Source organism: Melanotaenia boesemani, chromosome 19 (assembly GCF_017639745.1).
Source record: "Melanotaenia boesemani isolate fMelBoe1 chromosome 19, fMelBoe1.pri, whole genome shotgun sequence".
NCBI classification, from domain to species: Eukaryota; Metazoa; Chordata; class Actinopteri; order Atheriniformes; family Melanotaeniidae; genus Melanotaenia; species Melanotaenia boesemani.
The window spans coordinates 30,260,633-30,332,721 of NC_055700.1; the positions used below are offsets into that span (position 1 = coordinate 30,260,633).

The window sequence follows — 72,089 nt, forward strand, 5'->3', positions numbered from 1 at the left end:
GCTTTGAATGAAGCGTGCGCCCTCTGCAGGGTCATTAATAAAAGGCCAAGCCATGGTAACCAGAAAGAAACCCTGTCTCTATCTATCTATATCTTTGTCCGTCCATCTCTTTAGACCAGCTTTCTCTCTCTCTCTCTTTCTTTAAACACCCTCGGCCTGTATGGACGGGGCTCAGCTGATCCCAGTTTTACTGGTAGCCAACCAGAGACAGTGGAGGTCGGGGTTCCTGAACCTGGGGAGGGTTAATAAGGTGTTAACTAGTTTTAATGAATATCATGTTATTTTTATTTAATTTCATGTTCAGTACGTGTTTCTTTAGTATAAAATACAAATATACAATATTTAGTATACAAAAGTGTTTTTTCTCACTTTTATACCAGAATGAGGCGGAGCAGCGTTCTGCCAGGACGAACTTTCTTTAGGGAGTCTGTATCAGACCTTTGAGACACAGCTAAGCTAAGCTAAGCTAAACGTTAGCTTGCCCCGAACAGGCTAGTTCTGGTGCATCGGTTACCATGGTTACGCAGTGGCTTTCAAAGAAGCCCCGTTGATGGAACTGAACTCTGGCTCAAATGGGTCAGACTTATCAAGATAAGCCCGGCTTTCCCACAATCCAGCTTCGTGGAATACCCCCCAGGAAACTCCTGGGTCCAGAACCAGAACTACTCAACCCGAACTTCCTCTGAGCCTACGTCACGTAGACTACGTGCGCGCGCCCGTGTAAAATAAAACGTGAAGGAGATAAAACAGAGAAAAACCCCGAACTGACGTTAAAGAGCCGTTGAGTTAAATACCTGCTGTCACAGAGGCGGTTCTGGTTCTGGTTTTGGTGGGACTGTTGCTGCTGCTGCTTCCTGTCTGATGGAAGGTAACGTCCAGCAGCATGAAACGTTAGCGCCACCTGCTGGTCCGGAGGTCCAACACACACCTGCCCACCGTCTCCCCACGTTTATTTACAATTACAGCAAACCAAAATAGACAGTTAAAAACAAAAACAATATGGGTCAAATAAATAAATAAACGATCTTATGAACGAGGCTTTCTTATTTAATGGTTGTACCTGGTCTCTTCCACCTCTGAGCTCATCACTCACTTCCAGTTTAATTTTCTTTTTTCTAGTTTTGTGTCAGCTGTTTTTCTTCATCTTCATGTTTCTGTCTGTGTTACAGAATTTTCTTCATGGTTTCATCTTCAATCATCACATTTCTATCGCATTCCTTTATATTTTCCTGTAAGAGTAGCTTCATAAAAATAAAGGACATGATGCCTCAAATAGTATATTAGGCTGTCTTTGATACTTAAGTATTATTATTTCTATTATTATTATTTATTTTTTATTAGTTTACTGCTGAATTATTAATGTTAGGTCTGACTGGGGGAGCAGAAGAAGTGAGAAAGTGAAGAGAAGAAAAAGGAGAACGTTTATGTTTTGTGGATAAAACTTTGAGAAGGAAACTAACTGAATCCATTTTGGAATAAGGAGGTAACACAAAAGCTTGAAGTCATGAATATTTTCTGATGGACTGTGTGAGACGCCGGTCAAGAGTCTCAGGATTAAACAAATGTCCCATCTAACATCACCATGGAAACGAGAGTGGTGGAGATGAAGCAGCATCTCACATCCAGAGTTGATAGATTTATAGAAACAAAAGGTTTGTTAAAGATAGAACACCTTGATTTTAGTAAATGTTCAATGAACTTAAAGACATTTGAGGTTTTTTTTTTATTAACAACTAAAGAACAACTTACAACATATTACAAATAAATTGTATTTAAATATTTAAATATGAAGATAGACAAAAACCAACACAACAAAAACATTAGAAAGAAAAATACAGGAGAACAAACAGGACATAAAAACATAAAAAATAAAAAAAACTTACAAATGCGCAAGAATCACATTAATGATGGACAGAAGTGAGAAGTCAAAGCTCGCCTGCATCCTGGTTGGGAATGGCTGGAATATGATTAATATATTTTTATTCATCTTTACTAGTAAAACACCAGCAAAGTCATCTCCGGGCACAATTCAAACCGATTCACGGAGATCCAGTTAAAACACGTTTTCCACTTTGTAAACCGGTTCATGTAATGAACGAGCTGCTGAGGAAACCAGCCGACCGGATCAGGCCTTGACTCCATCCTGAGCTGCACATGATTGATATTCAGTAAAAGTGTTTCTACTGGGAGAATTTACACATGTGCATAATGATTAAGTTGATCATAAATCAGCTCTTTACTATGTTTTAAATTATAAGAAGAAATGAGCTTATTCCTGTATGAGCAAAAGGTACAATTAATATCAATCAATAATCAGTATTACTTCACTGAAAACAGTAAAATGTTTAATAATAAATCATTAACTTTATTACTTTTAAAATATTTGTGTGGCAACGTCCAATAATTGAGTTGATAGAATTTTTTATCTATAAATTGCAGCATGTTCTGGCTGCAGTACTAACATCTGACCGGTAGATGGCGCCAAAGCACTTTTCTTAAAAAGATATGTCCTTTTGTTCTTATTTTTCTCTTTTTTCTTTTCTTTCTTTCTTTTTTCTTTTTTGAAAATAAACTTTATTGGAAAACAGTAAAAATACATAGTTCCTGTAGAAAAACACTGACAGCAAGCCAGTACGTTTTAGTTTCAATTTACTGGAGAAGACAGAAAAATTAAATGGATCCATCCTTCCATTTCAGGTTGTTTTTAAATGAACATTATTATTATTATTATTATTATTATTATTATTATTATTTTCACTGTAAATTTGTTACAAATTCTGGCTTTAAGAATAGGAACCAGGCATATTAACGGGCATTTTCATGCAAATATGCAAGATTTTAGTCAGCGCCTAATTTCCATCTTTGGTCTCTGGGCAGACAGAGTTACAGTTAAAGTACAAAGCTTTTGTCCATGCTTTAGAGAGAGCAGACATGGACAACAACATATAATTACATCAATAGTCTGCATGATTAAAGCATTAAAAATGGGTCTACAAATGTCCAACGCTAACACACAATAACAATTTCGAGAATAACAACATACAATAAGGAACACGCATGTCAGGAAATATCGGTGTTATGGCGGGTGCATCATGTTACTATTTGCTCCAGGATTGTTTGCCTCAGAACGACGTTTCATTTCACTGAAATTTGTTTTCCTCCTGTGAACATTACAATTAGGGTTGCCACCTTGGATTTGTGGAAAAAAGGGACACTGGACATAAACTTTGGGGCAGAGGAATCGGGGATTATTATCAGTTCAAACTAAATTAACATGAAATTCAGACATAGGAGACAGAGACAAAGTCCTGTTAATATTTTTAATTTTTTACGGATCAAAATCTCTCATACACAATGCTGACTGCTAGGCAAAACAGAGTAGATATCAGCTGATAATTTTGATGAGTCACCCTATATTTGAGACGTCCGAGTTGAGCAGCCATGCCAACACACTAGAACACAGAGAGAGACATGACAGGAGAGATATGCAGTGGAAGATCTAACAGAAGCATATTTGCTTTGACAATGATAGGTAAACTATACTACATTGATTTAGTAATCTAGGCTATACAAAGTTGTAAGACTCCTTGTTGCCCCTTATTGTACCTTTGCTTTTTTCTTGACACAGACTGTCTCTCTGACACAGATGTTCTTGAATCTGCTGCTCTTGATCTGGAGTCCCTTGGCCTGCTGCTGCCATCTTCTACATTACATATAAATAGATAAACATACCTATTAAAACATGATTAAATGTGAAGATATACTAACGTCACAGTGGAACAACTAATTTCTTTGCTTACCTCTTTGTTGTGAACCAGGTTGTCTCTCTGACACAGATGTTATGTTGAGGATTGTAACGAGTATATCGTTTTTTTCTTGCCGGTGGCTTACATGAATTTGCTCCTTCTCCTTCCTCGTCCGTTGTCTCTCCTCCCATTTTAATTAAAGACTCCAAAACTTGGCGAAAATAAGACGGACGCCTGATTCAGCTTGCTGTCTGTCTTCCATCAAGTTTCCCTCCCTGGCCTGCTTGGCTTGCGCGGGCCACTTTCAGCGCTTGGGCACGTCACTTGCGTGTGACGTACAGCCACATTAACACAGAGGACATCTGTAGACTACAGAACGAAGGAAATCAAATAAGGTTTTTGCATTTTCCCCGAAAAACCGGGACAAATTGTGTCCCGGGAGAGATTTTATTTTTCCCGGGACAGCTTGTAAAAAAAGAGAACAATTCTGGGAAAAACGGGACTGGTGGCAACTCTAATTACAATGTCCTCTTGGACTATTTAGTTTTTATTTTATTAATATAGATGCTTAATGGTGGGGGTGCAAGTCCATTCAGTACTTTATAAACGAGACGTGACCAAGTAAATTTTGACAACTATCAAAATCGAGAAAGTTGTGATATTTCATGTCACAGCGGTGAAAATTGCGAAGTTCTCTATCCATGAATTTTATTTTATTTAAAAATAAAGTAAGAAAAGTATACGTCAGACATTGGCAATGTTAAATAACCAAATTATAAATAAGGTAAAAATAATTAATAATAACATTGTTGTAAGTTATAAATAAATATTTATTTCAGGGGAGGATTTCTTAAATCTGGAGTTTTGAAATTTGAAAAAACAAACAAACAAACAACAACAAAAAAAAAACAAAAAAAACAACTGAAAGTCTTTTATGTTGAAAACCGGAAATGTGACGTCACCGACAGAAAACATCGGATCAACACGGACCTTCAGCAGGATCACCAACAGGTACAGCGTGGCTCTGTGAAACCGCTCGGGACTGGTTCTGGTTCTGGTTCTGGTTGAACGTGCCTCTGTGTTTACAGACCGACCGGAACTCGTTTTTTCTGGTTGTGGAGCGGAAAAGAAGCTGCAGTTAAGTTATCGTGATGCGTGAGATTAGCTCCATCGGTAGCTAATGGGGCGTCAGGTGGACCGGAACCATTAAAAACCTGACTGTTTCCCGCTCGGTTTTGTGGTTCGTGCTGTCACGTCACGTCTTCCGCTGGAAAAACAAACAACCCCTGGTTTCCTGGTTTGAGGGCGGGGTCGTGTCCGGCCCGGCCCGGTCTGGCATGTTGGGTCATGTTAGCTGGTCTCGGTTCCGACTGGCCGTCAGGATGAAGGCAGCAGAAACGCTTGTGGTTCTGGTTCCTGGTCTGTATGTGTGTGTGTGTGTGTGTGTGTGTGTCACGTCCTCCGTAAAGAGGCTGGTTTCCATGGTTTCCTCTCAGAGATGCTGTGATCTCGGTTCTGCTTCTTCCTCAGTGATGAGTCATCCTCACTACAGTTCTGTTTCAGATCGTTTCAGAACCGGGTTTTACTACCGAACTGTGGCTGATGTGTGTCCAGGTTTCTGCATTTGGGCTTGTTCAGCTCAGAAATCATACCAGTGACCTGAAGATGAGGTCGGTCTGGTTCTTGATTCTTCACATGACCTCAGACCTGTCAATCATCAACCTGCAGGTTTAGAGTTCACCGTCTCTAACAGAGTTACACGTTTAGAGAGAAAAACAGAAAAATGTCTTTATTACTCAACGTGAGGTCCATGCCTTCTACTGGTTCAGAGGTCTGTAGCAGAACGTGCGTTTGGTTCCAGATACGTGGTCCAGGTTCTTTATTTCCACTGTTCCAGGATGATTTATGTCTTAAACAGCAGCTGGAAGTCAAAGCTAGCTAGATGTTTTCCAGCTTTCCTAGAGAAACGTTCTAAAGCATTTTTATAACACAGTTTCCAGAAACAGGCCTCCAGGCCTCCAGATCCAGGTTGAGGACCTGGTACAGGTCCAGGTAGAGGGACTTGTAGAAGTCCAGGTAGAGGACCTGGTAGAGGAACTTGTAGAGACCCAGGTAGAGGACCAGGTAGAGAACCTGGTAGAGGTCCAGGTAGAGGACCTGGTACAAGTCCAAGTAGAGGACCTGGTAGAGGTCCAAGTAGAGGACCTGGTAGAGGTCCAAGTAGAGGACCTGGTAGAGGTCCAGGTAAACTGTAGTGAGGATGACTCATCACTGAGGAAGAAGCAGAACCGAGATCACAGCATCTCTGAGGGGAAACCATGGAAACCAGCCTCTTCACGGAGGACGTGACACACCACACACACACACACAGACCAGGAACCAGAACCACCAGCGTGTCTGCTGCCTTCATCCTGACGGCCAGTCGGAACCGCTGCTCTTCTCTCAGCTCCACCATGTTTCACCACGTACTCGTCTCTGTGGGTTAAATCCAGTTTTCATGTTTATCAGTGGGAATTTTCCTCCTGACTCAGCAGACTGTTGTCCGTCATCGGCTGATGTTTACCCACTGATGTTTTATGGTCGTGCTGGTCCAAAGTCTTCTTCTCTGGCCTGCAGCGCCTCAGACAGAAAGTGGATCATTAGTTCAAGCTGGCAGCAGCCAGAGGACGAGGAAGATGGGGAACAGGCTGGACTGTGTTTTCATCATGAACTGGTGGCCAGTTTTACTGCAGCTCTCTGTCCTGGTTCAGCTCTACTGGGTGACTGGAGGCCCAGCATGCCATACGGGTCATGTATTAATGGTTAAACTCTGTTTGATGGTGAAATTAGTGAAAGAACCTCTTTGTCCCTCTGGATGGGACACTGCATGCTTCAAGTGAACTTCATGTATATTCATATAATCTACCACTAACCTAAACTACTATAACTAGTTAAGACCTGCATGGCGGACCGCCCTGAGCTGAAGATGAAGCAGCAGATCTCAGCTGAGGTACCAGTGATGCTGAGGATGATCGCCCAGTTTTCAGCTCTGAATGTTCAGACCAGACCACGTCTTCCTGCTAATCAAAGCAGCCTGAACGGATGGAGAGGCTCTGATCCAGAGTTCACTGGATCAGCAGGCGGAGGACGGACCGTGTTAGATGTCTGTAGATGTGTTGGAACGTGTGGGAATCTTCTAAATGATTTCTGCATACTGTGTTGAATTCCAGGCTGCATGTGATGTTCTGCAGACTAAATATTCAGGTGGACGACATTCTGTGGTTTGGTTTCAGACCAGTGTCTGCTGGGTTTGCTTGTCAACTCGTCTCATACAGATAAGAAAGGAAGAAAGGAGGAGAGCTCTGTCTCTGGCTGCCTGTTCTCCCGTCAGGTTAAACATGTCAGACTGATGAGACGAATGTGAGGTGTTACTAAGAGGAACAGGACAAAAACCTCATGACTGTGCATGTTTTCAACGTTTATCAGTCTGCTGCAGGACTCCTGCTTTTTATACTTCTTTAATTTTTTAAGAAAAAAACCCCAAAAGTTTATAAAGTCCTTATAATAATACATATTATAATATTATAATAATATTCCAATTATTATAATAATAAATATTATATTAAATCTTGACCGAAACGTACAACCAATCGGCAGCCAGACATAGGTGCTCATGCACAGTCTGCAGGGACTGAAGGGATCATCCCGTAGGAAAGTTCCCACCGACTCTAAACTACACGAGTGTAAAATTGTCCATCTACAACCCCGATTCCAAACACAGTGCAGTCTCTGTGTAACGTGTACATAAAAACAGAATCGCATTAATTACGATTAATTAATCACAAAATATTAATGTGTTAACTATCGTTAAACATGGTTGCATTTAATCGCAGTTCTCATTCTAAACAGCTGGTAAACTGATTACACTGATGCACACCTCAGCTTCTCACGCTGCATCCGACCCAGACTCTTCGCTAACAGCTAGAAAGACTTAAAATGACCCTTTAACTTTAGGGCTGTTCATGTTGGCCTGGGATATTTTCTGTTTCTAGTTCTTTTTCTACTGTTTTGAATTGAAATGCAATAAAATGCATTTTCCAGACATTACTAGACTTTGAGTTTACAATATTAATGTCAGTGTCTATTAATTGATTCAGTCGTCAAAATACATTTAAATAAAAACTGTTGCATTTTGGAGCAAATATTGTTTTTCGATTAAAATGCAATCAAGATTAAATGATTGCAATGCCTGTAATTGATTCGATTTTTTAAACAAGCCCCACTACTAATATGTAAAATATCCAGTATTGTTATAATATATGAGTGTATATCTAGACTAGGCGCGAAGACTACGAAGCGTGGCACGAAGAGCATGAAACGAAACGTGGCGTGAAGACTACGAAACGTAGCGTGGAGACTACGAAACGTGGCGTAAAGACTACGAAACGTGGCGTGAAGACTACGAAGCGTGGCACGAAGACTACGAAATGTGGCGCGAAGACTACGAAGCGTGGCGCGAAGACTACGAAATGTGGCGCGAAAAATGTGAAACGAAACCTGGCGTGAAGACTACGAAGCGTGGTGCGAAGACTACGAAGCGTGGCGTGAAGACTACGAAGCGTGGCGTGAAGACTACGAAGCGTGGCGTGAAGACGACGAAACGTGGCGTGCAGACGACGAAATGTGGCGTGCAGACTACGAAACGAAACGAGGCGTGAAGACTACAAAATGTGGCTTGAAGACAACGAAACGCGTCGTGAAGACGACGAAATGTGGCTTGAAGACTACGAAACGAGGCGTGCAGACTACGAAGCGTGGCGTGAAGACGACGAAACGTGGCGTGCAGACGACGAAATGTGGCGTGCAGACTACGAAACGAAACGAGGCGTGAAGACTGCGAAATGTGGCTTAAAGACTACGAAGCGTGGCGTGAAAACAACAAAGCGTGGCATAAAAGCCAATGAAACGTGGCGTGAAGACAATGAAACGTGGCGTGAAGACTACGAAGCGTGGCGTGAAGACTACGAAGCGTGGCGTAAAGACTACGAAGCGTGGCGTAAAGACTACGAAACGAGGCGTGAAGACTACGAAACGTTGCGTGCAGACTACGAAGCGTGGCGTAAAGACAATGAAATGTGGCATGAAGACTACGAAGCGTGGCGTGAAGACTACTAAGCGAGGTGTGCAGACTACGAAGTGTGGCGTAAAGACGACGAAACATGGCGTGAAGACTACGAAACGTGGCGTGAAGACTACAAAGCGTGGCGTGAAGACTACGAAACGTGGCGTGAAGACTACAAAGCGTGGCGTGAAGACTACGTAACGTGGCGTGACGACTACGAAACGAGGTGTGAAGACTACGAAACATGGCGTGAAGAATACGAAACGAGGCGTGAAGACTGCGAAATGTGGCTTAAAGACTACGAAGCGTGGCGTGAAGACTACAAAGCCATGGCGTGAAGACTACGAAGCGTGGCGCAAAGACTACGAAACGTGGCGTGAAGACTACAAAGCCGTGGCGTGAAGACTACGAAGCGTGGCGCGAAGACTACGAAGCGTGGCGCGAAGACTACGAAGCGTGGCGTGAAGACTACAAAACAGACTTTCCTGGCATTTCTGTCCAAACTTTTGAGGTTTGAAGTTTATTTGGAGCCATGCAGTGTCACATCCAAATTACCAGAGAAGTTCACAGAGATCTTTCAATAATTCCCTCATCCAGCAGCTGAGTTTAACCACTAAACTACTATTACATGGCCAGTATGGCATGCTGGTGATATTATCTTAGGCCTAGAGAGAAGAGTTTTCAGGGATCGTGGATCTTTTGGATGAAGACTTTCAGAGCATGAAAGACTCTGGTAAAATGGACGATGTTCTCTGGTCGGGATAAACAGGAACATACCTGCAGCAGGAACATGCTCTGTCAACTTCTCCTGCTTATTTCATGAAAATCAGTTAATCAAATCACTATTTCTGATTCTTCTTCTCTGAGAACAAACTACTTTGGATGTACCCCACAACATGTCCAGCCTTTCCTCCATCTTCCTCGTTCGTCATATGCTCTTATCCTGCTAACAACTTGATTCAAGGATCGATGTCCAGTGCTGCAGGTCAGAGAAGACTTTCTACCATCACCACCATAAAACATGAGCGGGTAAACATCAGCTGATGGTGGACAGTCTGTTGAGGCAGAATGACGTGATGCAGGGAGGGAAGTGGAAAACATGAGAAAAGACATGAATAAATGGTTAAATGTGCAACAAGGTGGAAGTGAGAGAAGAGGAAGGAAAATAAAGAAAATAACCACAATGATGCAGCAGGATGAGACTGAAAACAGTAGAATTTAATCTGAAGTCAGAAAAGCAGAGTGGCAGACTGGAGGAGCATTTTCCAACTAACCAGGTTAATTATCGACAGGTTAGTAACATGAGGTTCACCAATCACAGTTGCTTTATTTCTTCAGCTTATTGATATAAAACCAGCGTAGCCACCAAGCAGAAGCAGAGGCAGATTCTCTGTTGGAGATTACCCATAATCCCTCTTTTATCCTCACTCCTGAGCCAAACGGGGCAAAGAATTCAGATGTGAACAGATGTTTATAGATCTTGTTTTCCCCATATTAGGTCCTGACTGGTTCTGTTTCCCCATTTCAGCCTAACGGGAAGCTGCAGGAAGCACATGAAAGATGGGAGTCGGTGTGTTGGGTTTGGTTCTGCTGGCCATCACCTGCCACAGCCTGGAGATGAACAACCTGTACAGGTCACACAGGTAAACGATAATGGCTTTAGAAGCAGAACATTCCCACATCTTGTAGCTCAGACGCTTCTCTGAGCCAGGACAGAAACATTGTCTCTTTTCCTCCGTCAGGTCTCAGGAAAATGTCTTCAATCCCAGTGAATGCGGGTCCAGAACCAGACCACAGCAGATCCTGAACCCACATAATTTCTCTGTGGATATTCGCATGCCTGGTGTCGTCCCAGCAGGGGTCGGTTTACTGGTTTTACTGGTTTAACGCTGCTATCAGAGCCTGAGTTGTTCCATCAGAGGAAATTTAAGTATCAATAACCAGGTTAATAAGACCACTGACCACTTTAAACCTCCCATATAATGAAGAAGAGAAATAAAAAGTTAACACTCCAGTTACATGAAACCTCTATTCTCAAAGTGGGGTCCGTGAGCCATAGCTTGGGTCCACGAAAAAAGAAAGTTTTGGTTCGCCTTTGAATAAGTGAAAGACAAGACAGAAACCGACATCCTCCCCTGCTGTTGGCTTTGCACCCAATAACAAGTGATATGATAGAGCTGTACAGTGGTGATTCGCACAGATCCAGCCTTGGATTAGCATTAGCATGGAGCTAGCAACACGGGAGTTGTTTTTAAATCCGTCCAGCTAAACAAGTCCTGGTAAAGCTCCTCACCGGCCAGGCAGAAGAGAAACTGTTGGAAACAGAAAGTCCTGATTTCAGCAGGTTAATGATGAAGCTTCTGGTCCTCCCGTGTCACTGCTGAAGCCATGAAACATCATTTTCCCCACCGTTTCCCACTCGGACTGCAATCAAACATAAACACAGAGCTGCTTTAGAAAGCAGAGGATCTGAGAGTTTATCATCCATCACTCCAGGAACAGTAAAAACAGGCTCATCCTTCCGTCTAATCCAGTCAGATACCGGTGACTGATCAGTCTGTGGTAAAGATTATAGTCCATATATTACTGCCAAGGCCTAATCGGCAGTATTGACTAAAGTAGAGCTAGTTCTTCTTCTATGACACGTTTGTTTTTAATACTTGTGTTTTGGAAGTTGATAAATATTTTGACCTACATGACGAATGTCTTCATGGTTGTGTTCACGTTTCAGTCGGACACTTACCTCTGCATGGCCTTTCCTGTCCCAACTACTCGAGATGCATACATTGGTGAGTAAATCTTCTTTAACAAACAGAAATTTAATCACCTCAAAGTTTGTGTTTGGATGTCCAAATCTAGTTCAGATGGAGACGGTCAAACCTGAGTCCTCAGATGAAAATCCTCATCGGTGTTTTTATTTCTTCTTCAGTGGACTTCATACCTCATGCGAGCATGGACACGGTCCATCACATGCTGTTGTTTGGCTGCCAGACTCCCGTCTCCACCAGCAGCTTCTGGTAAAACCCCTTTTAAACATTAATGAATGTTTGTCTTGTCCTGATGGAGCAAAACCCAACTGGACCACTTTATGGAGACTTCCTGGAAGTATGAGAACAGGGTTGGTATCAGGTTCTGGTCTGGGTTAGAATTGGGTTCAGGACGGGGTTATAATTGGGTTCTAGGGCTCAGGACTGCTATTTTTTGTCTGAATTCGGATGGTCTGGAATCTCTTCCCGGGAGGTAAACAGGTGGTGACCTGCATGTGCTGGGTCTCTGCTGATGCTGCTGGTTTTCTGTTGGAGGTGGTCAGCATGCAGACCTATGCTGTCTGGATCATCCAGGTCAGCTGTGTCCTACTGAGCAGCTGGAACCCAACCGGGACTCCCTGACAGAGGAGGTTCTCCGTAGTCAGACCTGCTGTAACGCCCTCAGGAAGAAAAGTCCGTTGTTCTGCATGTACCAGCTGTGAGGCGTTCAGGGACCATGTGAGATCACTGGTGATATGAGGGACCAGATATTTAATGTTCAACCTCTACTTCCTCACTTCATAGACAAACTGATGGGTGCCATCATCCTTCGGGATGGTTTTCTAGATGTAGGGTAAAATAATCCTCTTAAAGTTCGTCATGACAACTAAGAGGTGATCTTTGAGGAATTTCACTGCTGTCGTCTTGGTAGTTGGTTTGAGAGAAGTGGGCACTGCTGCCTGTTACAGGCAATAGTTAAAAATGTCCATGAGCACCCCTGTTTATTGGTCACATGACTTTAATCTACAGCCCAAGCTAGTGCCCTGTTTGGGTTACCGTAAATAACCCCTTAAAAACACCATAGAAGAAGACGGTACACATGTAGCTACCTGTAGTCAGTCATCGCTGCAGTGGATCCACTCACACATGAAAACATCTAAATGTCTGGAAGAAGTTTGGCCGCTGACAGCCACCGTACATTCACTACTGTTCGATATCAATCTTTTACCATTAGGTGTCAGTCTTTCTTATACAATGGACCTTTAAACTGTCCTTCCACAATCTCAGTTCCCTCTGAGTGAGAGTTCAGCTGGTCACTGACGGCCCTGTGTGATTGCTGCCATGCTAAGCTAGCATTAGCTTTTGGTGGAATGTAAACACAGAGAACTCTGTTGGCAGGAAGGATTTACAGGTTTGGGAAGCAGTGTGTCATTACATGTAACTCTACACCAATCTTTACTTACATATATGCAAATCCCACATTTGCTCTATCAAACTTGCTAGCTTGATAGCTTTGCCAGGAACAGAATAATCCAGCCATGACCACATAACTATCATCACTCAGCTGTTAATGGGGAGGGACATAATTCTCAGTCGTATATTGTCCATGTTGTTGATGAGCCATCGGGAGTTGGCAAGGGGACTCTGCATGTTCGTTCTGTGTGGGGTAGCCGTTAGCTTAGCATGAAAGATGTCTGTCTTGTCCCACTTATGCTGGTGTAGGTACCAGATGTGCTCGGGTGGTCGAATCGGGGCCCGCGCCTGCCGATGACGTCACACTAGGGCCACACCACTCAGACAAACCCCATTTCATAAGAATCAGATCTGCTTGGGGATCTAGTTATCAATAGATATTGAACACATATTGGCAATATGAGCATATTTTTCCCATGTGAGTAATTGAATTCGAGTTTTATGGTGTACAGTCTGGGATTATTTATTAGACCAAATATCAGTTCCAATATGTATTAATACAATTTATTGATTTTATTGAACTTCTTGTAATGACAATAAAGTTCTATTATATCCAATAATACATCTTCCTATTGATACACATATTAATCAAAAAGCATTTTACATTTAACAATAAACCCCACAATATATAATTAAAGGGCCTCATTACAAGTTAACTATATCAGCTATGGCTGCACATTTCACATTTTCCTTTTAAATCTTGAAAGCATTAACAAATCAGTTAATCACTGATAGAAAAGAAGTGCACATTTTTCTCACTTCAAATTTTATTTACATGAAAACACAGAAACACTGGAGAAATGAGCTGGTGGAAATGTGAAAGCAGAGGCTTCTCTCAGCAGAGTGAAGCATCTCCGCAATACATCGCAAACTTGCTGGGACGCCAGCGTTCAGCCAATCATATAGTGTGATGTCATCAGTAGGCGCAGGGCCTGAATAGATCTGGTACCTACAGCGTCTTTCCGTCTCTGAAGTGGGTTGCTCTGGATGCTGGATGTCTTGGTAATATAACGGCATCTGTGTTTGTGCCACCATGTTGGTTTTTGGGTTAGCTCTTTTTTGGAGGTTGGGATGGTTATGCATGTGATTTGTTCTATCCAGTCCTGCAGCGAACAGCTGAATTTTTGTGTCTCTGGGTGTGTTGATGCTGATTTTCATGGTTGAATTGTCCAGTTTAATGTCACATCTGTTGTGACTGTTGTTATGGTTACTGCAGTGTTATAGACGGTGAAAGTGATAGTGTATGTTGTTTGTGATCACGGTCTTGTTTCTGTCTGTAGGGATTGTGGGAGTGTACAAGGTACTTGTGAGGATGAAGCTTCCATCATGTATGCTTGGGCTCGCAATGCCTCGCCTACAAAATTACCCAAAGGTAAGATTCAGATCTGGTGGGTGAGAATATCTTGGTTCCAGGTTATTCTCCATCCTCATGTTATCTGAGATTTATTTCTTATTTTATTTCTAAACATAGCATATTAAGGAAATATTAAGGAAACGTAGGTGGATTATTTCTCCCCTATAACAAAACCAGCTGGTATTTATTTTTACATGGTTGGAAAGCCGGATTGGTCACCTTTACAAACAGGTAAAAATGTGAGGATTATACTTCTGTGGAATGAGCAGAGGTAGCACACACATTGTGTAGCTCAGTCATGTTCATAAAAAAGAACAAAACAGGTTGTTATATCCACCAACACAGTTTGGAAAACCAGACCTGAACATGATATAACACACGTGAAAACATCAAAGCCAAACAGTGAGAGTAAAAATAAATACAGTGAAGTAAAATAAAGTCAATGAGTGAACAAATAAAATCAGTAAAACAATAAAAGCATAGAAAACATAGCTTAACAAGACCAAATGTAAATGAATTAAAGGATATTAAATTAAATTAAATAAAAGCCAAGCTGAAAAGACTCTCTCTTGTCCTCAGGTGTTCAGGAAGGATGTTCTATAAGCGTGGACCATAGAAGTCCAGAAAACCTGTTCTTACTCTGGGTAAAGCCTTGACCTGAAGACCTGAGGGTTCTACAAGGCTCATAATGTAAAAGCAGTGCAGGATAGAAACCACGAGAAGCCTTGAAGACCAGGAAGAGAATCTTAAGATCAGTATTGGGGAGCCAGTGTAGACTGTGATGTGTTCCCTCCTCCTGGTCCCAGTCAGGACCTGAAGCAGCTGAGTTCTGCAAAAGCTGTAGAGCTGCTAACCAGAAGCATTACCATAATCAATACAAGAAAAAAATAAGAACCATCCCGACAAGCTCTACCTGGTTGTAAAGGTGAATGATCCGGCTTTCCAACCAGATTAAATACAGCACCAACCAGGATTATTAAAGGGGAGAAATAGTCCGCCAAACACAAATTTCTTTACTTTCTGTGCTAAATTTATTCTTATACAACCTTGTGGAATTATAGATTCCCCAGGAACATTAGCAGTAGGTTTAGCATTAGCCTCAGAGTAGCATACAGCTAGATAACAGTTTAGCTGCTAAACAATTGGCTAACATACAGCTAGCTAACAGTTTAGCTGCTAAACAGTTGGCTAGCATACAGCTAGCTAACAGTTTAGCTGCTAACAGTTGGCCAGCATACAGCTAGCTAACAGTTTAGCTCAGGGGTGCCCAAATCCGGTCCTCGAGGGCCGCTGTTCTGCACATTTTCCAGTGTTTCCTGCTTCAGCACACCTGACTCAAATGAAATAGGTCCAACACCCTATTAAGTTTTGCACAATGACTCATCACTTTGAGTCAGGTGGTTTTGGAGCAGGGACACATCAAAAACCTGCAGGATTGTGGCCCTTGAGGACCGGATTTGGGCACCCCTGGTTTAGCTGCTAAACAGTTGGGTAGTATACAGCTAGATAACAGTTTAGCTGCTTAACAGTTGGCTAGCATACAGCTAGCTAACAGTTTAGCTGCTAAATAGTTGGCTAGCATACAGCTGGCTAACAGTTTAGCTGCTAACAGTTGGCACAAATAAAAAACAGTTAGATGAGCATTTGACAGCTGTTTAAACAGGTCAGTAACGTGACTGGGTTTAAAGGAGCATTTTAGAGAGGAAGAGTCGCTCAGATGAGCTGCTAGTTGCTAACTTCATCCCTCACGTGTCTTTCTTTGTTTCTAGAATTTGCAGAGTTTGTGCATTTACCTTTAAACTTAAGATGAAAATGAGAACAAGAGAAGTGGAGCTGAAATGTGACTTAACTGCAGATCTGGCAACACAGCAGCTCAAAGAATCTGAGCAAAGTGAAAAGATTCTCTACTACAGCTCTCACAGGACTGCTGCTTAGACTAGCATTTCAGTCTCCATACCATACCAAGGAGATCATGTTAACCTGTTCATGAGCATCTTCAACATATTTCTCTCTTTTGTGGGCAGATGTTGGCTTTAGAGTCGGGAGAAATTCAGGAATGTCCTACTTTGTGCTGCAAATTCATTATGGAGATGTCAAAGCCTTCCAGGGTAAGTACAGTCCTGGGATGATCCGATCAGGTGAACATAAACACATATATGACTTTATCAAATAAACAACTTTTCTCCAAATGAAATTACATTAAGGCAACTTTCATTTCCTGCAAACATCATGAATATGAGGATTAATGATTCTTTTGTTTGTAATAAGAACAGAATGTTAAAACGGCTTCAAGATTATGAACTTAGAGCTGCTTTCCTCCAAATACTGAGATTCTTCCGGCTTTTCCTGATTTTATTACAACTTCAACAAATATCGACATACATTCGGAAACATCAATAAATATCAAAACACACAAACAAATATCTACAAACTTTAATAGACAAATGTCAACAAACATCAACAAAAATGTAAAATGTCGTCAGATATTGCTAAAAATAAAAAATAACAGTATCCACTAACATTAATTTATACAGACTAACAAATATCCCCGAATACAAACAAAATATTCAATAAATTAAACAAATATAGACAAACGTTGACTAATATTTTATTTGGACAAATATTGAAAAACACAGACAAATATCAGCAAACTCCAACAAACATCAAAAACCAACAAATATTTTCAGACATTAACAGACATCAAATACTGTCAGATATCAGTAAAATTAACAATAACAGTATCAACAAAAATCTACACACACAAATATCGCAAATAGAAACAAATATCGACAAACTTCAGCAAAAATTGAGGAACTTAAACAAATGTCCATCCAGCTCATCACTTTGAGCGGTTTCTGGGTCGGTTGAGGGGTTTCTTGGTAGGGTGAGAGGTTTTTGGGTAGGGTGAGGGGTTTCTGGGTAGGGTGAGAGGTTTCTGGGTAGGGTGAGGGGTTTCTGGGTTGGGTGAGGGGTTTCTGGGTTGGATGAGGGGTTTTTGGGTAGGGTGAGAGGTTTCTGGGTAGGGTGAGAGGTTTCTGGGTCGGCTGAGGGGGTTCTGGGTCAGGTGAGAGGTTTCTGGGTCAGGTGAGGGGTTTCTGGGTCGGGTGAGAGGTTTCTGGGTAGGGTGAGAGGTTTCTGGGTCGGGTGAGAGGTTTCTGGGTCGGGTGAGAAGTTTCTGGGTAGGGTGAGGGGTTTCTGGGTCGGGTGAGAGGTTTCTGGGTAGGGTGAGGGGTTTCTGGGTCGGGTGAGAGGTTTCTGGGTAGGGTGAGGGGTTTCTGGGTAGGGTGAGAGGTTTCTGGGTAGGGTGAGGGGTTTCTCGGTTGGGTGAGGGGTTTCTGGGTTGGGTGAGGGGTTTTTGGGTAGGGTGAGAGGTTTCTGGGTAGGGTGAGAGGTTTCTGGGTCGGGTGAGGGGTTTTTGGGTAGGGTGAGAGGTTTCTGGGTTAGGTGAGAGGTTTCTGGGTAGGGTGAGGGGTTTCTGGGTTGGGTGAGGGGTTTCTGGGTTGGATGAGGGGTTTTTGGGTAGGGTGAGAGGTTTCTGGGTAGGGTGAGAGGTTTCTGGGTCGGGTGAGGGGGTTCTGGGTCAGGTGAGAGGTTTCTGGGTCAGGTGAGGGGTTTCTGGGTCGGGTGAGAGGTTTCTGGGTAGGGTGAGAGGTTTCTGGGTCGGGTGAGAGGTTTCTGGGTAGGGTGAGAGGTTTCTGGGTAGGGTGAGGGGTTTCTGGGTCGGGTGAGAGGTTTCTGGGTAGGGTGAGAGGTTTCTGTGTAGGGTGAGAGGTTTCTGTGTAGGGTGAGGGGTTTCTCGGTTGGGTGAGGGGTTTCTGGGTTGGGTGAGGGGTTTTTGGGTAGGGTGAGAGGTTTCTGGGTAGGGTGAGAGGTTTCTGGGTCGGGTGAGGGGTTTTTGGGTAGGGTGAGAGGTTTCTGGGTTAGGTGAGAGGTTTCTGGGTAGGGTGAGGGGTTTCTGGGTCGGGTGAGAGGTTTCTGGGTAGGGTGGGTAGGGTGAGAGGTTTCTGGGTAGGGTGAGGGGTTTCTGGGTCGGGTGAGAGGTTTCTGGGTAGGGTGGGTAGGGTGAGAGGTTTCTGGGTCGGGTGAGAGGTTTCTGGGTAGGGTGAGGGGTTTCTGGGTAGGGTGAGAGGTTTCTGGGTCAGGTGAGAGGTTTCTGGTCAGGGGAGGGGTTTCTGGGTCGGGTGAGAGGTTTCTGGGTAGGGTGAGAGGTTTCTGGGTCGGGTGGGTAGGGTGAGAGGTTTCTGGGTCGGGTGAGAGGTTTCTGGGTAGGGTGAGAGGTTTCTGGGTTGGGTGAGGGGTTTCTGGGTTGGATGAGGGGTTTCTGGGTAGGGTGAGAGGTTTCTGGGTCAGGTGAGAGGTTTCTGGGTAGGGTGGGTAGGGTGAGAGGTTTCTGGGTAGGGTGAGGGGTTTCTGGGTAGGGTGAGTGATTTCTGGTGTGTGATTGCTCTCTGTTTACAGATCATCACAGAGATTGCTCCGGGCTGACATTAAGAATGACTTCCATACCGTAAGTTTTTACCTAAACGCTGCAACTAACTTCTGTAACGTGTGAAAGAGAAAATCTGGATATGCAGAATGTAAACAACAGCTGGACCTGAGAAGACTTGCATCCTGCTAAAATCCAGTTCTGGGTTTTTGTTCCTTCCTCAAAGGCAGCCGTTCATTGCGGGCATATATCTGCTGATGTCTGTGGACACGGTTATCCTGCCAGGAAATAAAGGTATTTGTTTTCTTTACTTTAAGTTTGAACCCTGATTATTTCCAGTGTTTTATTTATTTAAGGCTAACAGATTAACAGCCTGACCTCAGCAGTCATAAATGACAGCTTAAACATCATGAGATCATCAGAGAGGAGACACCCAGGAACACTTTAAACTCCCCCAATTTTTTTTCTTTATTTAGAGCCAGAAAGGATCACAAAAAATAAGAGCATGTAAAAATTAAATAAACATAAAATGTAGCGTAAAAATGACATGAATCCCGTTCCACAGTGGCCTCTAGGGGGCAGGAGTCCGGTAGGTCAAACTGGTTTCAGTTTTTCTTTAATGATCCCCTGTCAAGCTATTTTTAAAAAGATTCTTTTTCACACTGGTTCAGATACTCTGCTGAAAGAAGGCGGAAATTCAAACCATTCCTTTAGGGAAAATGAATGAATGAAATGAATGAAAAATACTTTATTAATCCCAAAGGGAAATTCAATATTGTAGTAGTAGTAATTTTTTTTTTTTTTTTTTTTTTTTTTTTTTTTTTTTTTTTTAGTAAAACAATCACATTAATTAATTAAGGGCTTTGTTCTTCAGCCTGATAGCTGCTGGAAGGAAGGATCTTCTGTATCTCTCTGTCTTGCATCGGACTTGAACAAGCCTCCCACTGAACACACTCTGTTGTTTCGTCACGGCGTTGTGTAGAGGGTGTGAAGGATCTTCCGTTATCTTCGTCAGCTTGTACAGAATTCTTTTTTTGATGATCAACTCCAGCGGCTCCAGAGTTACTCCAAGCACAGAACCGGCTTTCTTGATCAGTTTGTTAATTCTTTTCAAGTCTCTGGTTCTGATGCCGCTGCCCCAGCAGATTGCTGCAAAGCTGATTGCACTTTCAACAACAGACCTGTAGAACATTTGCAACATTTTGGTGCAGACGTTAAAAGATCTCAGCTTCCTTAAGAAGTAGAGTCTGCTCTGACCTTTCTTGTAAATGTACTCAGTGTTGCTTTTCCACTCAAGTCTGTTGTCCAGCTGAACTCCAAGGTACTTGTATTCCTCCACCACCTCCACCTCCTCTCCCATGATGGAAACACTTCTATGTGTGTTCTTGTTCCTCCTGAAGTCAACAATCATCTCCTTTGTTTTCTTGGTATTCAAGATGAGATGATTGTCACCGCACCATTTCACAAACTGACCGACCAGTTCTCTGTACTCTGCTTCTTGTCCATCACTGATACACCCAACAACTGCTGAGTCATCAGAGTATTTCTGCAGATGACAGAACTCAGAGTTGTACTGGAAGTCTGAGGTGTACAGCGTGAATAGAAATGGTGAAAGTACAGTCCCTTGTGGTGTTCCAGTGCAGCTGACCACCATCTCAGACACACAACCTTTCAGTCTCACAAACTGTGGTCTGTTTGTGAGGTAGTCGTAAATCCAGGTGGTTGTGGAGGGATCCACCTGGAATTTCTGCAGCTTCTCACACAGCAGAGCAGGCTGAATCGTATTAAAAGCACTTGAGAAATCAAAGAACATGACCCTCAAAGTGCTGCCTGACTGGTCCAGATGAGAGTGGGCTCTCTGAAGCAGGTATATGATTGCATCTTCAACCCCAAGCCCATTACGGTATGCAAACTGTAATGGGTCCTGAAAGGTGTTCACCTGCTTGCTGAGGTGAGCCAGTAAGAGTCTCTCCAGGACTTTCATGACGTGAGATGTCAGGGCGACTGGTCTGTAGTCTTTTGGTTCAGCTGGTTGTGGTTTTTTAGGCACTGGAACAAGGCAGGATGTTTTCCACAGCACCGGGATTCTTTTCTGGCTCAGGCTGGTGTTGAACAGGTGCTGGAGAATCGGACATAGCTGTTTTGAGCAGGTCTTGAGAACTCTGGGACTGACACCATCTGGACCTGCAGCCTTGTTCTGGTTCAGTTTCACCAGTTGTTGCATGACTTGGTTACAGGAGACAGACAGAGTGGAGGTGGAGGCAGAGGAGGTTTCAGGAAGTCCTGATGTGGAGGGAGATGAGGTTGTGTCCAGGTCCTTGACTGAGCTGCAGGGTGACAGAGTGGAGGTGTGACAGGAAAGCTGTGGGCTCATGGAGGGTGTGTGGCTAGTTGGGGTTGAAGCAGGAGGTGAGCTAAACCTATTGAAGAACATGTTCAGTTCATTCGCTCTGTCCAGACCTCCATCAGTCTGATCCTCCTTTATCCCGAAGCCAGTGATCTTCTTCATTCCTGACCACACATCCCTCACATTGTTTTTCTGAAGCTGACTTTCCAACTTCTTCCTGTAGTCCTCCTTGCACTTCTTCATTTGTGTTTTAAGTTGTTTTTGTGTGGACTTCAATAACTCCCTGTCTCCATCCCTAAAAGCTTTCTTTTTGATGTTCAGCAGCTTTTTCAGGTCACTGGTGATCCAGGGTTTGTTATTGGGGAAGCACCTCACTGTTCTTGTTGGAACGGTGCTGTCCACACAGAAGTTAATATAATCTGTCACACACTCAGTCAAGGCATTGATGTCATCTCCATGAGGTTCACATAGGACGTTCCAGTCTGTAGCCTCGAAGCATCCTCTCAGAGCATCTTCAGCTTCATTAGACCAGGTTCTAATAGCCTTTCTAATGACTGGTTGTTGCTGAACGATGGGCTTGTAGGAGGAGGAGAGAAGAACTAGGTTATGGTCTGATCTTCCTAAAGGTGGCAGGGCAAAGGAGCTGTATGCATTTTTAATATTTGCATAAAATAAGTCCAACGTTTTGTTTTCTCTGGTGGAGCAGCTGACAAACTGTTGGAAAGTTGGTAGAGTTGCAGAGAGGGAGATGTTGTTAAAATCTCCAGAGATCGCCACAAATGCGTTTGGATGTTGTGTTTGAAGCCTGGCCACTACAGAGTTAATGACATCACAGGCTGCGTCTGGAGCGGTACCAGGTAATATATATACCGCTACCAGAATAACGCATGTGAACTCTCTGGGTAAATAATACGGGCGGAGACTCACAGCTAGCAGTTCAATGTCTCTTGTGCAGATCTTCTCTTTAACAGTGACATGTTCAGGATGACACCAGCGCTGGTTTACCAGCACCGCAATTCCACCTCCCTTCAGCTTCCCGCTGAGTTGTTTATTGCGGTCTGCACGGACCGTCCTGAAGCCGTGTACAGACGCATTACAGTCTGGGATGTGTTCATGCAGCCATGTCTCGGTGAAGCACATAATACTGCACTCTCTGTATTCTTTAAGAGACCTGGTTAGCACCTGAAGTTCATCAATTTTGTTAACTAGCGATCTCACGTTTCCCATAACAACCGTTGGAAGAAACGGTTTGAATCGCCACCGTTTTTCTCTCTGCCTCGCTCCTGCCCTGCATCCTCTTCTCTTTCTTTTCAACTCCGTTGGGATTTGAAGTGTTGTTTCACTGATAATCTTGAGTTTGGAGAGCTTTATCAGTTGATCCCGATGGTAAACAAGTCTCGTTGCCATGGAGACTCACAATAACAAGTCTTGCAAAAAGAAAAAATATTCAGAAAAATCTACCGTATAGCACAGCCTCTGACCAGCGCGAAAAATCTACCCGAACAGACACAGATTGACAGCTGATGTCTTAAAAAAGACGGCTATATTGCAAAAAAATCATAAGTTAAAAACAGAGCTACTACAATTGCTGCTGCCACCTAGCGGCGCATTCTAGAACGCTCTAACGCTCTAACGCTTTGTTAGCTAACAAAATGGACAAGTTTTCAGTGCTAACAAGGACACAGAAGGAATACAGAGACTGCAGTATCATGTGTTTTACTAGGACACGGCTACAGGAACATATCCCAGACTGATGTGTTTTTATGCTGCTTTAAGACAAGCGTAGCACAGAGCTGAAAGGAGGACGTCCTGCAGTGCTTTTTAACTCTGGCATGTCACAGTGAAGAAGAAGATCTGCAACGGGAGTTTCATCCATATTATCTTTTAAGATCAAGATGCAGAAGTTCTGGTTCTGTTCTGGGAACTGATCTGGAGCTGATTATCCAGAGAAGATGCCCACAAGCTGCTGGACATGATGCTTCTTCATGTAGCTGCAAGATAGAAAGATGAACGCCAATGCCCTCCTGAAGAAAAACTGCTGCAACATTATAATTTCTCCTATTTTTCTTTTCTTTCTCCTCCTCAAATGGACATTTAGAAGAGATCAAAGGAACAAAATTCCTCACAAACATCCAGCTGACCCCCCACAATGAATCAAACAGGGAAAATCCCTAAAATGAAACTGCACGAGGAGACAGAGGAGAGGAAAACCTCCCCTTTACAGTGTTTCTCAGTGGCTTTGGTGCAATGAATGAACAAGCTACTCAGATGGCTTAGTCATGTTTTCATTATGACAGTCTAACCCAGGGCGACTCAGTTCGGTCCTACGAGAGCTACAATCCAGCAGGTTTTCCATGTATTCCTGCTTTAACACACCTGAATCAAACTAAATTAATCTAACAGCCTAAGTTCTGCACAATGACTCATTAATTTAAGTCAGGTGCGTTGAGCTGAGCAGCCCTGATCTATTCTGTCAGTGTTTTCAAATACAAAACAGTCTGATCTCAGAGACACTACCTGAAAATGTCCAAAACAGGACTGCACGTTACTATTGTTACTATTGTTAGTGTGGTAACTGATTTCATGTGTTTCACGTTTTCATCTCATACACTCTTTGCCATCTTATCTGTTCACATATGTACAACAAACGTAAAGTATCAACCCTTGGGTAGAGTTGTGCACATGACTGTAACGGTACATGCATGTTCCTCATGACTTCTCATTGGTTATAACTGATGCTGCACTCACCTCCTAATCAGTGAAAGCTGAGGGTCAGCTATTAGTTTTATGGGGACTGACTTCAGCAGTTGTAAGTATGGTTAATTTAGACCAGGGGTGTTAAACTCCGGCCCTCGTGTCCTGCAGGTTTTCATTGTTTCCCTGATCGAACACACCTGACTGAAATTAATGGGTTATTGTGAAGATATTGACAAGATCCATTTGATTTTATTCAGGTGTGTTGGTGCAAGGAAATAATTAAACCCTGCAGGACAGCAGTCCTTGAGGACCAGAGTTTGACACCCCTGATGTAGGCTGATATGACCTCGGCAAATGATGATGTCATCAAATGACAAGAGAAAGAAAGCAAACGCGACACATCCAAAGCGTTTGCAGTTTGATCACAGCAGGAGAAACCGATGCACACACGACTAGTTGTTGTGGAGGTTAATGAATTTCAATTCTGATGTGAGAAATGCACCAAGGCCACCGAGAAAACCTGTAACAAGAGGAAAAACCTCCATCAGGATCAGAACCAGGAATGAAAAACTCCATCAGGACCAGAACCAGGAAGGAAAACCTCCATCAGGACCAGAACCAGGAATGAAAAACTCCATCAGGACCAGAACCAGGAAGGAAAACCTTCATCAGGACCAGAACCAGGAAGGAAAACCTCCATCAGGACCAGAACCAGGAATGAAAAACTCCATCAGGACCAGAACCAGGAATGAAAAACTCCATCAGGACCAGAACCAGGAAGGAAAACCTTCATCAGGACCAGAACCAGGAAGGAAAACCTCCATCAGGACCAGAACCAGGAATGAAAAACTCCATCAGGACCAGAACCAGGAAGGAAAACCTCCATCAGAACCAGAACTAGAAAGGAAAACCTCATCAGGACCAGGACTAAGAAGGAAAACCTCATCAGGACCAGAACTAGGAAGGAGAACCTCCATCAGAACCAGGAAGGAAAACCTCCATCAGGACCAGAACTAGGAAGGAAAACTCCATCAGGACCAGAACCAGAAAGGAAAACCTCCATCAGGACCAGAACCAGAAAGGAAACCTCCATCAGGACTAGAACCAGGAAGGAAAAGCTTCATCAGGACCAGAACCAGAAAGGAAAACCTCCATCAGGACCAGAACCAGGAAGGAAAATCTCCATCAGGACCAGAACCAGGACGGAAAACCTCCATCAGGACCAGCACCAGGAAGGAAAACCTCCATCAGGACCAGAACCAGGACGGAAAACCTCCATCAGGACCAGAACCAGGAAGGAAAACCTCCATCAGAACCAGAACTAGGAAGGAAAACCTCCATCAGGACCAGAACCAAGAAGGAAAACCTCCATCAGGACCAGAACCAGGAAGGAAAACCTCCATCAGAACCAGAACTAGAAAGGAAAACCTCATCAGAACCAGGACTAGGAAGGAAAACCTCATCAGGACCAGGACCAGGAAGGAAAACCTCCATCAGGACCAGAGCTAGGAAGGAAAACCTCCATCAGAACCAGAACTAGAAAGGAAAACCTCATCAGGACCAGGACTAGGAAGGAAAACCTCATCAGGACCAGGACCAGGAAGGAAAACCTCCATCAGGACCAGAGCTAGGAAGGAAAACCTCCATCAGAACCAGGAAAGAAAACCTCCATCAGGACCAGAACCAGGAAGGAAAACCTCCATCAGAACCAGGAAAGAAAACCTCCATCAGGACCAGAACCAGGAAGGAAAACCTCCATCAGGACCAGAACCAGGAAGTATAGAGTGTAGAATGTGTGATGGGTCCTGTGTAATCCTGTGGGCTATTTGCATATGTGATGTTTTTCTTGTAGTTACAAATGCAGACGTGGCCTGTGATTATTCCTCGTACCCCATCTACCCCTTTGCCTTCAGGACACACACACACCGTCTTGGTGAGTCCCAGCAGACACTTAAAGGTGTGTTTGAAAGTGGCTCATCACCTTGTCATTGGTAATCTGGGTGAGTTTTCCTTCCACAGGTAAAGTGGTCAGTGGTTACAGGATCCGTAATGGGAAGTGGAGCCTGATTGGGAGACAGTCTCCCCAGTTACCACAGGTACGTTATTACACTACCTGAGAAAAGGGGTACGTTTAACCAGGATGACCCTGGGCTGGAGTTCGGATGAGATAGCAAAATGAATGAGTTTATTTTCTTTAACCCTTAAACCTCCAGCAGATCTCCCCGAGGTGTCTCTCTTCTACCACCAGGAGCGGTAGTGTGTAGCTCTGTGGGGTAAACTGTGATGGATAGCTACCCTTTAGTGGAACAACTGTGACATGCGTTGGTCAGAATACCAGAGAGAGAACGATTCTTTGTTTAAAAGCATTGCTTTCCTGCTCCTGGTCATTGCAGCTGGGTTTATTCAATAGCTCCACTCTTCAGTCCTGCAGCTTCAAGCTACCATGTTATCTAAATTTAGACACAAAGGACACTCATTAACCTCTGAAGCAGGTTTTTTACTGTATGATAGAGTAACTAGCATTAACTAGCCTAAGAGCTGTTACTTACATTATATTAATATATGGTATTAAACATCATAACATACATCTGAATTCAACTTAGATGATCTGGATTCTGATGGTTGTGCTCAGGAATGACTGCTTTTTTCTGCAGGCATTTTATCCAGCAAACAAGGAGGTGAATGTGCAGTATGGAGACACCGTTGCTGCCAGATGTGTGTTTACAGGTGAAGGGAAAACCTCCAAAACATACATTGGGTGAGTTTTGAGAATAAGTGTTTTTTTTTTTTGTTTTTGTGATTTCATAATAAAATATAGTTTATAGTTCTCCAAGGTTTGAGATTTTGCTTCTGTTTCATTGATGAACTATTTTGTTTTTAACATCAGTCAAATGTTTAAATGTCATATTTATTGTTTACATGCAACAAAAGCAGAATTTTTGTGTGATTTTTTTTCCCCACAACTTTGCGATGCAGTAACTGAGCCTAAAATAAGACTATTCAAGTTCAAGTTGACCACCCTGCCAGAAGATAAGCATCCTTTATTTTACCAGGAAGTCCCAGTGAGAGACCAGCAGTCATGTATAGTTCATGTAGGAGTGGACAACAGTGTGCTGCACAATCTGCCACTAAATAAAAAAAGATGTGCTAATGCAACAGCTAATTCCATTAGTTCCTGTTAGCTGCTCTGTGCTGGCTGTGGCTATGTTTCTGAAGGTAGGTAACAGTAAGTTTATTCCCAGGTTGTTTACTGTTGTTGTTTCCCTGCAGCGGGACAGCTGACGATGAAATGTGCAACTTCTACATCATGTATTACATGGACAGCAAGCATGCCATTCCTTTTATGAACTGCATGGAGACTGGCTCCAGAGAACTGTTCAGACATATTCCAGCTGAGGCGAACGTTCCCATCCCTGTCAGCCCAGGTCACATGGCCTCCATGATGACTGGGAAGCACTCAACAGGTACCCAGCGCATCATGATTCATTGCACTGCTGTCTTTTAAATCACAGTTTGAAGCAATTGTTCAGTGTTTTGTAGAAATCTGCTCAGTGTTTTTCTGGTTTGACAGCACATGGGCCTCACTCACCAGCATCTTACAAATCTCCTTAAATTTGTCAACGTGTACTTGAGAAGTTTTTTACGGAAACCCTTCGTCAGATTAATTTTCGTAGCCTGTGGATTTGTTCGTATCTTTCCTCTTAGACTGGTGAATACTAATCTCTCGTAAGTTGAAAGGACGGACAAGCCAGCCCTACTTTGCAAGCAAATGCCCAAAAAAGGTCATGACTTACAAGCCGTGTGCAAACAGACAGAAGAGAAACAGATGAGGAAAAATAACAAACGTGATAGAATGAGAACAAAAAATTATGATAAAGAAATGCAATGAAGCCTAATTTTCTTCATATTTAAAGTGTTTACTTGATCAGAAATAATGACATGGTGAGCTACATATAATATAAAAACTGTTTTATTTACAAATGGATCAATAATAATTACTCCTGAACCTGGACGGCAGCCTGCAGTCTGGTCCCATGAGCGCGGGCAAAACGTGTTTCACTGTTTAATAAATCATCCTTACCTTCAAACCTTACACAGGTTGTAACACAGATTTCCTCCTGCTGTTGCATCATCTTAAGATTAGGCCTGTCGTGATAACAAATTTTGCTGTGCGATAAATTTTTTCAGAATTATCGCGATAAGCGATAATATTGCACAAAGTGATAATGTTGTCATTTTGAGACCATTTTCAACTAATATAATAACTAACTATGCCGTAATAATGCAAGAATCAATAAACTGTACTTCACCAAAAGTTATTTAAAAATCTGACAAAAACATAATTGTAGTTTTATTGTGTTTTAATGAACAGAACAGCAGAAAACAACACAAATGCTGATTTTGTTCAAATGTGTCAGCTTTCAGATGTTCCTAAAAGTTCTCCTGAGTGTTCGTAGGATTTGTTTATAGCTACAAACAAATCCAACATATGGATATTTTGGGGAATGCCACAATTTTCTTAAAATGTTCAACAGTAGGATTTAATAAGAAATTAGTTTGTAAGAACGGCTGGTAAATGAGGCCCAATGTTTTCTTCTTTTTGTTTGAGCAGATGAGCGGTTGCCTCAGGACTCCATCAAAGCAGACGTGGTTCTGGATCAGGGTGAGTGTGGAGACCAGAAACTGCACCATCTGTCCGTTGCCTGTATCCACTTACGCCTAAGCTTTCTCCTATGATGACTCTCCTGTGATGGCAGTTTTAAAGAAACAATGTGCGGCTAGCAAGGAAAAACTCCTGGTGCAGTTTTGCTGCCCAAAGAGCAAATAACGACAAGTTAAATTAGTTTAAAGGCTGTTTCCACCACAGGTGGCACCACAAAGACCTGCCGCTACGGGCGGACCCCATTGGGAAAGCCACACCCATCCACAAGTCAGGCCCCGCCCATTCAGCGTTTTTATTTTAATTTATATAGTTTTGAATATCATTTTATTAATAATTATTTAACAGTTATTTTTCTAGTGGAACTAAATCTTCATATATAGAGTATTATTTCTGCAATGTTAAATTTCCTGTTTTCAGAAGTATTTTGTAAAAACCATTAAAAAAGAAAAACTATTTATTTTTTAAGTTAGTTTGAAGGTACACGATGTGAAGTGAAGCATGATCCTTAACTAACAACTCGGTAGTGTGGACGCTGTAACTTGTAGTTTTACACTATTGGATTGAAATGAAACATGGCTGTCTTCATGTTCAAAAATAAATCACCAAAATGATGAAAATTAGTTTTGAGTCAGACCATTGATCAATCTGCAGTTATCAGATTTATTGAATGGGATGACAGAAACCAGCTCAGCAGAGATCTCAGCCTGATCCTGAGGTGTGTTTGTGTTTGTAGACTACCATTTGGAGCAGGTGCCATCTTGGCCACAGAGCTCTCTCCAGCTGGGTCAGGTGTCAGGACTGGCTCTGGACTCAGACTCTAACCTGGTGATTTTCCACAGAGGAGACCACCACTGGGGTCCAGAGTAAGTTGCATCCATCTGATCAAACACCTTTATGTCCAGCTCTCCAACAGGAACAGTTTTAGTAGAATCTGAATTTGGGGATTAAAATTTACCAACCAGATGAGCAAAAGTAAAACTGCTGAAGGTTTTCAACAGGTTTTTGGCCTCTTTGAGCTGCCATCAGTGTCCCAATCTTCCTTACTCTCTGTTAAAAATCCTTTGTTTTGTGTTTTCAGCTCTTTTAACAGCCAGGCTCGGTACCTGCACAGGTCACTCGGACCCATCCAGCAGTCCACTATTCTTGTTGTGGACCCGGATGACGGCAGAATCCTGAAGGCTTCTGGCAGAAACATGTGAGTGGTCGTGTTTTCTTTGGGGGTGAAGATGAGACAAGTCAGAACTTCTATGATGACAGTTTTCTGCTGTGGCAGGTTTTATTTACCTCATGGAATAACTGCAGATGAGCAGAACAACTACTGGGTCACGGACGTAGCTCTTCATCAGGTAGGTTCTGACTGGTTGGACTGCCTCCAACCAGTCGCTTAAAATTCTGGATTTGAAAACTAACATTTTTCTACAGATTGATTTGCTAACTAATCATGGGTGCCAGTGGCAAATTACAGTTGGTCATACTTATTATTATGCTTGTCCCGTTTACATCACAGATGTCTCTGCATGACTTGTTCTGGAGTTTTAAGAAAAAACAACCCATGAGATACTTTAAAACTTGCATCTCAATCAGAGGAGTGTGCTATGACCTTAGGTTGCCATACCTAAGGTGTTTATGAAAATCCCCCAAAAAATAAAATTTCTCTCATAGAAATGGATAGGGTTGTGCTGAAATAGAAATTTCATTTGAGCTTTAAAACAAAGCACAAACGATTGCATTTTTGTGTCTGGAAGGGTATTTTGATAACTGTTATGGTTGTGTCACAATCAATTTAAGTTTTATTAAATTTCAGAAATTGCTATGGAGAGTCCATTCTCTGACAATGTCATGGATTTATAAATTTAAAGAAAAGAAAACCCAAACAAAGAATAAATCAAAACATGCAGCTCAAATAACAAGATGTGTGCTGAATTTTGTTAGTGATAAAGCACGAGGTATTTTGTGAAATTCACAAATAAATATGAAATTCCTCCCAAAGAACTGAATGTGGTTTTGCTGAAATGAATGACAAGCCCTCTTTGAAGTCCCGTTCCTCAGGCAGACTTTCACGTAGTAGCTACATTCAACATTTAACGAGTCATAAAAGATTCAACTTTCTGTTTCTTAAAAGGCATCATATGTCTTACAACTTTGACCAATTGCGATTATGACATTTCAGAAAATGCCACGGAGTGTCCACCCTCTTGGGTGATGATGTCCTGCATTAATATATTTCTAAGCATAACTTGCCACAAACTTTTGAGAAAACCTTAACAAAAAAATACTTCAAGGCATCCGGCTCTACCAGGAGACGTACTCTTACTTTTGGCAGTGATATATCGCATAGCAAACTGCAAAATTTCTCCGTTATTTTCTCCGTTAACGATCAGGTTCAGAAGTCACCGTCATCATAGCAACGTTAACGATCATGCTCAGAAGTCATCGTAGTCATAGCAACGTTAACGATCATGCTCAGAAGTCATCGTAGTCATAGCAACGTTAACGATCATGCTCAGAAGTCATCGTAGTCATAGCAACGTTAACGATCATGCTCAGAAGTCATCGTAGTCATAGCAACGTTAACGATCATGCTCAGAAGTCATCGTAGTCATAGCAACGTTAACGATCAGGCTCAGAAGTCATCGTCATCATAGCAACGTTAACGATCAGGCTCAGAAGTCATCGTAGTCATAGCAACGTTAACGATCAGGCTCAGAAGTCACCGTCATCATAGCAACATTAATGATCAGGCTCAGAAGTCACCGTCGTCATAGCAACGTTAACGATCAGGCTCAGAAGTCATCGTCATCATATCAACGTTAACGATTGGGTAATAGCTGCATTGCCACCCATCAAAATGTCTTTAAAAGTGTTCTAGTTTACTTATATTCAGTTCAGCAGAGAGAAATGCTTATATTTCCCTGTAGATCAGTTAAAGCTCAGTTAGTTCAGCAGTTCTTTATACTGAACTGTAAATGACGACTGATTATGATCAGAAATATTCATATTTATAAACATTGTGAAGTGAATTCAGGTCCATGAACATGTGAAGACTTGATCTTCTGAACCTCTTCAGGTGTTGAAGGTGAGCAGCGATGGCCGAGACAGAACTTTACAGACACTGGGAGAAGCTTTCACTCCAGGAAGTGACATCAACCATTTCTGCCAACCAACTGATGTGGCCGTTGACCCCCAAACTGGGAACGTCTTTGTGTCTGATGGATACTGTAATTCCAGGATACTGAAGTTCTCTGCTGATGGAAAATACCTATCTCAGTGGGGCGCAGGTATCTGGCCACATTCATTACTAAGAATAAAGAATTATGGTGCAGACAACCAAAAATGTGATGCCCATGTGCTGTATGTGGATGCCAGGTTGTAGAACATGAACAAAATTAGAAGTTGTCCTCTTGCTGTGACTTCCAAATCATTTAGCCTGAAGAATCCAAGGCCTATTATAGGGACTATCTGCCAGTAATGTGGAGTTAAACGTCAACTCTTAAAATTTTGTTTTTATGTGTTATGCAGTCTCCAGTGTTTGAGGGGTGATCAGGTATAAGAATACTGTGATAAACACATTATGGAGGAAAAAAAGAGTGGTTAGGTTGTTGGAAACAAGCATCACATGAAGTGGTAAACTCATTGTAAAAAAGTGTGTGTGGTGAACGTGCTCCTAATGTTTGGTTTTATTTGGGTCGTTTCAATCGGTCAAATCATGAAACTGATAAAGGTTCCTCATGAAGTCATAAAAATGAAGAGCGAGAGAAGGATTTTATAAAAATAAAAGTTATAGGTCTGTAACTCACTTCAGTTTGTCTGGCTCCTTCTCTGAGTTGAGTCTCCTTCCACCAGGATGAAGGACCACATAGTCCAGACTCCTACATAGAATCTAGACCGTGATAGAGTCAAACAGCCGGTCGCCATGGCAGCGAAGCTATAAAAATACCAAAAGCGGACCTTCCAGGAGCAGAAACACTGCAGGATTTATCACGAAGGATCTTAATCAAATACTGCTCACCATCAGTGGAGTTTATGGTCATTAAATGTGACCATTCTACCCTCTGAGGGAGTGTACAGCCATACTGCTTGCTGCTGTTTACTTTCCTTAGAGCACCAGAGGAAACAACAGGAGCGAAGCATTGAATGAACTGCATTAACACGAATGAGCAGCAGGCAGCCCACCCTGATGCCTTTCTCGTCTTAGCTGGGGATTTCAACCACGCAGACCCAAAGAGTGCATTTCTAAAACTACACAAACACACAGACTTTCCACACGTGGAAACATCACACTGGACCAGGTTTACACCACCCAGAGAGGAGCTGGTCCTGATAACATACCTGGTCGTGTGCTGATGGACTGTGCTGGGGAGCTCATGGATGTCTTTACATCTTTAACATCTGGCTGAGCCAGGCTGTCGTCCCCATGTGCCTCAAAAGCACCGCCATCATCCCTGTCCCGAAGAAGTCGTCGCGCTCCTGTTTCCACGACTGCCGTTCGGTAGCCCTCACTCCCATTCTTATGAAGTGCTTTGAACGGCTAGTGTTGAAACACATGACATCTGTCCTCCCACCCTCCCTGAACCTCTTCCAGTTTGCATATCGCTCCAGCCGCTCGACCGACGATGCCATCTCCACTGGCCTCCACACAGCCCTCACACATCTGGACACAAAGACTCTTATGTCAGAATACTGTTCATAGACTTCAGTTCATCATTCAACACAATCGTCCTCCAACAGCTCATTCTGAAACTGGACCAGATGGGAGTTAACGCCTCACTGTGACACTGGCTGCTGGACTTCCTGACTGGGAGACCACAGTCAGTTCAGGTCGACAGGAACACATCCAGCGTCACCACACTGAACATGGGGTCCCTCAAGGATGTGTGCTGAGCCCCCTCCTCTTTACTCTGCTGACCCACGACTGCACACCATCACACAGCTCCAACCTCCTCATCCAGTTAGCAGATGACACGACTGTGGTAGGTCTCAACAGCAACGAGGATGAGCCAGACTACAGGAGTGAGGTGAAATGCCTGGCCTTGTGGTGGGAACACAGCAATCTTTCTCTGAACGTGGTTGTGGAGTTCAGGAGACCACGCCCCCACCATGCACCTCTGACCATCAAAGGTGCTATGGTGGAGTGAGCAGCACCAAGTTCCTGGGTGTGCACGTCACAGAGGACCTCTCCTGGACCATCACCACCACATTACTGGCCAAGGAAGCCAACCAGCGCCTCTACTTCCCCCACAACCCGAGGAAAGCTAGAGCCCCACCCCATCATGTGCACCTTCTACAGAGGCACCATGGAGAGCATCCTGACCGGCGGCATCACCGTGTGGTACGTTGCAGGCCGGGACCAGGACCAGGACTAGCAGACTGAGGGACAGCTTGGTCCACTAGGCTGTCAGGATGCTGAACTCTCCTGCTCTTCCCCCCTTCCACCCACACTGGACTCTGATGCCCCCCATCATCATCTGAACTTTTTACCCCCTCAGGAACATGACTGGTCCAGAAGTCAGTCTGAACCGGCAGATGGTTCCAGATACCAGGAACTGTTCTGATCGGTATTTCTCTGAAGATTAAATCTTTGTTGGATAACAAAGAAGGATCTATGACATCACATAGATGAGCTTTTTAAGGCATCTAAAGCTGAAGTCACATCTAAACTGTGGAAATACTCAGACATTTCACATCACTGGCGAGGAAAGCCCAGCGGCGCCTCTACTTCCTGTGCGAACTCAAGCGGGCAAGAGCCCCGCCCCCATCATGATCACGTTCTACAGAGGAACCAATGAGAGCATCCTTTCCAGCTGCATCACTGTGTGGGCGGAGCTGCACGACTACAACAGGAGAGCATACAACTCTTTGCTTGTACATAGTACCACAACTTGTACGTACAAACTGTGAACCCCTTATTGTAATTTATATTGTTATTGTTATTATTGTTATTATAGTTGTTGTTATTGCTACAGTTGGTCTTAGGATCAGTTCATGCCTTAATGCTTCACTTTATTTATTATCACTGTGTGATGTCAGATATTTGTTGTGCCTGTGTAATTTTTATTTTAATGGTTACTTCAGTGTCTTCACCACGGGACAGTGGGAAACGAAATCTCTATTCCTTTGTATGTCTTGTACATGTGAAGAAATTTACCATCAAGCTGACTTTGACTTTCACTTATCTTCCTGAGCATCTTGAGTTATTTTGGTTTGTTTGACCTCCACTTTGTTTACAGAAAGTATGAAGCCTGTAAAAGTCACCTGATTAAACACAACAGTGATCTTTTTCATCCATTCAGCATTCATCTAACTAGGTGGAGCCTTGTGTTGAAAAGATGGATAGATGGTTGAGTAGAAAGACAAGAGCCTTGACTCAGCTTGAATCCCCAGGTCTGAAATCTATGAACAGTCCACGCTAAACATCAGGTTTGCTTCAAAAACTATATTTATCCTGCAGGGATTTCCACATCCCAAAGACACATAAAACTCTATTTCTGAGCAGTAATGTCTAAATAAGAAGCTATACCAGGTCATGTGACCCAGCTGCTGCAGGATAGTTGTTGTTTTTTTCCACTTTTTCAGCGTTTTGTGTAAACCACATTCTGAGTGAGAGTTTATTATTGGAATCAGTATCCAGGTAAACAGGCTGAGTGGTGCAATTTTCATCCCTTTTGTCTTCATTATTTTTACCTGAAGGTTCATCAGACAGGAGGAGGCGTACTCCGTTCCAGATCCCCCACAGCCTGGCCTTCCTCCCGGACAAGAAGGAAGTGTGTGTCGCCGACAGGGAGAACGGTCGCATCCAGTGCTTCATCGATGAAACTGGAGAGTTTGTCAAGGAAATAAAGAGGGATGAATTTGGAGGAGAGGTGTTTGCTATCACCTACAGCCCAGCTGGAGGTCAGTTTGCCTCTCTCTCTCTGTCAACATTTTACTAATGTTCATCCAAGCTGGAACTACTCGGACCGTGTTGCTTTTCTAAAGATTTCTAACTTCCTCTAAAGGTCTGAAATTCTTTAGTTAGATCTGAGAAAATCCTGCTGAGGATCTGCATCTGGTCTAAGTGCTTACCCGTCCACATGTGGTGTGTATCTGCCTTATTCCTGTTAGATGGATTGATCTTTGCTGTAAATGGAGAATCACCATATGGCTCTGCTCCACTGAGGGGTTTTGTCATAGATTATTCAACCAAAGAGATTCTGGACACCTTCAGCCCAAATGAAAAGGTAAACACAGTCCTGGTGACACAACATGCCTCATAAGTTCCAGCAGGGATGGATGGATGGATGGATGAATGGACGGACGGACGGACGGATGGATGGATGGGTGGATGAATGGACGGACGGATGGATGGGTGGATGAATGGACAGACGGATGGGAGGCTGGATGGACGGATGGATGGATGGATGGATGGACGGGTGGATGGGTGGATGAATGGACGGACGGACGGATGGGTGGATGGAGGGATGGATGGATGGGTGGATGGATGAATGGACGGACGGACGGACGGACGGATGGAGGGATGGATGGATGAATGGACGGACGGATGGATGGGTGGATGAATGGACAGACGGATGGGAGGCTGGATGGACGGATGGACTGATGGATGGGTGGACAGATGGATGGACGGGTGGATGGGTGGATGAATGGACGGACGGACGGATGGGTGGATGGAGGGATGGATGGATGGGTGGATGAATGGATGGACGGATGGATGGGTGGATGAATGGACGGACGGACGGATGGGTGGCTGGATGGATGGATGGGTGGATGAATGGACGGACGGACGGATGGGTGGATGGAGGGATGGACGGATGGGTGGATGAATGGACGGACGGAGGGGTGGATGGATGGATGGGTGGATGAATGGACGGACGGATGGGTGGCTGGATGGACGGATGGGTGGATGGATGGATGGATGGGTGGATGGACGGATGGGTGGGTGGATGGACGGACGGATGGGTGGACGGATGGATGGATGAATGGACGGACGGACGGACGGATGGGTGGATGGATGGATGGATGGGTGGGTGGATGGACGGACGGATGGGTGGATGGATGGATGGATGAATGGACGGACGGACGGATGGGTGGATGGATGGATGGATGGACAGATGGATGGACGGGTGGATGGACAGATGGATGGACGGGTGGATGGATGGATGAATGGGTAATTTTTCCGCCTGACCTGTATTTCCTACTTTCACAGGGGTTTAAAATGCCTCACGACGTGGTAGCAACGGGGGACGGCAGCGTGTTTGTTGGAGACGTAGGAACTAAATCCGTCTTCAAGTTTACAGCTGAGAGTGAGTTCATCTCCATTAAAACCCTGATGGACCCGTTAAGGAGCAGCTCTGACCCGTCATTCTTGCACTTTTCTCCTGACATGAAGACATGAAGGGATTATCTGTTTCTGATGCTTTTTCATGCTTAACATGACTTTACTAAAGAATCTTTTCCACGTGCATGTAAATGAGCTGTAAATCATAGTTTTCTGTAAACATCTAAGAAACCTTCATTCCCCAGAGTCACATCGATCTGTGAAGAAAGCTGGAATCCAGGTTCAAGAACTTGAAGGTGACTTCTGCTGAATTATTTTTTCCTGAATGAATGATCATTATTGAGAAGAAGCTCCCTCATGTCTCTGTAGATCAGGGATCTCCAACTCCAGTCCTCAAGACCCACTCTCCTGCAGAACATCCATGTTTCCCTGCTGCAACACACCTGACTTCAGGTAATGGCTTAGTAGCAGACTTGTACAGAGCTGGTCAGAGATTCGTTTAATTTGAATCCAGGTGTGTTGCAGCAGGGAGACATCTGATCAATTCAGAAAAAAATATTTTTTTACAAAACATAATGATCTGATTAATTCAAAAACACAAATTGATTATTTTTTGTTAAATGGCTGTCACAGTTCTGCGGACGTGAGGACCCGATAGCAGACTGAAGAGGCAGGAACGAGTTTTAATGAACGAAACGAGAAACAACGCAGATCTGACAAAGAAAAACTGAAACCAAGGGCTGTAAATACTCTGAGGAGCTAATAAGGAACATGTGGAAGCAAAACAGAATACAAAACACAGTGGAATGACCCTACAAAATAAAACAGGAAACCAGACAAGACAATAAAACCAAACCAAAACATACAGACCACAGACCTGTACCAGGAAGTTACCTGTATCCAGGTAACTTCGGGGCTACCCGGGGTTTTCTGTCCTGTGATGCTAGTTAACTTCTTACCGGGTCAGTCACCATGGTAACTGAACTGCTAACCTGCTCTGGAGCAGGTTCTGGATCAGAGATCAGGGAGTATAAACGCTCCACCTCCTGACCAATCAGATCTCTTGGAGACTGTCCCGCCCATTCTCAGAACATCCATCCAGGTTGGTGGTGGATGGTGAGAGGAGGATGCATTCCTCAGATGAAACAAAGCCTTGTCTCTGAGAGCTTTAAATTATGTTTCTGTCCTCGTTCTTGACTTGTTCCAAGTCCGTTTAGCTCCACCAGGGTTGGTCTGGGATAATGAGCTTAATAATAACGCTCACACATGGCAGAACCATGAATCTATGGACCCACAACCACTTGAGCCATCATGGTGAGGAATTAATATTCCAACACAAAAATAAACATTTAAAAAATGATTTCATTAAATCAGGAAAACCAAACAAACTTTGTTTTTGTAAACTGATCTCATTCATCCCAGAAGCAAAGTTTTGATTAATTTTTTTTAGCTTTATTTGTGAATGCAGTGAAACCATTCTCTGTGTAACCTTCCATCACATGGAGCGTAACAGGATTGATTCTTCATGGTAAAGATTTCTCTTTACATTTTCACTCATTTTAACAACCCACGCTGATGGCGTGCAGAGGTAGAGGCGCTGGTCCGGACCAGGATCAAAGCGGATCAGAATATCTCGAAGACGATCAAAGAGAAACAAACCGCTGAACAGTCGGAATCGGAAGAGAAGAAAGAAGTTTCAGCCACGGCTACAAGAGAGAACAGGCTTCTCCCGGCCGTCATCAGCACTCTGCTTCTCCTTCCTCTGACGCTCGTCGTCTTCATCGGAGTCTTCGTCTGCTGGAGGAAAAACAGTACGTAGGACACGAACAAACAAAGATCCATGTCAGTGTTTTGGTTTAACTGGTCGAATCTTTCCAGAACGATGCGAGCTAAAAACAGAACCGCGTTCCGTGGGAGGAATTCTGGGAAAAATCAGAGGTGAGTTGTTTATCACACCACGGACACACAAAGTGCTCAACTGTTCTTTTATTCATTATAATGGGATGTTTTTTGACTTGTAGTTGGAGACATTTATATGAAACATGAAGATTATGTTTTGATGAACACGCCACGGTGAAAGTGAACACGCTTCAGTCCATCAGGACAACATGAACAAATACTAAACAGGAAGAATAAAAGTTTCAGGGTTTCAGGTGAAACTTGGCGAGGCGTCAACAAGCAGAGCTGTGATCCAGGAATTCCTGCTGAGGAAGAAGAGAAACAGATCAGCAACAGTTAATGGCAGCTTAACTGCAGGATTTATCAAACAAAAGCTTTTAAGCCTGATCTGAAGGTAGACAGGGCATCCCTGAAGCCAAAGTAAATCTGAGTATCATCTGCATAGAAACGAACATTTGCACCATGCGGTCCAAGTACAGAACCCTGAGGAACTCCATGATATCACTGGCACTTTATTTCCTCTCTCAGGTAAAGCAGTGGGTGGTCTGAACCTGGGAAACTTCTTTGCGACCCATAAGGGTTACAGTCGTCAGGGTTTTGACCAGCTCAGCACCGAAGGCAGCGACCAGGAGAGGAACGTGGAGGACAGCAGCGACTCAGAGAACGAAGAGTACTCCGCTCCACCGCCCCCATCATCATCCTCTTAGACGCCAGAACCAGCTGCTGGTCTTCTGCTTCCTCTGCTGAGATGTGGTTCTTCAAAAGTGTAACTGTTATGTCGGCTGCCAATCCTGCTGTTTACTGTATATATTTAAATGTGTTGTTGTATATAAAATTAAGTATTTTATCAGTGGACTGGACCCAGTCTTGGTTTTCCTAATGGAACTTAGTTTTATGGAAACTTGGTACAGTCCACAAAACAAACACTTATCTGGTCAGATTCCGCCTTAAACAAGAAAACGTGTCTGCTTATGCACTATTATTATTTAATAGATTTTATTTTCCATATATTTTTTTATGGTATTTATTTGTGTGCAACGGTCTGAAGCGATCAGGACCGCAGATCAATGTGCCACCTCTGACTCTAGTGCCTACACTCTAGTTGGTCTTATTGGCTGCTGTATTCTCTGTTAATGAAAGAGATTATTCTGGATTATCAGTCCTCATCCTGCAACCCCCCCTCCCCCCCTTATTCTGTATTTTGTTTAAGTTTCTTTTTAAATGAAGACAGTTACCAGAGACTGAACTTTACAAACGGTTCCCCAAATTTTTACAGCCCCAAAATAAAATTTGTATATAAGTTAAATAAAAGCAGAATCGCACATTTTATCCCCAGTAGAAGATAAACAACACATCAGATGATGAAACTGAGACGTTTCACCATGTGATGGAAAATCTGAGCTGATGAAGGTGAAAGGTCTGGACTGCAGGCAGGCCAGTTCAGCAGCCGGACTCTTCTCCTGTGAAGCCATGCTGCTGTGATGGATGCAGGATGTGGTTCAGCATCGTCTTGCTGAAATCTGCAAGGTCTTCCCTGAAAGAGACGTTGTCTGGATGGAGCAGATGTTGCTCTAAAACCTCCATGTACTTTTCAGCATTGATGGAGCTTCACAGATGTGGAAGCTGCCCACGCCATAGGCACTAATGCAGCCCCATCCCATCAGAGATGCAGCTTTTCACCTGTCCACTGATAACAAGCTGGATGCTCCCTCTCCTCTTTAGTCTGCAGGACACGCCGTCCATGCTTTCCACAAACTACTTCACATCTTCATCCAGGTTTCCACTTTGCCTCAGACCATTTTAAATGAGCTTTGGTCCAGAGAAGATGGAAGAAGCTGGTTCTGGATCCTCTTCACATCTGGCTTCTTCTCTGCATGATGGAGCTTTAACCTGCATTAGTGGGTTTCAGGGTGAACTGTGTTCACAGACAGTGGTTTCTGGAAGTCTTCCTGAGTCCATGCAGTGGTTTCCAGTAGAGAATCATGTCTGCTTTTAATCACCAGCATCCAGCCTTGTCCCATGCACACAGAGATTCCTCCTGATTCTCTCAATCTTCTGATGATATTCTACACTGTAGATGGTGGATCTTCAAAGTCTGAGGAACATTTTTCTGAAATTGTTCCACAGTTTTAGATCCAGTTTGTCTCAGATTGGTGAATCTCTGTCCATGGTTTGTACCAGGTACTTTGTTGCTCCCGAGATGTTGGTGATCTTCTACTGGGGCTAAAATATGAGGTGGTGAGATTCTGTTTTTCACATTTTACGCAGCGACACTATTTTTGGGATTAGGGTAAGATGTAAACCGGCTCCAAGCTTCAGAAACTTCAGCTTCAGCATATTTGACTTTTCGGTGTGAAAAAACAGCTGATTTCAGACCAAGAATGTAGAAATGAATCATTCCTCATGGACCAACAACTACCATCTGTTATTTAGGACAGTGTGGATAGAAGCTCCCCTTTGTGAAGTCAGATCAAAAAATGAACCAAAACTATCTGTTGGACACGTTTTTAACTGCTGTTAAAGCTCATCTATAAGCATCACAGACATCCAGGAATTAGTTATGTCCTTCATTAATGAGAAGAAATGAGTTAGAAGTTTTAATTCAAGTATAATAAATGGATCATTTGTTCATGTATTTTGAGTGGAAAAAATAAAACCTGGGAATATTTTAGGAAATTTAAACTTAAAACTGTGAAATCTGGAATCAGCCACCAGGTCCAGGAAACACGAAGAAGCAGCTCAGAAAAGACAAAGATGCAGGAATTAGTCCGATCCGAAGACTTCTCTTTCCCTTTTCTGTATGTTCAGACTTTGATCACATGATTCTGCCTCTGTATTTACCTGAATGACAGCATGCCACTGATTTCTAACCACACTCTCACATGTTGGCTTCTTCATATTTGTTGTGACTGATTTTGCTTCTAGAGTACTATTTTCAGTAACCATGTTATTTGTGTAATAAAGTGTCTGCAAAGCATCACGTTGTCATGGAGATTGTCAGACCAGTTATTTAAAAGTTTTATCTAAATAAGGCTAAAGATGTAAACTCCCAACATACTGGTTTTTATACAGACTCGTTTGGCACGACCTAATTCTTTAGGTTGAGTTCAATAGAAAGCTTTACAGCTGGTTGCCTTGGTTACTAAAGTTGTCTCAGCTACTCGGTCTGTCTTCTGTCCATCACTTGTTCCAGTGGGATCCTGTTGTCAACACCTAACCCAGCAGGAGAGGCAGGTCACACCTGGACAGACCACCTGTCCATCACACAGAGACAGACTTGTTCAGACTCGAACCGGGTTTCACCACATCCAAAGCTACGTTTATTTATAAAGCACATTTAAAAACAACCAAAGTGCTTCACATAAAATAAAACTGACCGGCAGCAGCATCATAGCATTGAGAAAAACAATCATTTAAAACCTGAGTAAGAAGTGGCACATGTTAACTTGAACTGAATAACAGTCTTCAGCCCAGAGGTCTCCTTGAAAGAGTCCAAATACCCCGTTAGGTTAGGTACAGATTCACCTTACATGTGGCTATAATAGCCATGCGTCCATGGCAATTTGGTGGTTGCATGTAGGGGGTCTTCAAGGAAAATGGGTTGGTAACTGTTGGGAACCACTAGTGTACGTGAGTTTTTTCTTTTTTGTCCATTAATAAATTGATGAAGAGATAATTAAATATTCTTCCATGGAGGAGGTATCTTTTTTTTCTTTTTATCAGTATTTGCATGTACACAGATCTAGCTCTGCACTTGCATCATGTAGTTGCAGTTCTCTCAAAAAGCCACATGGGGGCAGTGTAGCAGCAGTCCGTGTGGATTTGTTGTCAGCTCTTTGCCTCTACATCGACAGTCAAACTGGAACCTTTTTGACGTCTCACATGCAGCTTAGACAACTGGGTAACTACATGTTCTGTTCATTAATGCACAGATGCTTATTTCTTTGGTTATTTTTATTTTAATTCCTATCAGTCCATACCTCTGGAGCGAATGCTCCAGTGAAGTATTTGTGAATGATCCAGGGTTTCAAGCGCCTCCATTCTGCTGCTTTCATGCCGGTCCATCATCTTGAAGAAGGTTCCTACCAGCAAGCAGCAGCAGGTCTCACCACTGGGGGGAGCTCTGGTGCAAAAAGAAGCTCAGCTTGATGATTCAGTGTTGAGGATCAGTTTGTTTCCACACTGAGCGCAGATTAGTGGACATGAATGGAGGGAGATTGAAACAAGCATGAGAAAACTGCTCTGGACGAGGATTATACATGATTCATGTATGGCTTTCTGAGTATGATGCAAAGGTCTTCCGGAGGAAGCACAACTCATGTCGATTACAAGCAACCCATAGAGACAGTTGTTACAGTTGTTTACCTTAAACGTGGCCCCAACTGGGGGACACTATAAACTGATGCTGCCAAAAAGCGTCTCCGGAAATAAAACCTCTCATTTTGTTCTGCTGATGAGATGATGTTCACATATAGATCTATAAACTAAGCTTCAGAGCTACAGCTGCATCACTCCAGAGAGATAATAATACTGGATTTGATTTCTATAGCCCTTTTAAGGGCATCTTTTAGGCAAGCTGTAAACTTTTTCATTTGTGCTGTGTGCCATCTTCATTTATTCTTTACCAGTAACACATTCTGATATTTACACATCTCAGCAATTACTACGACAGTAGTATCCAAACAGACCCTATAGGTCAGAGGTGTACTAATTTCTTTATTGGTCTCTGTACAGACCTAAAAAAACAGGCACAAACTTTTGTTTTCCCGTCGAGCCCTTAACATCCCCCAAACACTCTTCCAACTCTGCCTGATTATATCCGCCTGTTTCACTGACTTCACATCGGGATTATATGGAAGCCGACAGCGGTCAGGCTCGCTCATTTTGTTTTTTAAACCATTTTCTCGTGAAAACGAGATCAATTCAGAGTTGTGAGAGGGCTGGAGCTGCTCCTGATCCAAGAGGCATCCCAGTATTGATCAATACATCAGATCTTACTTCTAGTCTGACAAAACAAAGATTGAAATTACGTGTCTGTTAAGTTTTACCATCATTCAATCACATAATTACACACCAGCACCGTGACTGTTAGCCCCTCCCACCAGCTGTCATTGGGTGTGATTTGATCAGTGAAATCAGGTGTCACACACTTTTCAGCCCACCTTAATTATCCCGTTATCACGAGAAAACAGTTCTCATCTTGAGATAAGAAGAAGAAGGAAAAAATTGCCGATAACGGCAGCTCTCAGCTTCCGTAGGATTACCCGGACAGAAACTAGAATATTTTCCTACTGACAAGTCCGGTGGCCGTTTTATGTGTCGCACCATCTTGTAGCGCCCCCATTGCTGTGGTGGTGAGTCCTAATGACCTCATATCTGCCGACATGGACAGCTGCATGAATATCTGAAGTTATTCAGATTCAGAACACTTTACTTATTCCCAAGGGACAATTCAGTTTGCAGACATGAGTTGCAGCAAAGGACAGGACATTATCCACACATTATGTTACAGACTGATCAGTCAGTATTCGGATAGACCATCTTCTGTTTATTTTATCAGTCAGCCATCAGAGATCCATATAAACTATGATTCATTTACAGAAACTTTTTAAATCCACACTGAGATATAAATCACTAATCAAAAGTATGGTGAATAAGTAGTTTCAAACATTTACAAAGACTATTCATTTTCTACTTTTTACTATATATTAGGCATAGTTTAGTTATAGCTAGTTTAGGCTGCTGGACACCGTTTGCCTGATCTGTTTTTGTTTTGTGGCTGAATGATTTTTATTTCTGGTCCCAAAGTTGCCCTGATAAGAGAAAATAACGTCACATTTCACAAAATCTTCCCTTGATTAGTCATTAGCTCAGCAACACCGCAGCCCCTTGTCTCTTAGTTCGTTAGCTTTAACTAGCATAACAAACGTTAACCCGTCGTGTTAGCATTAAATAACATAACAAATGTTACCCTTTGCGTTAGCATTAACTAGCATAAGTAAGGGATAATGCCCTCTGAGGTGGCCATTATCATAAATTAATGGACGACGGAGGTGTGAACCGTTGCCTTCGCGAAGTCCATTAATTTATTATAATGGCCACTTCAGAGGGCGTAATCCCGCTTATACCATGGTCCATTAAGAAATAAATAAATATTAAATAAATTATTAATGCGTTAATGTTGTTTTTTACAGGTAAAATCGTTAGTTTTTCACAAGAAGTGGCTGAATGTATTCTGTTGTGACGCGTTGCCATGGTAACCGGCTCTAACACAGAACCTGCAGCTTCGTCGGCCGCAGACGTGACACAAACATTTTAGAGGGCGGGTGCAGCTCTTATGGTTTGTGTGTGTCCAGAGGATGATGCCACATTTTGCTTCAAACAGTCAAAGTCCACAGATCGTGGACCGTTTAGTCAGCGCAATAATTTACAGCAATAAGGCTATTTGACCTGAACTTTTTTCATAGGTGTCCATTATCACTTTTTAATGGACACCCTCCAGCCAATCAAAATCGAGTATTCACCCAGACCATGGTATAACAAATATTAACCCATTGCGTTAACATTAACTAGCATGACACATGTTAGCCTTTGTGTTAGCATTAACTAGCATAACAAATGTTACCCTTTCCATTAACATTAACTAGCATAACAAATGTTAACCCATCGCGCTAGCATTAACTAGAATACCACATGATACATACTGTATCATACAACATACATTTGTTGGAGGCTGCGGTTATACGGACTCAGTAGAGTTAGCGCACGTAAATGTTAGCAGTTTTTTAGCCGGTTTCGCGGACGTAGATAGGCTATTGCATCCCTGTTATATTCGGTTTCCTGTTGCCAGATGTGAACGGTATCAGTGTAAACACCAATGAAAACAGATGTATAATGTAACGTACTTTCATTCAGTGAAGATATCTTTGTATATTTAAAAGCTGTTTTATTAGTGTTTTAAATTGCACTTTATACTAACAGGTATGGGGGAGACATGCAAAGACACTTGAACGTGTGCTGATGGTTAACAAAATAAATAAATAAATAAGCATACGTTCTAATTCATGTGCAGCCTGAGGAGGATCCTGCATTGGCGTTGGATGTGACAAAGTTTTCAGGTGGGTTAAGTAAGTAGTAAACAAAAGAAAGTAAAATCAAGAGTTGGAAATTTATTCTGTAAATTAAAGCAGGCAGAAGAATCGCCGTCAAATGCTGGAACGTCCCTACCGCTAAGTTCAGAACGTCAGGGGTCGTTTGGATCAGCACTTACCCACGATAGTGTGACTACAGAAGGTAGTGCTTAGTGTGCACTACGCACTACCTTCCAGTGCACTCACGCAAGTCCACGAATGGGTTGAGACACACTGTTAGTGTCTGACTGACGACTATTTACCTAAATTTAGCAGACTAACAGACAGCAGCATCTTCATGGAGTCAAGCTCAGTGTTCAAGCATCGGTCCTTCCAGATTTCTCTGCCATTGTAAAGAAAATAGTTCAGCTCTCATCTGTTCTGCTTTGACAGGCAGTAATAGTGGAGGATCTACTGCTGGTGTTTGCCCGGATTAGGCTATAGGTTTGTGTGAAGCAACCCTCTGTGTGACCTCTGCTTAAATTAATATAATTTGCACCAGATTAAATATCTGATTTCAGCAGCTTCTGGCTGCAACTTGCAGGAAGGTGAAGTCTGAGCATTCAAGCCTTTAATCGAAGGACGATCCAACTGCAGGTCATAGATGGCCATACTGGGTCAGAATTAAATGGGTGGGGTTAGGGAAAAGAGCCTCCGTCTCTTCTAGTGACTTAAGAATGAGCCCATTCTTGAGTTGAATCTTTAGATGAGACGGGGCTTTATTTAGATCAGCATATCATCTGGAACACTTATTTATTTGTCGTAGTTCTGAGTTCAGTTGTTCATTTAAAGGTTTGATGAAATATTAAATAGTAGCTGTACTTTTTTTAAATGACAAATTAGGAAAAAAACATTTGCTTACCAGCATACAAACCTTTCATAACTCCTAAATGAGGCTAAAAAAGAAGCCCTCTAAGTAAAACTAAATGAGGAACCATTGGGGAGCCAAATCTGTGAAAAGAGCCGGACTTCCCATCATTCCTTTTTTACATGAAACACATACGTATGAAAACAAACTACCACTCTGCCAGATGTTGCTTTGGAACCGAGTTTTCCACGGTATATGGTACAGTACTGAGAAAAGTCCAGATCCACTACATGTCTGCAGTGACCCTGGAATTCCCTCCTGGTACCAGGAACTATATCAGTTTTTTTCTGCCATGGCGATGGGAAAATGAACCTCTCAAGATATTTAGATTTCCATCCATCAACCCATCCATCCATCCATTCATCCATCCATCAACCCATCCATTCATCCATTCATCCATCCATCAACCCATCCATCCATCCATTCATCCATCCATCAACCCATCCATTCATCCATCCATCAACCCATCCATCCATCCATTCATCCATCCATCAACCCATCCATCCATCCATTCATCCATCCATCAACCCATCCATTCATCCATCCATCAACCCATCCATCCATCCATTCATCCATCCATCAACCCATCCATTCATCCATTCATCCATCCATCAACCCATCCATTCATCCATCCATCAACCCATCCATTCATCCATTCATCCATCCATCAACCCATCCATTCATCCATCCATTCATCCGTCCGTCCGTCCGTCCGTCCATCCATCCATCCATCCACCCGTCCGTCCGTCCATCCATCCATCCATCCACCCTTCCGTCCGTCCATCCATCCATCCATCCATCCACCCGTCCGTCCGTCCGTCCATCCGTCCGTCCGTCCGTCCGTCCGTCCATCCATCCATCCATCCATCCATCAACCCATCCATTCATCCATCCATCAACCCATCCATTCATCCAATAATCCATCCATCAACCCATCCATTCATCCATTCATCCATTCATCCATCCATCAACCCATCCATCCATCCATTCATCCATCCATCAACCCATCCATTCATCCATTCATCCATCCATCAACCCATCCATCCATCCATTCATCCATCCATCAACCCATCCATCCATCCATTCATCTATCCATCAACCCATCCATTCATCCATTCATCATCCATCAACCCATCCATCCATTCATCCATCCATCAACCCATCCATTCATCCATTCATCCATCCATCAACCCATCCATCCATCCATTCATCCATCCATCAACCCATTCATCCATTCATCCATCCATCAACCCATCCATTCGTCCATTTATCCATCCATCAACCCATCCATTCATCCATCCATCCATCCACCGTCCGTCCGTCCGTCCATCCATCCCTCCGTCCGTCCGTCCATCCATCCACCCGTCCGTCCGTCCGTCCGTCCATCCATCCATCCATCCATCCATCCATCCATCCATATGTCCGTCCATCCATCCGTCCATCCATCCATCCATCCATCCATCCATCCATCCATCCATTCATCCATCCGTCCATCCATATGTCCGTCCATCCATCCATCCGTCCATCCATCCATCCATCCATTCATCCATCTATTCTCCTACACTTATCCAAATCGGGTTGTGGGGGTACCTGTGCCTGTGTGGTTCTTAATTGTTCCTAAATGCTTCTCTTTGATGGGATGTAGAAGTTTGTGGAGTGACCATATCATAATGAATCCTTGTGAGCTGGATTGAGTGTCTGTGCTCTGTGTGAAATATTATCCATGATGCCTATCTCTCAAAATGTCACTGGTCAGGTTCTTTGATTATAAAGTTTGGCCATTAGATTACAAGGCTGACTTTGATACTCATGAATGAAATGTTGTATCTTCTGTTGAATCTGTCACAGCTCATATCAGCTGGATCACATTTGAAATGTTGGCATTAAGGCCCATTTATGCTGGACGCAGAAGTCGGAGACAGTTTTGTCTCCTGCATCATTTACGCACATAAACCGTTTTCTGGTCCATTTTCTGGGGCCTTGCGGATCTGTCGCTTGGCAAAGCAAACGGAGCAAAACCACCAGAAACCGCGGGGGCAGTGTTGAACAGAATAGCTGACATGTGATCAACAAAAGGAACAAACCAGAGAAGAAGAGGAGGAACAGGAAGATGAAGAGGATGATGAGCACATAAACTGTAGAGGTGACGAGAGCTTTGGAAGAAAGGCTGTGAGTGTGTCGTGTGTGTTGTGTTATAGCGATGCATTAGAGCCACCAACTGGTCTCTGAACGTGACCTTGGAACTGAACTCTGAACTCAGCACTGCCCACTAGTGGATGAATCGACCTCATAACAGTGAGAATGTAAAAGATGCGTGGAAGTATGACGTTTGAAATGGACGTTGCTGTTTATGTACCTAAGGGAACATAAATGGGCCTTAAATTTATATATATATATATATATATATATGTGTGTGTGTGTGTGTATATATATATATATATATATATATATATATATATACATATTTAGTAGAGCAACATGCTTAATTTACCCAACCTAATAATAATAATGTTTTCTTTATTATTACTGAGTGGGAAATTCAGCTCTGCATTTTACCCATCTCCAGGAGATTTTATCAGAGGCCAGCGGGTCGCCATGTTCTGGGTCCCAGGGAACAGTAGGGGTTAAGGGCCTTGCTCAGGAGCCCATAGTGGGCCATCTCCAGACCCGAGACCACCTCGGTAACCATTGGACTACCATGATTTGTTCCATGATCTGCTTCGAAATAGACCACATGTTAAATTATTCAGTCAAAGTTCCCTGATAAAAAGGACCCGCCCACAGCAACAAACCGCCTGGTCTGTTGCTGGGTCCTGGTGCTGGGACTCAACAACACGCTGAACCTGATTGATTTCCTGCCTGTATTTTCCAGGACTAAACCAGTATCCACCTGTGTCTGACAATAAGAAGCTAAAGAAGTTGCCTAATTGGCAGCTGAGCAGCAGCAGGTCCTGTTGGCTAGAAGATCAGAGGACGAAGTTCTCAGCTCAGTCTGGTGGAAATGATGAAACAAGAAAGTTGTGCAATCAGATCTGCAAGCTATAGCATCAGTGATGCACTGAGCACATTCCCTGTACATGAGTAATTATCAGAGCACAGTAATCTGCACTGATAACAAGCTGGACACGGGCTACTCTAAATTATATCTAAGTTTCATCTCCACAGGGCTGTCCTGCGAGGAGATGGGATATGATGCTGAAACGTGGATGGACTCACTTCATGACATTCTGTATATTTGCAGACCTAATATATTTAAAGACAAATTCAGTAGTGTTGATCTTGACATCAAATGACATCAAATAATTCTGACAAATATTATATAAAATTCACATTTTGTGATTTTCTTTAGTCCAGCTAAAATAAAAACAGCTGATGAAACTAGGTGTAAGAGATGGGCTTTGTTTTATTCAAACCTGATTTCTGCTGCTGCCTCTAGGACAGGGGTCTGCAGCCTTTCCAGTCCAAGAAGCCATTTTTCCCTCAGCCAGCTCAATAAACTCCTTTAGACACGCAGATGTTACAAGACCTTTGGAAAAAGACAACTTAGAATTTCTGATAAATATCTGCGACAGGAAAGTTGTTGTTTTTAAAGAACCACATTTTTATTTCTATTTTTAGGGTTCAAACTAAAGAAAAACATAAAATTTTAGCAAATGAAGGATAGACAGACATTTTTCTATGGATCTAGATATTTGAGGGAAAAGATGCAAAAAAAAAAAAAAAAGAAAAAAAAGGCCATAGTTTCCAACCTAACGACAAGAAAATTAGATGAAAGAAATTCCTGGTGCTTTTACCTGCATTTGTTATTATATCTATATTTAGAACATTAGCTAGCTCTTTAGCAGGTTTAGCTGTGTATTAGGAGCCATTGTGGAAGGTCCAGAGACCCACTCGCTGCTCCAGAGCCACAGGTTGAAGACCCCTGGTTTAAGATGTCTTTAAGACACTCAGAAATAGGCTGCATTTAAAAACCAAATGCTTTAAATAAATGTTCACATCTCCACAGTTAATGGATTAACCTTTGAGCTATTTCTGATTGGTGGGACTGTCCCTCCCAGCAGATTCAGTGAATCTGATGCTAAAAAAAACTTCATTTGCATCACAGGAGCTGCAAACAACTCCTGCAGCTGATGGTGTTAAAGTCCACCAGCCTACAATCACACAGAGACGCTGCAAGAAAAAACAACGTCAGCCAACGAGCATTTTATTATCGTCTGCAGTAAACAAGCATTTTTCTCTCTGGACAGACAAATCACAGTGCTGAGGCAGTCTGGAACAGGTCTTCATCTCTTCTGCAAACTGAGGCGTGGTGGTGGAAGTGCTTTAGCTCCCACCAGCTGATGGGAGCTTCTTCAGTATGGTAAAATCCAAACGGGAGAATAACTTGTTGGATGTTCTGGCTCTGCAGCAGACCCCTGAACATGTCTGCAAAGCAACATAGCTGCCAGTGAACACATCGAGCTCTGGGCTGTCTCTGGGAATTTGAGGTTTCTAATGAGTTGAGGAGGAACTGGGATTTGTGAGGGCGTGATTTGGTTTAGACTAGAAACAGAGTAAATGTGACATTTTACTGCTCATTATGTGACGACTTCCGGGCTGGACTTCAGTGCTGTGGGCTGAATGATAAAAACTGTGTTTCAGGTTGGAAGAAGCTCCTTTGTGATGAAGTTTATGACGCTTATGGAGATGAAGTACTACAACAGATGTGATGTATTCTCTGAAACACAGATTACATGACTGGGTTTTCTGACTTCTGCCTTTTAGACCAAAAAGCCTGTGATGCCCCACGTTTTTCGTCATGATGTCAGGGAGCATCGTGGCTGAGGAGCATCAAAGAGGTGATAAGGAAAGAGACAATTGGGACAGAACTAAAAGCTCCACCGCTGTAGTTCTGGCACAGTTGATGCATTTTCTGATAAATATTTCAGGGAGGGAACCCGCCCCCCTTCGTTCTGCAGTTACTGCTATGGTCTGGACTGCAGAGGAAAAGACAGAAAACAAGCAGCCTGGTGAAGTCGGCGCATCGTTGGATCTATATTCTGGTCATTCAACAGAGTTTTTCTATTTGCTTTTATTGTAAACAAATCTCAGAATATCTATAGTTCATTCATTCTCTGTACCGCTTATTCCATGACGGGTCGCGGGTAAGCTGGAGCCTATCCCAGCATTTTAACAGGTGAGAGGCAGGTACACCTGGACAGGTCACCAGTCCATCGCAGCTATGAACAGGAAACTGAGGCTACAATTCACACACACTCACCAACACTGGACAATAGAAGATGGAGAAACGTTGCTGGTCTGATGAGTCTCCATTTCAGCTCCACATTCAGATGCTCGGCTCAGAATCTGCTGGAAACATCATGAAAACATGGATCCATCCTGCCTTGGATCAACGCTTCAGGCTGCTGCTGGTGTAATGGTGGGGGGAGGTTTTCTTGGCCCACTTTGGGCCCCTTAGTACCAATGTGGCCTGGTTTAACCAGCACAGCCTACCTGAGTATTGTTGCTGACCATGTCCATCCCTTTATGACCACAGTGGAGCATCTTCTGATGCTACTTCCAGCAGGATAATGCACCATGTCACAAAGCTCAGATCATCTCCACCTGCTTTCTAGAACATGACGATGAGTTCACTGGACTCCAACGGCCTCCACAGCCACCAGATCTCAGTCCAGTAGAGCAGCTTTGGGATGTGGTGGAACGGGAGATTCTCATCATGGATGCAGCCGACAAACCTGCAGCAACTGTGTGATGCTGTCATGTCAATATGGAGAAAACCTCTGAGGGAGGTTTCCTCCACCTGCTTCCACTTATCACACCAGGAATGAAGCAGCCGTGGACCTTCTGATTAACAGACAACCTTTGTTGTATCACAGAGACTGCAGCGTCCAGTTTCCTGAGCAATTCTAGTAAAACTGAACAAAACTCCAGTAGTAGATTTGATTGTATCTTTATTTGTCTTAAAATGTTGTCTTATGGCCTCTCATATGTGGAGTTCCTCAAAGCTCTGTCCTTGGACCTCTTCTCTTTTCACTTTATCTACTTCCCCTTGTCTCAATTCTTAGGAAGTTCAAAATTACGTTTCATTTTTATGCTGACGACGGTCCGATTTATGTTCCACTGAAGCAGGAAAACGCTAACTCTATAAATCACCTGCTCGGGTGCATTACTGAAAATAAGTCATGGATGTCGCAACATTTCTTTGCATTTAATGACAATAAAACTGAGGTCCTGTTTTTGGGCCTGGCGATTCCTCCAAAGTTGATCCTGATTTTGGCACATTAAAACAGTATTTGCTGCCTACAGCTACAAACCTCGATGTAAAGCTAGACAATCTCAGGTCTGATGCACAGATTAACTCAGTAGTTACTCATTTCATCTGCGACAACTGGCTAAAGTTGAATCTCTCCTTACTTTGCATCACTTTGAGATTATGGCTCATCTTGATTATTGATTTTGCAGCTTATTCTGGGTTCAGTCAGACGTCATTCGCATGACTTCAGCTAGTTTTGAACGCTGCTCAGCTTTTAACTGGTACTAGGAAATGAGAGCATATTACCCCAATCTTAGATTCCCTCCATTGGCTTCTTCTTAGTTTTAGGATAAACTTTAAAATCGTTTTAATGGTTTTTAAATGTCTTCATGGTCTGGCCCCACAGATCTGCTCCAGCCTTACGGCCCCTCCTGTTCTCAGGTCGGCAGATCCTTTACTGTTAGTCGTCCCCGTTCGTTTTCAGTCACCGGTCTAAAACTGTGGACGAGCTACCGTTGAATGTTAGACAGCCCGATTCCCTTCCTGTTTTTATTCCCTTCTTAGAACACATTATTCCTCTCAACTTTTAACGCCGCCTGATTTGCTGGCTTTTATCGTTACCTCTACATGGTTTTTTTGTTGTTTTTTTATTATTATTATGGTGTCATAATGAGTTTTTATCTTGTTGTGTTTACTTGCTGTCTTTTACCTTTGCTGTGTACAGCACTCTGGTCAACAGTGTTGTTTTTAAGGTGCTTTACAAATGAAATTGGAGTGGATTGTGAGTAATCTTTAATTCTTAATATTTTCCTTCTGATCTCCTCTTTGTCTGATCTGCTGGATGCAATTTATTTCCCTGGAGGTAACACTGATGCAACGCCACACAAACACAGATTAATCCACTTTCATCCATCTTAAAACACACCTGGAGAGGTTAGTCACTGTCATCAAGCTAATGTTAGCATCTATGTTAGCAACGCGGTTAGAGCCACAGCGGTGTAAACATTAGGTTGTTATCTTGGTAAAAAAATAATTTTAACTTCATCGGGCCCAGGCAATGTTAAAGTGGGACCAGTAAACTATGGGGTATTTTCCTATCTTAATGAAGATTGTTTGCTTTGAGAGCAAGATTGTACTCTACTCGCTCGAGGAGGTTTGACAGACAGCTCTTTCAGCAACCAAGAGAGAGAAGAAAAAGAGTTTTGAAAGAAAGAACAATATATTTGAAAGCAGGAGGGACTTTCTGAGTGTGAGATCAGACTTTTGAGAGAAAGCAAGATGATATTTGAATGTGAAAATCAGAAATCTTGCTCTTAAAGCAAACAATTACGCTCTTGATTAAAGATAGAAAAATACCTCCAAAGTAAACCATCATCAGTGAAACACAGTTAAAGTTAATGGTCATGGCGAGCTTCTCTTCCCGTTCGTCCTCCACACTCATGGTTCCAACATTAACATTAAAACCGACCTGAACATCCCAACAACCTGGTCTAAATGTAAAGAACACAGGAAGCAAAACGCAACCAAGTTTACATGGTAACGATCACAGAAGGCGAAGTTCCTCCAAACACACCGAGGAATCCGTTTGCACCAGCCTTTCTGAGTAAAACTAAAGCAAAACAAATTACACTAGCTTAAATAAGTCATTTCACATCTTAATATTACCCAAACTTTTGAAGGAAAATTTAGTAGAATCAACATAATAAAACATTTAGAGATCAATACAAATCAAAGTGAGTTAGTAGAACTATAACCATCTCTGGATATTTACTCAATAATCAGCTGAGCTGTAAGTACTTCGGAAGGTGCATGCAAACTGTTTCCTTATTGTTTTGAAATTGAGCCACTGTATTATTTCTTAGAGTGTGCTGAACAGGAATTTCCCTTTGCAGTGTTTGCACAACTGCTACGGTGGAGAAAAGGGAAGCTTTGAGTGAAACTGATCTCAAGATGTCTCCAGAACACTTAAAAACTAACCAGATAAAACTACCGTTGGAGTTAAAATGAAAATTCCTTCAAATTTTTATGATATTTATTATGTCAGGAGAATATTTACTGATTTACGGAGGGACAGAGTCAGTTTAAACCAAAGATCAGTCAGAGAAAGGGGACAGATGGAATTTAAATTTCTTGGATTTTATGAAGTTATGAGCAGACCAGATGGCAGATTACTTGTTATAACTAAAAATGACGTGAACATCTCTGCCTCCAGGTTTGTAGAAGGTGTTTGACCACCGGAGTGAAGGTGCTACGCTAGGGTCCTGGTGTTGGACAGTTACCCAGCAGGTAATCCAGAACTAGTTCACAGTCCTGGGCAACATGTTTTCAGCCATTAAAACACTGAGCCAGGGAGGTGAGGTCTCCTCCAGAGGCTGCAGAGGGGGAGACACACAGACAAAGAGACAGACATAGACATACAGCTATTCAAACTTTGCTCTTCTATCCTCGCCTTATTGGAAAAGCGTCCACAGTGAGCTCAGCACTGAAATTAGTTATTGATCTTTCTGCCCCCCCCCTTCTCCAGCTTTAGCTCCACACATATTCCCTTCAGTTGATCCCTTCTCTTTCATTTAGACCTTCTCTCTTTCTCTGTCTCACACTTGGGATTCTTCTCATTTGTGTTTCCTTCTTCATCTCTTACTGCTTTCCTCTGAGGACATGAAGTTGGGGGGCTTACATAGGACTATACAATATACAAAACTTAATTAATACCAATATTAAAACACACATTAAAACAATATTAAAACAAAGTATATGCACCATGTCCCAGCATATAATTGGTGAATTCAGAGAATTATAAACCTCATCAACATCTTTTATCCCCAGTAGAAGATCACCAACATGTCAGAGGATGAAACTGAGACGTTTCACCATGTGATGAAAATATGAGCTGATAGTGAATCTGATGCAGCAACACGTCTGGAAAAAGTTGGAACAGGAGCAACAAAAGGCTGGAAAAGTACCTGGTACAAAGCAGAAACACCTGGAGGAGCATTGGACAACTAACCAGGTTACCTGGCAACAGGTCAGTAACATGACTGGGTATAAAAGGAGCATTTATGCACAGAGAGGCCGGCAACGGTGCATCGTGCAGTAGTTTCTACCCTTCTTTCCTCTTTCAACTTATTTTATTTTTAACCGCTGCTTGTTTCTGCTTTCACTTCGTCTTGGAACAACTTTAGCTCTTAAAAACTAATCGGCTGCCTTATTTTGTGTGTTGTGCAAGACACCCTCTACACTTAAAGGTCTAGTGTGCAAGAATTACTGACACCTAGAGGTAAAGATGGGTATACAACAACTGTGAATGTACGGTGGCCATCAGTGGCCAGATTTCTTCCATGTTTTCATGTGTGAGTGGACCCAGCGGCCTCAGGTGCAGAGATGTCTGCACTACAGGTAACTACATCTGTACTGTCTTCTTCCATGGTGCTTTTAGGCTTTAATTATCCCAAACAGAGCTCTAGCTCCTAACAAACAAGGCTGCTAGTGTAGTTTTAAAGCTTGTTTGTCCATTCTGAGACACCGTAGTAGGTGGCTGTTGCATGTTTGTGGATCCATGGCAAGTAGATAGAAATGCTTCATTCAACGAGAATAAAAAGTAAAGTCAATAGATACCAAAAGAAACACAGTTTTTAATGATAGATTATGTTTTCTGTTACTGATCCTTGATTTGGTTCCTCGCTGCACCTTTAACAGAAGACATGAAGCATAAATGAATTACTTTGAAAGTTGTCTTAAATGTCAGCTTGTATGCACCAGCCAGATAAAAATCTGCTTTACTATGAGACCCGGTTGCTTAGTTTCTGCTTGTATTAACAGCAGTCTGAAAACTTCATGCTACATCTTTCTGGTGGTACTTCTGTTCTTAGTGAGATATAAACGTAGCAGAAAAAGTCAGTATATAAATGTTTGGTTGAGTGTTTCTTTGTTGTAACAAGGCTTCTCAGTAATAAATTGTTTTCCTGTTTTAAATGGAGTCACATTGGTAAGGAAAATGCATTTGTGGGATGAGCAGCAGTTTAGTATGTAGATTGTGCTCATGGAAATCTTTCCAAATCTTCCCAGCCAACCAGCTGATTCTGCTTTGACTCTGATGTTGTTTATTGTGTTGGATGTTTGCGGTATGAAGAAACAAGAGATATTTGCATGTTTGCTTATTGGCATGACCCACATACTCATCTCTGCTGCTCATCCCACAAATGCATTTTCTTTACAAATGTGGCTAGATTAAAAAGAAAAAAAACAGTCTTCAAAACTATATAATATTTGCTTGTTACAACAAATATATAACTCAAAGACAGAGCAAAGATTTGTGGGATGAGCAGCTGAGTTAAGAATGTGGGTTGTTCCCATTAAAAACACCAATATGTCTTGTTTCTTCCAACTTCAATCATCCAATCCACTGTTTCTCAAATGGGGGTACACATACTCCTAGGGGTACATGGAGATACTCCAGGGCCCTGTGTCAGAAAGCCCCATTAAAAGCGCAACTATGGGTTGACCAAGTCTGAACTTCCAAACTCAGAGTTTTCGGTTTCAGAACAGGTGATAACTGCTAGTTCAATCAACTCTGAGTTAACTTACTCCTGAGGACAGCGCGTCCATGGGCAGATAAAAGGCCCTCATCAATGGAACACGGATAACATGATTCACCATGGCAACAGGTGAAAAAGGAGTCACTCCTCCCATTTTGCTCCAGTCGAGTTAGAAATATTAATGAATGCATATGCAGAATATGACATTATATTTTGGAAAAAAGCAATCCAGTAGTGGCAGCAAAAGAACGCGGCATGGCAGAAAATAGCTGATACAGAATCAGGATCAGCTCAGTATTTTAACATGCAACGGAACATGACTGGATGATAAGTACATCATTTTACCATGCAATCGACTTGTTGGAAGTATCTGCATTTGTTGTGTTTCATCACTCATTTATTCAGGTTTATTTGATGCATCACCCATGTGTGTGCATTTTTAATATGCAGATGCAACCCAAAAACACAATGTCTTTATTTCTTTATGTTTTTATTTGACACTGGGGAGGCGATGGGTCACTTAGAATGATGGTGGCATGTTGTGTTTCTGACTACGCTTCCATCTGCCACAATTATGTCACATGCCCTATCTGGGGCAACTCTGAGCCTACGAAGGCACTGGAAGCGGGCCTTAAGCATCCCAATAGTCATCTCTACCCTGGCTGGAGTCCTGCAGTGAGCCAAGCCGGGCTCAGGATCAGGGTCACGGGTCAGCAAATAAGGCTGGCAGGGGTACCCTCTGTCACCCAGCAGGTAACCATCAAACTGTCCTACAATACAGGACACAATATTACATTGTTAGTTGTGATAGGTCGAACAAAATATTATTTTAATGTATATAACTCACCACGGGCAGATCTAGCGCTCAGTGTACACTCAGGAAAGACTGGAGGGTCGTCACAGACCCAGACCACTTTGCTTCCACGTTACTGACAATGTGGCTGCATCTCATCTTCAAAGGACAGAACAGTAATTAGCTGCAGTAGCTGTAATGTGAAGTATCTGGGATTTTAAAGGCTTCTTTTTACCTGCACATTAATGCTGTGGAAAGACTTCCTATTCACATAATCTCCTTCATCTCCTGGAGGAGCTGTAATAGGAATCTGAGTCCATCAATCACACCTGGAAACCCTAAAACATATCAGATTAGATGATGTGTTCCACACTTAAAATAAGTTCGTTACTGCTTAGACAAATACCTGCAATTCTGTGGAATTCTTCTTTGTATCTTGTGGGTCTGTGACTTGGGAAAACCACTAAAGTGTAGAGCAAACGTTTCAGTGTAAGAGTGACAGTTCATACAGCCCGACAGACTGCTGCCTTTGAGATATGCTCAGCCTCACCGATGTTATAAAGAAAACTCCCGATGGCAAAAAAACGAAGTGCAACAGAAAGAACCTGCTCCAACCTGAGAGCATGTCTACGATGTGCCATATGACCAATATGAGGGCTGAGAATGTTGTTCAGATACAAGATTGATTGTTTAGAAAAACACTAACGCTCAAACAAATAATCATGAGGGAATAATAAAACATCCAAGCAGGCTCTGATCACCCTTTCCCGACTTCAAGAAAAGGACATGGCATGTCTGACCCTTCTTCAGTCTGCAGCTGCAGATAAAGAGAAGGAACTCCGGGTTAGTAGAAGAACCTGCCAGCGAGCAGGTTAGCTTCACCAAGTCTGTTGCCGTGGTAACTGACTCAGAGTTACACTGAACTGGCTTTGTGAAACCGAAAACCCAGAGTTTTCCTAAACTTGGAGTCAACTAAGGGGCCGTCCCCACGACGCCAAATTGCAGTAAAACCGCTAAAGTATTTCAGCAAACCACCGTTTCATCTCCATGAAGCAGGGATTAGCCTCCATGAAACCAACCATGTCTGAAGCCGGGTACCAACGTGGATCGGTTTGAGTCCTCTACCGCCTGCCGTACTGTGCGGACAGCGAAGCTGCACAACTCGAGGATATGGAGTCAATGTGATGAACACGTGCCGATTCCTAGTCCACCCTTCCTCGAGTTTTTTATGCTTTATAGTCAAACTTTTTTTTTGAAGAAGCTCAACTTCTTCATTAGTCCAACGAAATGTTTCTCTTTTGCTTCGCAGTGAATCCTCAGCTATCTTCTCTTCTCTGCTTCTGATGTGAACTTCCTGCAACACGCAGTGAGTCTTTATCTGTGCATGCATTGTTTTGCTCTAGCTTTGGTGTGTTACTCTTTAGCGCCCCCACAGCGTGTAGTATGTACTACAGCGGTGTCGTGGGGATGTTGAAGCCTTTATCCTAGTTTTCACCACCGTTTTCACACCTGAACCGACTTCAGTGCCATGTGGACATAGCCTAAGAGTTTTTACTAAATCCACTTTCTGGAACGGGGCCCTGGAGGGACTTCAGAAAATAAAAATAACAATAATAGAATCCATGTAAAATTTGCAATAATCCTGTAATATAAATAAAATATAGATTTAAGTTTATAAACTAAAATGTACATGCAGTATTCAGTTTAATTTTACATTTACATTAAGCCTTTTTATTCTGATCAGGCTTTTAATCAGAGTACTACGAAACAATATTTATGAACCCTATTCTGCAAAAGTCTGGAGGAAAACAGGAGCGGACGTCGTTAATGATGGTAACACATTTTTCATGAAAACAGAGTTTTTAATGATAAGAAAAGTTTTGCCATGAATTTAGTCACGGATGATTTTCACCCAAATATTCGAAATATGTCCTTTTAAATTTAAAAGTGTTTCTTTAGTTATCAGCTGTGTTGACTGCTGTCCAACCACAAAGATTTGAATTGGCCGAGGTCACTTAGCGGAGAAATTAGTTCATGGGGGTTACAAGGCTGAACAAAAGTTTGAAATCCACTGATCTGATCCAGTAAACGACACCAAACAACAGCAGAATCAGCTGGTTGGCAGAGAGTTTTCATGAGAAGATTTTCATGAGCACAACCTACATACTCAACTGCTGCTCATCCCACAAATGCATTTTCTTTACAAATATGGCCCCAGAAGTATTGTTACAACAAAAAACAATCAGCCAAACACTAACATACTAACTTTTTGGGATAAGTTTATTTTTCTGTCAGTGTTAGCTAATGTGTTAGCATCAAGCTAAACATTGTTTCAGGCTCCACATAAACACAAAAATCAATTTTCTACTTTTAAAAAAAACTTTTATTAATATTTATTAGTATTTTTAATGTGAACATACATTTGAATATGAAGCATGTAATGTACGTTTCTTTTTCTTAAAGGAGAAAAATAGATCAGTAATAAGTACTGGTAAAAGTTTTATTTCAGACTAAACTGAAGGTACTAAAATAAGTCATGAAATGACGTTCTGCCTCGAGTTGCTTGTTGATGTCACCGTCTCACATTCAGCAGCAGATTGCTCGTATTTTTCTTTTTTATTCTGGCTAAAAGGAATCTTCCAGAATCCACAAAAGCTTGCCAAGAAGAAAATAATACCCTCCTCTTTACTCCCTCCTCCCATCGCTTCCCTTTCTCTTTCTTCTCCTCCTATCTCCCTCAGGCTCACCTTCACTCATCACCCCGTCTATTTTTCCCCTTTCTGTTGCCAGGCAACAGACAGGAAGAGCCTCACTCGGAGACGTCAAAGCCACAGGAAGAGCTCCCAGAAAGACACATCGTGTAGATGCACCATGAAAGATCAGGTTTGTCCAAATTTAAACGGGTTTCTCCTCAATGGAAAAAAGCTGTGAGGTCCTGAGCAGATGCCGGAGAGGATGCATAAACCCTGACAAGCAACCACAACGGTTCAAACAAGTCGTCTAAAACAGCGGCTTAGAAAAGAAAAAGAGAAAGACTGTGTGCTTGTGGTGGCAACACAAAGGTATTATCATTTATATTAAACATGCCATCAGCAGTGGGTTGAGACGGCCTTCTCTGTAAGCTGCAAACGAACTTTGAGACTTTTAATCTGAGATATTTCTCAGGCTAAAGAAGAAAGGGTAAGCTCCGAGACTCTAATAAAAGTAAATAATTTAAATCTTTTGCCAATGTGTTCAGAAATCATTTTTCAAAAAACTGTAGGGAACATCCCGTCTGCCTGATCTGATGCCGATGCCAACATGAAATCAGCACACACAAAACAAGAAAACTAACAAATTTATCTTTTTTTTCATATTTCCAAGCAAACAGTGTTGTGTAACTCTAAACCAGGGCCACGTAGAGAGCTTTGGAGGGGCAGGTGCTCCAAGTTAAAAAGGGGCACATGGAGCACAAACCTGAAACACCAACCAGGAACTGACCTTCAGTTTAACTGGTTGAATTGCAGCAACCAATATTCATAAAGAATGTAACCTGGAATAACAGCATATCGAACCATGTCCACACCTCAGATCTTTGTTAGGAAGCAAAAGTAGTCCATGTTTTACCTGAAGGGTCGGTGGACACCTGTGGAGGCTGTGGTGGCTCTACTGATCTGAGCAGACACTAAAAACAGCACCAGAGGCATGAAAACGGGTCAGGGGTGAAAAAGGTGAGAAGGATAAAACCCCTCTAGGGGGGTCTGGGGGCATGCTCCCCCAGAAGAAACTTTGACTTGATCTGACTTCTTTATTTATTTCAAGCCATAGAAATAAATGTGTTGTACATTGAAAAATAAAAATATTGTACATTGAAAATAGACATATCGTACATAGAAAAATAATTACATTGTACAATATGATGTCTTTAATACCAACACTGGGTAGAGAAAACAAAGCAAAAGAAACAATCAGAATAACAGTATCTTTCAGTATATCACAGACATGTTCTCATTTCATATATATGTTGATGTAGTTCGAAAAGGAGTGGGAAGAAGACAAACTTATTTAATCCCACCCCCTATTACATCACCTCTACAGGGTGTGCAGAATTATTAGGCAAGTTGTATTTTTGAGGATTAATTTTATTATAGAACAACAACTATGTTCGCAATGAACACAAAAGACTCATAAATATCAAAGCTGAATATTTTTGGAAGTTGGAGTGGGGATTTTTTAGTTTTAGTATCTTAGGAGGATATCTGTGTGTGCAGGTGACTATTACTGTGCATAATTATTAGGCAACTTAACAAAAACCAAATATATACCCATTTCACTTATTTATTTTCACCAGGGAAACCAATATAACAACTCAAAATTTACAATTATACATTTCTGGCATTCAAAAACAAAACAAAAACAAATCAGTGACCAATATAACCACCTTTCTTTGCGAGGACACTCAAAAGCCTGCCATCCATAGATTCTGTCAGTGTCTTGATCTGTTCACGATCAACATTGCGTGCAGCAGCAACCACAGCCTCCCAGACCCTGTTCAGAGAGGTGTACTGTTTTCCCTCCCTGTAGATCTCACATTTGATGAGGGACCACAGGTTCTCTATGGGGGTTAAGATCAGGTGAACAAGGAGGCCATGTCATTATTTTTTCTTCTTTTAGACCTTTTCTGGCCAGCCACGCAGTGGAGTACTTGGATGCGTGTGATGGAGCATTGTCCTGCATGAAAATCATGTTTTTCTTGAACGATGCTGACTTCTTCCTGTACCACTGCTTGAAGAAGGTGTCTTCCAGAAACTGGCAGTAGGGACTGGGAGTTGAGCTTGACTCCATCCTCAACCCGAAAAGGTCCCACAAGCTCATCTTTGATGATACCAGCCCATACCAGTATCCACCTCCACCTTGCTGGCGTCTGAGTCGGAGTGGAGCTCTCTGCCCTGTACTGATCCAGCCACGGGCCCATCCATCTGGCCCATCAAGACTCACTCTCATTTCATCAGTCCATAAAACCTTAGAAAAATCAGTCCTTATGATATTTCTTGGCCCAGTCTTGACGTTTTATCTTGTGTGTCTTGTTCAGTGGTGGTCGTTTTTCAGCCTTCCTTACCTTGGCCATGTCCCTGAGTATTGCACACCTTGTGCTTCATGGCACTCCAGTGATGTTGCAGCTCTGAAATATGGCAAAACTGGTGGCCAATGGCATCTTGGCAGCGTCACGCTTGATTTTCCTCAGTTCATGGGCAGTTATTTTGCGCCTTGTTTTTTCAACAAGCTTCTTGCGACCCTGTTGACTATTTTGAATGAAACGCTTGATTGTTCGATGATCACGCCTCAAAAGCTTGGCAATTTTAAGAGTGCTGCATCCCTCTGCAAGACATCTCACTATTTTTGACTTTTCAGAGTACGTCAAATCTCTCTTCTGACCCATTTTGCCAAAGGAATGGAAGTTGCCTAATAATTATGCACACCTGATATAGGGTGTTGATGTCATTAGACCACACCCCTTCTCATTACAGAGATGCACATCACCTGATATGCTTAATTGGTAGTAGGCTTTCAAGCCTGTACAGGTTGGAGTAGAACAACATGCATAAAGAGGATGATGTGATCAAAATACTCATTTGCCTAATAATTCTGCACACACTATAGTAAGCATTTTAAGGCAACAGGAGTCGGCACTCATGTAGGTTATCCGTGTGCTGTATGAAGAAAAACAGTAAATTCTTAATTTTCATTAATCGTTATGACGTATATAGAGGTGTGCAAACCCATGCATGTTCATGTGTGTGTACATCTAGTCAATATTCAATCATTTGTAAGACAAGGAAAATAGATTAGAATTAACCATTTTTAAGTGCATATTGCTGTAATATTTTGTGCTTATATGACTTTTTAAAAAGCTTAAGTGTGGTAAAACCCTTTAACTGATCATCCAGCTTGTTCCAAAGATCAACTCCAGAGCATTTTAGATTAATTTCTCCTCTTAAATTATACTTCAAATCTTTATTACTAAACTTTTTTGTATATTATGAGGTAAGAGATTGTACTTGGCTTCATATATTATTTGTAAGGTTTTGTATTTCACTAGATCTTCAATCTTTAGTACTTCAGATATAAAAAACAGTGGGTTCGTGTGGTCCCTAAAGCCAGGATTGTGCTTATTCAAAGAGCCTTTTTTTGGAGAATTGCAATTGAGTTTAGTTTGGTCTTTTAGGTATTACCGCTGACTTCAATACAGTAGCAAATATGTGGCAAAACAAGGGTACAGTAAACAAAATGCAGATTTTTAAGGTTAAATATATACCTGGATTTACCCATTATAGCGATGCACTTAGCAATTTTACTTTTAATACTGGTAATGTGAGGATTTCAGTTATGTTTGTGGTCAAGAATAACTCCAAGAAAAATGTGTTTATGTACGCATTCTATAATTTGATTTTGGATTTCCATTTTAATCTGTACATCACTGCTTCGGTTTTCTTTAATTTGTTCATTTCTATCATCACCTCGGCCAGTAACAGCTGTACATCCTTACAAGAACACAAAATTATGGTATCACCTCTAAAAAGTACCATTTGAAGTTTTTTTGAGACATAAATCATTTATATATAGTAGAAAAAAACTGGTCCCAATACTGAACCCTGTGGGACACCATAGGTAATATTTTTAGTGTTGATTTGTACTCACCTGTATGAACAAACTGCTGTCTCACTGTTAAACAAGATTTTAACCATTTTAGTGGTGTTCCCTGAATGCCCACTTTCTCAAGTTTTTAAGTACAATATTATGATCTAAAATGTCAAAGGCTTTTTGTAAGCCTATAAAAATTTCTATTGTGAAATCTTTGTTTTCTGGACATTTTAATATAAAAACATCAATCTGGTGCACTTTGAGAAGAAAGACCAGCAGAGTTCCAAGCCAGAATTAATGTCTAACAAAGTGTCTAACACATCTGACAGATGAAATGACAGCTCTTGTCCTTCACTGGGACCTTCTAATCTGAGCCAAGACCAGTTCCAGCTGCACTTCATACCTGCATCCAGATGTGTGACCACCACAGCATCAAGGACGCCCCCAAGGGGTGGCCAGGGGTGGCCAGTGCCACCCTGAACAAAAAGCTGGCCACCCCAGAAAATATTGTATTTTTCTTTTTCTTTTTTTTTTTCTTTTTACTATTAACACGGCACAGCACACTTTGTTTATATTTGAATGTCAAACTATTTCAAAAGCTAATAAAAAAAAGTAAATAAAAAGTATTTTAATCAGGCACACAGAGGGCACCTCACATGTAGGGTCCTACTGAAAGGGCCTTAGAGCGAGGACACCGAAGCGGGAAGATCAAAGCGCGATGTTGCCACTGGTAATAGAATGGACTCTAACAATCAGCCCTACAAAAGGCTCGTCAGTAAGTATATAATAAAACCACAAGTACTTCAGTTTAATGGTTTTCTGCCAGCTGTTGGTAGGGTTTAAATAATTACAGGGATGATGGCTAGTACTAACATGTGGATGTAGATGACCTGGAATGAATGGCAATATAGTTACCTTTACATGCGCTAATGCTACGAAGCAAACGTTAGCCAATGTTCAGCAAATCAAGCCATTCATAAGTTAACGTTTGTACACGTTAGGTAGTTAATAACATTATTAACCTTATCTTCGTTAGATGGAGAACATTTCTAACAACCTTGTTAGCTGTCTGAATGCCACTGCCCAGGCAGCTAACATTATAAAGAATTTGCTATAACAGCGTCATGATTTAATTAGTCACTGTGTGCTAACATTATGTCATTTTGCAGACAATGAAGAGAAAGTCTTCCAAAGATATTGCCTCCTTCTTCTCTAAGAGACAGACAGTTACAGGAGAGCAGCACAGGGCTAATGCTAGGCAGCCAGAGAAAGAATCAGAGAGAATGACACTGTGGCTACACCTGAAGGCAACTTAAGCCAACCGCAAATGTTTCCCTGACTTCTACGGACATCAGTTATACTAGATTTATTTCTCAGAACAATATCACAGAGTTGATTGAATCCTAGACCTTTTCTTGGAGTATAACATTATCGTCCTTGTGCTTCTTCCATAACTGTTATTTGTCTATTACTCCAGCTTTAGCTTATAATATTGAGAGTGTAGTGCTATGTTGACAAGAATTTCTCCTCTGGGGATGAATAGTAATAGTTAAAAATGATATCCTGATGTTGTAATCTGGGGGCTGTAGTAACACTCTAAAACTAAATCATCTTATAGAAACAGCAGGCTCTGTTTATTTGCATATGATGAACAATAGCTTTTACAGTAGAGGGCTCAGAACAGCTGGCTCCCGACCAGCCCAGGCCTCCAGGTAGTGGACCTGCTTATGGACTAGCAGGTGAGGATGATGTTTTCCTGGTGGTAGTTTAATTGATGTTTAGAAGATCAGTTCTGAAAGAAGGTCCTGTCATTATATTTTTTTATGACTGCTTTTCTCTGTTGTTCTAGACATGTCCCAGTCACGAGCAGATGGACCAAAACAGCCATATCTAAAGGTTTACCCTTGGACTGTGTACAACGGCAGGAGATGGGGCTTCAACTACATGATTCTCCATTCATGAGTGGTTGGAGTATAATAATTTCCATGTTTACTGCTTGTTGGTCACGCAGATCCCTGAGTGAGTGAGTGAGTGAGTTTTTGCCCTCCCTCTGCCATTTTGCCCCTGTAATTTTGTCTTTGGTCACAAATATCGATGAAGTAAACACATGAGAATGTAAATAAATGCAAACTGATAATAAATGTGCAATCTAATGGAGAGAAGGGTCAGTGTGCTGATGTTCATTAAGGTTGTTTGAGTAGGTCAACGCTGTAGTTGCCATATACATTAAGAGGAACAAGTCTGTTCAGATATGTCCAAAATGTCCCTCCCCATATGCCATTATGGGATAATATAATAATATTATATTATCCTATATAGCATGCCCCCAGACCCCCTAGCTGAATTTGGTCCCCCACCCACACAACCAAGGCTGTAATAAATGAAAATAGCCGTCCCTAGATAATGGCAGATAATTTCATTTAGTCTTTTTCTAGGAACACTTCTGATCAGAAGTTCTTATGTGCCATAAACTCAAACTGACCCATTTCATGTTTTTGTTCAGCAGACTACACGGACTTGTGTAGTTACGCATCGCAGACTTAACAACCTTTGGCCACCCTGCTATTTTCTCTGGCCACCATAAGTCCACCCCTAAAAAAAATCTCTGTGGGCATCCCTGCACAGCATCTTCCTCTCCTAACACACTCATTCTGGAAACACAGGGTAGTATAAGGGTTAACTTACAGCTTAATGATAGAAAACTGGTTGTTCACACTTCAGACCTTGTTATACAGATATCTGTTCATTGGAAAATCTGATTTAAAAAACACATTTATGCCAAGTATAGAAAATGAGAGTTTTACAAGTTCAGAGAAATAAAGGAGAGACCTACCCTAAGCCCCAGAGTAAACCCACCCTAACCCACAGAGTAAATCTACCCTAAACCCACAGAGTAAACCTACCCTAAACCACAGAGTAAACCTACCCTAAACCCACAGAGTAAATCTACCCTAAGCCCACAGAGTAATTCTACCCTAAGCCCCAGAGTAAACCTACCCTAAGCCCCAGAGTAAACCTACCCTAACCCACAGAGTAAACCTACCCTAAACCCCAGAGTAAACTACCCTAAACCCACAGAGTAATTCTACCCTAAGCCCCAGAGTAAACCTACCCTAAGCCCCAGAGTAAACCTACCCTAACCCACAGAGTAAATCTACCCTAAACCCACAGAGTAAGCCTACCCTAACCCACAGAGTAAATCTGCCCTAAACCCACAGAGTAAACCTACCCTAAGCCCCAGAGTAAACCTACCCTAACCCACAGAGTAAATCTACCCTAAACCCACAGAGTAAACCTACCCTAAACCACAGAGTAAACCTACCCTAAACCCACAGAGTAAATCTACCCTAGACCCACAGAGTAATTCTACCCTAAGCCCCAGAGTAAACCTACCCTAGGCCCCAGAGTAAACCTGCCCTAAGCCCCAGAGTAAACCTACCCTAAACCCACAGAGTAAACCTACCCTAAACCCACATGTAGCATATACGTTGCACAAAATGGTCACTAATCACTAAAGGGTGAGTAAAGGAGGGACCCTAGGTACTAACATTACGCAATATAATCATAATGGACTAGTGTTCAGAAGAGTAAGGTACAGCTCAAGGAGAGAGAGGCAGAGACTGGAAGGGTTACTTTTGATGGTACCATGTATTGAATATAATTAAAGACAAAGACAAAACATACATTTAACATTCAGAGAGAGAGAATGGCCATTCTAAGAGTAAAACCCACAATGTGTTACAAGGTTTCAATATTCAAATAATTACCCAGTTCAAAGGTTATTTACAACAGTTCAATATTCAAATCTAATATTCAATTCAACATTGATCGGGAGCGCACAGATCAATGGAGAGCTCACACGCACAGTCCAACGCAGAGTGAACGTTAACAGTTCATACGACCCAGATGTACCAGTTCAGAAAGACGTCCATGTGTGGGAATAGTGTAAGTAGCTGGAGCAATGGGTCGCAGAATAAGTGCGTGAGCGAGTGCAAGAGTTCGTGTCGGCTACAGGAGCCTCCTACCAGCCCGAGCTGAGCAGAGGGATGGAAGGGGTCCTGGTAGGAATCTTCAGCAGCTGAGTTGATTCAGGTTCATTAGGGTTAGCTCGCCATCTAGATCTGGCCTGTATAAACAACAGGACCAACGTTATTCCAATAAATCTATGTGTACACAATTCACCAATCTAAATATCAAAACAATAATACTAACTGTATTACAGTGGATAAATAATTTCACATGTAAGGTCAATATTATACAATATATCCAAAGTATTCCAAACAATAAACAATTACTTGTAACTGAATTAAATAACTTTCAGTCACATAAATCAGTCGCAATAAAGCTTTGCAGTTAAAATGCATATAAGTACATTTCAATAGAACAAGGATGGATAATATAAACAGACATGTCACATTAAATACAATTCATTCAGACAACAATACTGTCCACTGTTTGGCATTGATAGCAAATGCTAACCGGACCCATGTTATCCTATGGGGTGGCTAATGCTAAGCTAACCAACCAAACAATATAGGAAGCATGGACTCACCGATTCCGCTTATCTCATTTAAATGCGCAGTCATTCGCGGCGGTTTCGGACTGATAGTCGGCTCCTACAAGTCATCAGTTCATGCAATAAGTTTCAGAACATGACATGATGAGTTAATAGTAATCTGAAGCAAAGCATACCTTGTAGCAAACATTTGTATTGCTCTCCTCTCGCATGTTACCGGCAGCTTCCGGGTAGCGCTTAATAAAGCTAGCTAATTGGTCGACCGCAGTCATGTGACCAAAGGCATACAAGGCACGTGAGAATCAAAGAACAAAAAGGCAGGGCAAGAGAACACAGTGAGAGCGGTTTCGGCACCCGCGTTACACCCTCCCCCCTTAAGACCATGCACCTCCGTGTGCATGTGAGGCAACGTGAACAGACGATTGTGAGTTGTAGTTTGCTACTGAGGAAGTACTAAGTGCTTCACTACAGACATCTGCCAAACTATGGAACAATGTCTGGATCACCGAGATTAAAGGGTTTCCTAACGTAGAATAGCGGAGGCGGTCAGGCGGCTGACGTTGTCCTTGACGAACGACGGACCGTATCATTAGGCTCCGCTACACGGCAAGGTTGGCTCTGAGTCGTCAGGGACAACCGATGGATTAAGAGAAATCTCGGTCAAATCAGGAGATGTCCCCTGCTTGGCCACACAGCTCCACTCCCTCACCAGGAACGTCCATCTCCCGAAGTATTCCTTCATCAGCTTGAGGTAAGTGTTCAGTGATTACAGCAGCAGCAGAAGACTCTCCAGAAGCAGGTAAGTATTGAGGTAGAGACGCTGGCTCTGGATCACCAGCATCCATAGGGTACAGGCACAGGAACAACAGAGACAATACGTTCAAACTGAAATGGCTCAGGTGACCTGGTTGTGACATATGGCAGATCACATCCATCTTCATCTGGAAGATCAGTTGAAGGACCGGGTTGACAATGGCTGCAGGGTCACTGGCCTACGCACAGGTGACAGTTCTGGAAGAGGAGCAGTATCGACCGGAAGAAACCCACAGGGGAGTAAGAGGTCACGGTGGAGTGTTTCGACTCGGAGCGTGAACATCATTCTCTAACCTCAACGGTGTTATACTGGTAAATCGCCAGCATGGTTGAGGACAACATACACATCTCGTTCCCACTTATCTTCCAATTTGTGTTTCCCACGCAGTCTCACATTGCGAACAAGAACTCGATCACCGACTTCCAAGATCGACGGGGTCACAAGCTGATCAAAGCAGTTTTATTCCTGGCTGCTGATTTTCCAGCGTTCTTTGAAGCCAATTGGTAGCTTTGCTCAGTCGGGGACGCAGGTTTCTCGACGTATTGTGAGTGCGATGGTCGACCGTAGGTCTCGGGATGGGTAGTCCAAATGCCAGGTCCACGGAAGACGAGGTGAGCGACCAAACATTAACTCGTATGTGTGAACCCAGTAACTTCGTTTCTGGTACAATTGTATGCATGGACGAGTGGCTTCACGTACTCTTGTCCACCTCTTCTTCTGTGTGGACTCGGGGTTCCCAGCATGCTTAAGAGTGTTCTATTGAAGTGCTCAACGGATTACCCCGAGGATGGTAAGGTGTAGTTCTTGTCTTTTCAATTCCAGAGATCTCACAAAGTTCCTTGATGAGCTTTGACTCGAAATCTGGTCCTTGATCCGTGTGTAGGCGTTCGGGAAAACCATAACACACAATGAAATTTTCCCACAAACACCGTGCCCACTGTCCGGGCCTTCTGGTTTGGCGTGGTAAAGCCACGGCAAACTTTGTGAAGTGGTCTGTAAGTACCAGAATATCCTTGGTGTTACTCTGTTCGGGTTCGAGCAACGAGAAGTCCATGCAGACCACTCCAATGGACGAGGTGGTAGCGTGTTTGAACCAAAGGCGCAGCTCATTCTGGCAGGGTCTTTCTCCTCACACAGCGGTCGCAAGTGCGAATTCTGGTCTCAACATCCGCTGACATGCGAGGCCAGAAAAACTAGATCGGACGAGAGTCCAATGTCTGTTCAATGCCCAGATGTCCCATGTCATTATGAAGACTTGTCAACACGAGGGACCGTAGATCTTCGGGCAGGACTAGTTGAAAACTGCACCGTCTTCACCCTCTTTCCTCTTTCTATACAAAATATTGTCTCTTAAATCAAGGCGGCTCAACTCCCGAAGCAAACAATGCAAGTTCAGGGAGCTCTTGCCTTGCGGTGGGAGGAACTCGTTCCCCGTTTCCCAACTGGTGGATAATCTCCCCTGATCGATGGGTCAGATCGTTGTTTGGCCGTGAGTTCTTCCAGAGACAAGGATGGAATGACAGGCAGCCCATGTTGACTTTCGTTGACGTAACAGTCTGGAATGGCCTTGGTGGACATAGTGAGAGATTCAACAAGTGTGATGGACTGACGGTCAGAGAAGTGGAGAGGGAACAGGCTCTGGCCAAACAACTTTGACAGATAGCCGCAACAACTTCTGGGACAACCTCGTATCCAAAATTCACCACTGTGTTCTTGGGTGAACTGGTGGATAAAATCGATGTCGGAAGAAGAGTCAAGTGGAAAACCATGTGGACATCGAGACAGCGCATCTGCATCTTGATTTTGAGTGCCGGCACGATACTGGAGTGTGAAG

General features: G+C 42.6%; 2 protein-coding genes and 3 long non-coding RNA genes across 9 annotated transcripts in view; 2 read left to right on the top strand and 3 right to left on the bottom strand.

Annotated features, from left to right (window-relative positions):
- Positions 1-877, bottom strand: part of pomk (protein O-mannose kinase) — a 5,338-nt gene extending 4,461 nt beyond the window's left edge. The window contains exon 1 of one of the 2 annotated variants that reach the window (XM_041970742.1): positions 795-877. The gene's annotated coding sequence lies outside the window, so the exon portion shown is untranslated. The remainder of the gene's footprint in view (positions 1-794) is intronic. The other variant, XM_041970741.1, reaches the window with a different exon arrangement.
- A 2,429-nt stretch (positions 878-3,306) lies between these two features.
- Positions 3,307-4,138, bottom strand: LOC121630454. The gene is made up of 3 exons (XR_006008529.1): positions 3,801-4,138; positions 3,607-3,703; positions 3,307-3,452 (listed from the first exon to the last, which is right to left on the bottom strand). It is a non-coding gene; the product is annotated as an uncharacterized LOC121630454 (long non-coding RNA).
- Positions 4,139-4,676: 538 nt separating this feature from the next.
- pam (peptidylglycine alpha-amidating monooxygenase) lies at positions 4,677-39,731 on the top strand. 4 transcript variants are annotated; one of them, XM_041970737.1, is made up of 26 exons: positions 4,677-4,757; positions 10,376-10,490; positions 10,590-10,707; positions 11,579-11,636; positions 11,777-11,864; positions 14,348-14,439; positions 16,446-16,529; positions 18,880-18,928; positions 19,074-19,141; positions 25,744-25,824; positions 25,911-25,987; positions 26,546-26,649; positions 27,162-27,355; positions 28,504-28,554; positions 29,288-29,417; positions 29,633-29,749; positions 29,828-29,900; positions 31,622-31,832; positions 35,242-35,445; positions 35,656-35,771; positions 36,755-36,851; positions 37,072-37,122; positions 37,196-37,279; positions 38,413-38,637; positions 38,705-38,764; positions 39,254-39,731. In XM_041970737.1, the coding sequence occupies exons 2-26, from the start codon at positions 10,408-10,410 to the stop codon at positions 39,430-39,432; spliced, it is 2,694 nt and encodes an 897-aa protein (XP_041826671.1). In that variant the 5' UTR covers positions 4,677-4,757; positions 10,376-10,407; the 3' UTR covers positions 39,433-39,731. The 4 variants fall into 4 exon arrangements, with proteins under 4 accessions (XP_041826671.1, XP_041826674.1, XP_041826672.1 ...); XM_041970738.1 differs by lacking the exon at positions 4,677-4,757 and adding an exon at positions 4,783-4,883; XM_041970739.1 differs by lacking the exon at positions 4,677-4,757 and adding an exon at positions 5,023-5,043.
- A 25,759-nt stretch (positions 39,732-65,490) lies between these two features.
- Positions 65,491-66,953, top strand: LOC121630507. Its single transcript, XR_006008542.1, has 3 exons — positions 65,491-65,700; positions 66,593-66,664; positions 66,775-66,953. It is a non-coding gene; the product is annotated as an uncharacterized LOC121630507 (long non-coding RNA).
- A 1,443-nt stretch (positions 66,954-68,396) lies between these two features.
- Positions 68,397-69,635, bottom strand: LOC121630506. The gene is made up of 3 exons (XR_006008541.1): positions 69,618-69,635; positions 69,478-69,541; positions 68,397-69,051 (listed from the first exon to the last, which is right to left on the bottom strand). It is a non-coding gene; the product is annotated as an uncharacterized LOC121630506 (long non-coding RNA).
- Between the last annotated feature and the right edge of the window lie 2,454 nt (positions 69,636-72,089).

Bases quoted from the DNA above. Each gene is read 5' to 3' on its own strand.
- pam (XM_041970737.1), top strand. From the start codon at position 10,408: ATGGGAGTCGGTGTGTTGGGTTTGGTTCTGCTGGCCATCACCTGCCAC. The intron at 11,865-14,347 runs GTAAAACCCCTT...TTCTGTCTGTAG, and splicing joins GTCTCCACCAGCAGCTTCTG to GGATTGTGGGAGTGTACAAG. The intron at 27,356-28,503 runs GTACCCAGCGCA...TTGTTTGAGCAG, and splicing joins GACTGGGAAGCACTCAACAG to ATGAGCGGTTGCCTCAGGAC.